Source organism: Cryptomeria japonica, chromosome 3 (genome assembly GCF_030272615.1).
Source record: "Cryptomeria japonica chromosome 3, Sugi_1.0, whole genome shotgun sequence".
Lineage (NCBI taxonomy): Eukaryota > Viridiplantae > Streptophyta > Pinopsida > Cupressales > Cupressaceae > Cryptomeria > Cryptomeria japonica.
In genome coordinates, this window is record NC_081407.1 from 189,084,728 (window position 1) to 189,156,816 (window position 72,089).

A 72,089-nucleotide genomic window follows, 5' to 3' on the forward strand; every position below is an offset into this window, starting at 1 on the left:
TTTCGATGTTTTCTTGATGTTTTTGGATTTTTGAATTGTTTTGAATGTTTTTGGTATTTTTGCGAGATATTTTTGAATGTTTTTGGTATTTTGACGATTGCGTGAATGAAGAACTTAATGAATCATAATACAATGTAAAATCCACTTCCATCAATAGGTTAAAGGCATTGCCCCTAGTTTTAGACATGACTATGAAAAAGCGGGATGCAAGATGTATGGAGTACTATCACAATTGCAGAGGAATAACAAGCCATGTTTTTTGGATGGATGGATGTATGTATGAAGTAGATGTGATCGCAACAAGTCTGAAAGACAATGGAGCCATAGCCTTTACGAGTGGCGCCTGTTTGCCAGGTTTTCACCACCGTACTTACCCAAGGTGCCACTGGAGTGGTTGTTCACCGTTTGGATGCATGATTTTTCTTTACTTTTTTTTAATGTTTTTGTATTTTCTTCAAGACATTTTTCTGAATGTTTTTGGTATTTTTTGATATGCAAGGGAGCCTGATGCTCTATACAGCTTAGGTATAAAACTGTTTTAGGTGCATGCTATTGATTGGATCTGCGAGCGGTTCTCCTTCTGATGTAGCCAACTAATATGCCCCGGACCCGAACACAGTAGTGACAACATATGGCCCTAGCCAGTTTGATTCAAACTTGCCCTAATGTTCTCGGTTTGGTTGGTTGCGAGGATTCTCTCATAGAACAAGATCACCTACCTCAAATGTACGAGGTCTAACTCGGTGATTGTAGCTTCTACTCATGCGCTGCTGATAGACTTTGAGATGGTTGTATGCAGCTTGTCGCTTCTCATCAAGTAACTCTAAGTCCTGAAGACGTGAGACTTTGTAAGCTTCATCATCAATGAGATTGTGCAAGGAAACCCGTAGTGACGGTATCTCGACCTCAATAGGCAAGATAGCTTTTGCACCATAGACTAATGAATAAGGAGTTGCACCTATAGGGGTTCGAATGCTAGTTCGATATGCCCATAGCGCTGGATTTAGTTGAACATGCCAATCACGGCTGGCATCATTGACTGTCTTCTTTAGGATCCTCAATATGTTTTTATTGGATGCTTCGGCCTGACCATTGCCTTGTGGGTAATAGGGAGTGGAAAAGCGGTGTTGGATATGAAATTTCTCACAAAGTTCACGGACATCCTGATTTTTGAAAGGAAGACCGTTATCTGTGACGATGGACATGGGTACACCATACTGGCAGATGATGTAGTTGAGGATGAATGAGGCGATCTGCTTGCCGATGACTTGGGTAAGTGGAACAGCTTCGATCCACTTTGTGAAATATTCGGTGGCGATAATAATGAATTTATGGCCATTGGATGAAGATGGATGAATCTTACCCACAAGGTCAAGGCCCCATTGACAGAAAGGCCATGGTGTTGTGATTGGTTGCAGTTCCTAGGCTGGTGCATGTATCAGGTCGCCATGAACTTGACATTTCTTGCATTTTCTGACAAAGTAGTAGGAATCCTTTTCCATAGATGGCCAGTAGTATCCATTGCGCAGGAGTTTCTTGGCTAGTGACGGACCACTTGAGTGAGTCCCACAAATTCCTTCATGGACCTCTTCCAAAGCCTTTGTTATCTCACCTTGTTCCAAACATCGAAGGAGAGTACCATCAAGACCGCGTCGGTATAGGGTTTCGGCAATAATGGTATATCGAGCAGTTTGGCGAATGAAGGTTTTACGTTGGTTATTTGATTGGTTGGGAGGAAGGGTGTGATCGCGGAGATAGGTGTAGAACTCATCGTACCATGGGGATTCAGAACCGACAAGGTGACATATCATCTCAGATTCAGGGATATCATAAGCGGGGATCCAAAGCTGTTCTACCAAGAACTCGTAGCGTGTTGAATTCTGTGGAAGATCTAGTAGAGATGCGATGGTAGCCATGGCGTCAGCAGCTCGATTCTGATCTCTTGGTATCTGCTCAAAAGTAATAGTAGTAAATGATGTCTTTAGTTTGACCACCATTTTCTTATATGGCATGAGTTTATCATCTTTGGTCTGATATTCATCTGTTGCTTGTCGAATGACTAGTTGGGAATCGCCATATACTTGCAGTTCTTGTAATTTCCATTGGATGGCTAACCTGAGTCCTGTGATCAAGGCCTCATACTCTGCTATGTTGTTTGTGCATGGAAATGTGAGCCTGTAAGACTTCGGGATGCTATCACCCTGAGGTGTGATAAATAGAATGCCTGCCCCCGAGCCGTGCCTAGTGTATGAACCATCAAAATATAGTTTCCATGGTTGTGTTGTTGTGATCATAAATATCTCTTCATCTGGAAAATTAGAAATGAGAGGATGATCGCCTATGAGTGGTGCATCAGCCAACTGATCTGCAATGACCTGCCCTTTGATAGCTTTACGGTCCACATACTCAATGTCAAATTCACTTAGAATCATCACCCATTTGGCTAAGCGACCTGTCAATGCTGCTTTGCTGAGTAAATACTTGAGTGGATCAATCTTTGCAATGAGTTGTACTTTGTGTGTTAACAGATAGTGCTTCAGTTTAATGGTTGCTAAAATTACTGCTAGGCAAGCTCGCTCAATAGGCGTGTAATTGAGTTCATAGCCCACTAGTGTGCGAGAGATGTAGTAAACAGCACACTCTTTTCCTTCTGCATTATGTTGTGCCAGTAGTACACCCAATGCTGTACTGGTTGCTGAGATATAGAGTAACAACAGTCTACTTGGATCTGGTGGGATCAGCAATGGTGGATTCATGAGATAGTTTTTAAGTGTCTGAAATGCTTGCTGGCATCGGGCATCCCACTGAAAGCGGATGTTCTTGTGTAGCAGGGGTGTAAATGGGTGACACTTATCAGCCAATTGTGCAATGAATCTTTGGATGGATTGAAGTTGTCCTTGTAGTGTCCTTAGCTGACTGATATTCTTTGGAGGTGGCATGTCCATGATTGCTTTTACCTTTGCTGGGTCGACCTCAATACCTTTGCTTGAGACAATGTATCCTAGAAGCTTCCCAGAGGTTACTCCAAAGACACATTTCTTTGGGTTGAGTCGAACATGATATTGTTCCAGTCTATCAAAGATTCTCTCTAATATGTCCAAATGGCCTTCTCTAGTGAGTGATTTTGTTAGTAAGTCATCCACATAATCTTCCATCATAGTATGCATCATGTCATGGAAGATGGTGGTCATTGCTCTTTGATAGGTCGCTCCTGCATTCTTTAGACCGAAAGGCATTACATTCCAGCAATATGTGCCCCATGGACATGTGAAGGCTGTCTTATGTTGGTCCTCTGCTACGATCTTTATTTGATTGTATCCCGAAAAGCCATCCATGAGTGAAAGCATGGCTTGTCCTGCTGTCAGATCCACTATGATGTCGATATTTGGTAGGGGGAAGTCATCCTTAGGACATGCCTTATTCAGATCTCTGAAGTCAGTACAAATGCGGATGCCCCCTTTTGGTTTGCCGACAAGAACAATGTTGGATATCCATTCTGCATAATCAATTGGTCTAATGAAACCAACATCTAGGATTTTCTTGAGTTCTGTTTTGACTAGTACTGCAATCTGGGGATGCATCTTACGAAGCTTCTGCTTGACAGGTTTGGCTCCTTCTGCTACGGTGAGGTGATGCATGACTAAATCAGGATCAAGCCCAAGCATGTCTGCATATGACCATGCGAAGTTGATCTGACGCTTCTGGAAGAACTCTATAAATTTAGGTTGTTCCTCTGGAGTGAGAAGAGATGCCAGATGTATGATATGAGGATTTTCAAGAGTCCCCACATTGTCTTCTTTGGTTTCCTCGATGAGAATCGTTGATCGTTCCTGTTGTGCATTAGCAGGGAGAATGCCAAACCCTTCATCCTTAGGTGCCTCGGAGAGGTTTTCACCATTGCATATGCTCTTTTTTTTTACTTTTGTCTGATCAAACAGTGCCACAGTGGTTTTCACTGGAAGATCCATGTTTTATTGTTATATTTTTGCAGCTGAAAGGTTTGGCATCTGCCCCGAAGTATGCTGCGCTATTAAGTTCAATTGTGAATCCAGCTTTGTGATCCCCGCTTGGCAGGTTATCCCTTAATTCCAAAAAGTCAATGATAGCCTCATCGTTTTGGAAGAAGTCAAGACATGGGGGATTTGGTTGGTTCCATTCGATGAGTTCAGGGTGGACAATGGGCATTACGTCATCAACTAGGTTAAGTTCGTTAGAGGTATCAGTGAGGGTTAAGATGTTATGGTGAAGGTCGTTGATGGTACTCTCCCTGTCAGAATCAGGCGTAGGATGAGACGTAGGGTCTGTGGAAGATGTTTCCAGTTCAGGAACCCAAGTAGTCTTTATCTGTGCTTCTCCGTAAACAGGGATGTCTTTGCGTGGTGGAGGTGGTGATGTGTCTTCCTCATCTGAAGTGTTAACCTGTACCGAATCAAATTCCCATTCATGTGAGTCGGTCTCTGAATCACTTTCCAGCATCCAATTGTTATACCATACTGGGATGTCCTTTGAGTTAAATACTGCAGGTGTGATTGGTTGATGTACCTTTGTAATGATCGGTGTTGCAAGGCGATTGAGGGGGATCAAGGAATCTGTTATAGGGAGTAATGGTAATATTGATTCCGTTGCTTCTGCTGGGACTGCTGGTGTTATAGATGTTGCTGCGGGTTCTGACACAGTTGTTGTTGCTAATGGTGTTGCTGATGGGATTACTGGTTCGTTTGGTGGGATGAGTGGCATTGGTGATGGCTGTGTTGGGATTTTGAGCCTCAGTGGGGCAGTTGGGATGGTGCTTGAGGGTGCTTTGATTATGAAAGGTGTCCGCTTTTCCGTAGGTGGACAAAATGGTTTGCTGGGTTTTCCTTTGAATTTGAGTTTAGGAAAGACCTCTGTTTCAAAGCCTAAGCCTGTATTACCTTTGGGCTTTAATTCTGGTAGTAGAGGCTCATGTCGTCCTTGTTTGCAATATCCCAAAGCACTCTGACCATCATACCCCATTCGTTGCATAATGAGGAGACCTTTTCCATATTGATCCGTAGGAAGTGTGACTCGCGGTATATCAGTGGTGATGGGATCTTTGTAGATCCATTCTGCAAGGTCCTCATCTTGTGTTTCTTCCTCTTGACTCTTTCCAAGAACGAAAGGCGTCAAGGCACATGCTGGTATGTTTAGTGGTTGCTGGAGTACCTGCTATGGTTTACCATGAGTTCTAGGAGAAGTGGGCATTTGTCCCACACAAAAGAGTTGACTTAAGTTGTATTCCCCGGGACCTTCCTCTGCTATCTTCATCTTAAGCTTTTCTTGCTTGGGTATAATGGTGTTTGAACGGGCAAGAGAGGCGGGACTTATATATGATGTGGAGGAAATGGCTTCTCTATTATTAGGAACAGTAATCTCTGGTTGATGGTTGATATTATGGCAATATACAAAGGGATTTGCGTCACCCAGAATTGTGATGTCTACACCGTTATGTGGGAACTTGATACATTGATGGTAGGTAGATGGAACGGCCTGCATGGCATGTATCCAAGGTCTTCCTAACAATAGATTGTATGGCAGAGGAAGGTCCAAAATCTGACAGATGATGTGCTTTACCACAGGGCCCACGCGGATTGGTAGTACCACAGCTCCTTTGGATGAACGCTCTGCATCGTCATAGGCTTTGATTGTGATCTTCTTATGAGGATCCACTGATTCTATGGCATATCCCAATGTTGTGACCAATTGTAGTGTACAAATATTTAGGCCTGCTCCATTATCGATCAAGACTCGCTTGATCCTATGCTGGTTAATAAATCCTTCGATGTGGAGTGAGGCATTATGTGGTTGTTGGAAGGAAGAGTTGTCACTTTCAGAAAAAGTGAGACAAGGTGATGACTTTAGACTTCCAACCATGGCTTGAAATTGGTCCGTATTTAGATTTGCGGGGACTGATGCTTCTTGGAGTGCTTGATCCAAGATAGTTTTATGAGATGGCGATAGACGCAAAAGATCTAAAATGGATATAAGTGCAGGGGTTTTGTCTAATTGTTCCACAAGATTGTACTGCTTTGGGATGGAGGTGGTGCCTTGTGGAGTTGCCTTGATGGTAACTTTGCCACGACGTGTAACAACATTGAAATTTGAGTTGGGATTTTTGAAGGTTATGGTTGCAACTTGTTCATTGGCATCATACAGATGATTTACAGTGTAATTATACGCAGCCTACGTATAATCTGTGGTATCAGTGTCTCGCCTGGAAGTGGAAGGACCCCTTTGATCTTGTGATGGAAGTGGATTTTTGAACATCAGATGATCATTATTGGTTGTTTTTGGGTCATGTCCTTCAATTTCAATTTCTCCTCGATCAATAAGATCCTGAATGAGATCTTTCAATCGATGACAATTACTTGTCTTGTGTCCTCTCCCTTGGTGGAAATCGCAGTGTTCAGTATCTCTCCACCATGTTGGTTTGACTTGAGGCTCATAGTTTGATAGTTTAGGTAGAGTGACCAAATTTTGAGAAATGAGTTGTCGCAAGACAATTTCAATGGGTTCCCCTAAGGGAGTGTATGTGTGTTTCTGTTTTTGCTGATGAGGTCTAGGTTCATCATGAGATGTGATGCAACCTTGATTAGAAGTAGCATTTGTGTTGTTTTGAGGTGGAGGATTTTGTCCTGCAAACTGAACCACAGGTTGTGCGTTTTGGATAGTCCGGGCATCCACAACCCCATCGTTGACGATATTCTTGTTTTTATTCCAGAAGCTTGGTTTATCACTATTGAAGCGCGGGCGAGGACGATCTTTTGGTTCATTAAAGATTTTGATGAGTCCTTTCTTAATGAGTGCCCGTTCACATTTTAAACCCTTAGTGATCATATCATCAAAAGAGTCTGTGTCTTTGACATCCAGGTGAAATTCCATTTCTTCGTTTAAGTTGGAAATGAATATTTCCACTAGTTCTCGTTCAGGTAACTGAAGAGAACGTCTGCTAGACATTTGGCGCCATCGTTGCAGGAATACTGAGAATAGTTCACCTGGTTTTTGTTTGGTGTTGCACAGATCAGCCATGGTGATGTCGCGTTCAATGTTATGAGAGTAATGAGCTAGAAACTTCTGGATGAGTTCCTCAAATGTTCTAATGCCACCTGGTAGTCGGGAAAACCATGAAGTGGTTGTTCCTCCCAAGCTTTGGGGAAAAAGGTGCATTAGGTATGTGTCTTCATATGCTACTTCGAGACAAGCGGAATGAAATTCTCGGACATGATCGCGGGGATCCCCCTTTCCTCTATATTTTTCAAATTTGGGTGTTTCGAATCCTTGTGGAAATGGTGGCATGTAAAGATTCCTATCAAAAGGATAGGGACAGATGTCATTGAGTGAGAATTGGTTAGTCTTGATACCACTATGAAGCTGTTGGGCGAGATTCTCGACTTGTTGCCGCAACATCTCCATTTCATTTGGAGGAGGAGGTGGTGGGTTACCTCGAGGAATGTTATATCTGATGGGATCTCTACCTCTTTCCTCTTCATGGTGACTTTGTCTTTCTGATGCTTGTCTTAATTGGGCAAGATCAAAGTCAAAGGGGAGTTTTGCTCCTTCTTGAGCGAGTCTTAAGAAGTGAGCATCCGCATTGCTCCTAAGTATTTCGTCCAAAAGTCTGTTAAAGAGAGGGTTATACTGAGCCCTTTCTATTGTTGCAGGAGTGGGAGTACTTGGGTTTTCGTCATCTGCATTTTCTCCAAGTGCTTCTTGAAATTCATTGAGATTTTCCTCTTCTTCTTCTTCCCTTTCTATTTCTCGTTGCCTTGACTGTGATCGGGTTTGAGCCATTTTGCTTGCAAGCTATTGTTGAAGTTGTGTGAAAATAATGATGATTTTTTGATGAAATGAAAGGTTGATGGTTGGTGAATTGTGTTGCACGTGGATCTCTAGCACTTTTAAGGTGGATGTAACCAAAATTCCTTCTTTGAATTGCTTGTTTGTTTGATAAGTTTTGATGTGATAAGGTGTAGAGAAATCTGAGATGTGTTACAGATTTAACTACCTAGTAATGAGAGGATTCACTCATGAACTAGTTTTAACCTGCGTAGATGTGTCTCTTAAGATGAGCGTATCCTAGATGTAGAAACAATCTAAAAAGTGATGTGATGTGTTTGATTTCAAGCAATATCTAAAAGAGAACTTGGGACAAGAACCTCTTAATGTTTTGAGAGTTGGGACGGATTGATGATGAAGTGATGATGTATGAGTGAGATGATGGATGAAAATGTTTTCAACTTCAATAAAAACTTTGTGTTATAAATGGGACAAACTCTATCTCTTCCCTTTCGGGTGTTGGTGGTATTTCTCGAGCTATGTTGTATGTGATACAGACGTTTGGGAAGAAGTTGGGATTAATCTTTCCTCCTTGGTTTTTGTGATAACTCAGAGCTCTATATTGCATAAAAGCTCTGCGGTTCAATGATTCGGAATCAAATTCGTTTGTTTTTCCTTGAAGGTAGAGACGCATGTGACGCAGAAAGACTCTATGTGAGACAAAGATTTGTCTATTTATATAGAAGAATTTCCTCCTTTTTATCAAAGCCTTTGAGCTCAATGGTCTTCTTTTCAAGTTGATATTCTGATGACGCTTCTTCTTTCGCAAGATGTGAAGAATGGTCATAAAATTTGACTTTTTGTTGTTTGTACCTTGTTTTTGATGTTTTTGGTTGTTTTTGAAAGATGTTTGGTTGGATGAATACTTTGTTTTTGGGATGTGATTTTCTGATTTTGATGTTTCTTTGACAAGAAAACAAAACAAGCACACAAACACAAGAATGTTGCCTCAAAGGCACAAATGAGTATGGGTCTAGATCAACCCAATCCTTGGACTTGTATATGACCCTTCCTTTAGATGTATTTTAAGGTGTATTTCCAAAGCCTGAAGTCAGCTCAATTTGTACTTGGTCTTTAAAACGAACACACTTCAAACACTTTTTATCCCTAAGGTCAAATGGCCAGTTGTGATAAATTTAGCCCACATCTTGATATTTCTTCGACTTTGGTACTACATACCTTATGAATCCCGCCGTGGCAGGTAAGGATGTGATATACTAAGTCTTGCACGAGCATAACAAATAGATGATCCCTATGATGGGGGAGTCACCACTTTTATCAAGCCACAAGTGACTTTTCAAAAAGCTATGTTTCTACTCAAAGAAATATGTATGGTGAGTATCTTGGGAGCAAAACCATCTATGCTCTTGCACTAAATTATATCGCAAATATCCTCAATCAATAGAACGGGTGGGCTACTACTAAAAGGTGTTTAGTCATGTTCGATGTTTTTGGACATAAGTTCATTCTGCAGTGACTCACTTAAGAGCCTTGTAACTGGTGGTGGGGCCCATTTGTCCTTTCGGCCAGTTACACTATAGGAACAGCTATACCCAAGGCTACAGCTTTCGCTCTCACCTGATTTCTATAGCGGCTCGAAGGATTTACCACTCGAGGTCGTTCCCAAGAGTATCGATCCCTTGGCAGGCCTCTCTTAAAAAGATAAAATTTTGAGTGTTACTAACACTTTTCTCTTGCACCTAGGACCACGAAAGCCAAGGGAGAGGATAGTGTGTGTTAGAGGTAGGACCACTCGACTGACTTTTTGCACAAGTGTGCCAAGTACGAAAGACACTTGTTCTTTTTAATCCACCATTACAAATGTGATCTAACTATTTGGAGATGTTGCTCCAACATCCATGGTGTTCTTTTTAACTTCAAAGGCAATGTGTTTTGTAACCTAGAATTCGGAAATCTTGGTCAACTTAAAGAAAAACACGTTTGCTTGAAGTAAAATTTGTTTTTGCAAAAATCAAAACAAGTGGATTGTTCTTTTTATTTGCCCAAAAATTGAAGTGTGGCTTGTGATTTTTAAGTTTGATGTAAGAAAGAAAAATTGTTTTGTTGATTTTAAGCACCAAAACAAAATGTATCCCTAACTTGCAATGAAAGCAAAATTTTGAAGTTTGTTGTTTTTTTTACTTTGCAATAAAGAAAGATGAATTTTCTTTTTAAGCACCAAAAACAAGTTTGAGGTTCATTTTATGCACTCTAAAATAAAATGTGAGGTTTATTTTAACTTGTGCAAGAAGGAAAAATGGATTCTTTTTAACCAACTTTTGCTGAAAGAAAGTAAAAAAGAAACTTTTAAAGCATTTAAACTAACTCCTTCCCCTGCACAAAAAGATTAGAATCTGCATAAAAGACAATTAGTTAGAAAAATCCGCATGTTTTGGTGGGCTTCTACAAGCCTAATTTTTATTTTTTTTGGTTACAAGGTGATTTGTACAACGTTCTGTTACAATAGCGCTAGTCTGCGTTTGAACAGAGACGCTATTTAACACAAACGCACTAAAAGAAAGGGAAAGACAGAGAAGGGAAAAGCACTGAAACAAGGTGAATAGCACCAAAACAATGTCAAACGCGCCAAAACAATGTCAAAAGTGCAACCTGTGTGACATTTCAACATTCAAACATGTTATTGGTTAAAAAAAAAAAGTTGATCTTTGTGGTGTTTGGATTCACGTCGGGTTCACCAAATGATGCTTGCAAAAAGGATTAGAAAATCTGTTTGATGGCAACACACACAAGAGCACAAGAAACAAACGTTAGTGTTAGCAACAAAAGATTATCCTAAACAAGCATATCAAGAGAGATATTAAGCATGAAATAGAAAGCATACAAACATAGAATAGATAAACTATACTCCTCCAAATGCTAATCAAGATGCTCATAGTTGCTCCTCCCTTGTTCCTCTCCTCTCCAAGTCCCAAATGAGTGTAGCTCTCAGCTTTTAGCACTAGCCATGGATGTCATATTGAGATTCAAGATAGTTGAATATGATAAGCAAATGCTATGCAAGTGTAGATAGTGATGCTATGAGAAAGCTCTATGCTAATGCCAGTATAACAACAATACTCTAATGCTTCTCTCTTTTTTTGCTTGAGGAGAAAGGTTCTATTTATAGAAGAAATGGGGAAATGAAGGGTTAAGATTGAATGGTTTAATCAAGGGCCAAGTTTGAAAGTTGGGGATCCATGTGCACAATTGGCACCAATAAAATGGTGACAAGTGTCAACATAGGATTGGGTTGAGAGAAGAGGTTGGAGGCATTAAAGGCCTGAGAAGACCTCATGGTTATCTAGAGGCTAAGGGTCAAGTCCAAATTAAGATTACCCACTGGATTAAGAGTTAATCCAAGGATAAACCTTTGTGCAAATGATTAAGAGATAATCATGGTCAAAGCATTAATGGGCTGATGAGACCTTTGGGTTGGGTAGAGGTTGAGTCAAAACAAATGTTTTAACCATGTGGGAGGGTTTGAGGTAACCATTAATGGTTATTGGAGACTTTGGGGATTAAGTGGTTGAAGGTTGAAAGCCTTCAATGGTTATCAAAGACTTTGAGCCATTTAGTGGTTGAAGGTTGAAAGCCTTTAATGGTTATCAAAGACTTTGAGGGTTTGAGAAGTGACTTCCCTTTTGCTTAGGAATGTGACAAAGTTTAGATAAGGGGTTAGGTTATTTAGAAGTGATTAGAAAATTCTAGAAGGGGTTTAGGCATGCAAGTGGATTTTGTAGGAAAATGCAAGTGGGAGAAATTTTGGTATTTTCAATTAAAATAAAATCATTTATTTCAATTAAATGGTGTAATTTGCATTTGGATAAATATTCAAATAAATATTAATTTATTTAAATGAGAAAAATGAAGATAAAGCATTAAAATGCTTGAAGACTTTGAGGGAAACCATTAAAGGCTTGAAGACTTTAAGGAAAACCATTAAAGTCTTAAGAAGACTATAGAAGGAAGCCATCAAGTTTGAAGACTTTAAAGCCATCAAGTTTGAATACTTTAAGGGAAACCATTAAAGGTTTCAAGTGGGTGAGGATAAATAGGATTTTAAATAAATTATTTATTTAAAATAGTTGTGCAACTTGCTTTTGTAGGAAAATACAAGTGGGTGGAGGATAAAGGTGATTTAAATAAATTATTTATTTAAAATAATTGTGCAACTTGCTTTTGTAGGAAAATACAAGTGGGTGGAGGATAAAGGTGATTTAAATAAATGTTAATTTATTTAAATGTGAGAGATGGGATTTTGGGGGATTTAAATAAATATTAATTTATTTAAATGTGAGAGAAGATTTAATTAAACAAATATGATTTATTTATTTAATTAATGGTCTGAATTTGGTTAAGTGAATTAAATCAAATAAATTGAATAATTTATTTAATTAATAGGAGAAGAGGGTTAAGATGAATTAATTAAATATTAATTTAATTAATTCATTAATTGATGGTTAAATAATCAAATAAATACTAAGTATTCATTTAATTAAGTGGACAGATTTATGTGACTACAAATAGTTATGCAGATGAAGCAGATATGGAAGCCCTAATTGTAGAAGTAAATAGGTTGAATGAATCAAACTCCAATCTGAGAAAGGAGTTGGAAGGACTGACTATCTGGATGTGTCAAAAGCTTGAGAACCGAAGAAAAACTAAAGACCTAGTGAAAAAAAGAGATTTTGAGATCTCCAAGTTGAAACAAGAGATGAGTGCCCTAAATGCTCAACTCCATGCAAGTAAGGTGGAAAAGGAAGACATGCAAGGAGAACTGAACACTGCCATCTCTGAGAATGAAAACCTGTTGGAAACAAATGCTGCTATTTCCAAAGAACTCTCTGAGTCAAAGGAAATACTTACTAAGTTCAGCAAAAGTACTATCAAGCTAGAGCAAAAGCTTGAGTCGGCTAGACCGGTAAAGAATACCAATGGACTTGGTTTCTCTGGACATGAGGAAGGAGAATCCTCAGGAACAAATGTTGAAGCATCAAAGAAGCAACCGGCATTCAAAGGTAAAGGTAAGCAAAAATTCAAACCTGTTTGCTTTAACTGTCTTAAAGAAGGACACATCGCCAATGTATGTAGGAGCAAAGCCTACAATAATTTTCCTTACTTTATTAACAATGTGCCTAGATCCAATAAGTTCAATGGTCATTGTTATACATGCAACAAATATGGGCATAGAGCATTTGAATGCAGGTCTATCATGAATGACACTGGAAGATATCCTCAGAGGACCCAAGGAGTTGGTCCTGAACCTTTTGTGAACTGGAATCACAACTGATTTAATATCTTCAATCATCAGCCAAGAAGCGATGGCTATCAAGCGGCAACCAGATGGAGAGAAAATTGTATGATCTGTCATGGTCATGGTCACATTGCTGCAACATGCAAAAGGAAGAATGGAAACATGAACAATGGACCTTGGAGAGCACCTGGATTGGTTTGCTATCAGTGCAACAAACTGGGTCACATTGCAAGATTCTACAGAAGCAGAAAGAGTATATCTAATGATATACCGGTCACTCAGGAAGGAGGAATTGATGTTGAAACAGTTCAAGTGGACATGAACAAAACCTAGAAGAGGAAACCAGTAATGTTGGAAGAGGAACCGGTTTCTGCACCTAGTGTGGAAATATCGGAACCGACAAACTAAGCTTCAAAAGGCTCAGGGGGAGCAAACAGCAAAAAAATTTCGAACCCCAGGTTTATACCGGCAAAAGACCTTAACCGGTATATGATACCTGTCGCTTAGCAGAAGACCAAAAATAGTAAAAAGGCAAATTAGGTTTTATGCCCTAATGGAGGAGCATTAATGACGGTAGGTGAGGACTATGTTTAAAAGCATTTTTGAAATCATTTCTCACTATCAGTTTTCGAGCGAAGAAAAGTTTTTCAAAGAGCAGAGCAACGAAAAGGCGATTTGAGCAGAGATTTGGAGAAATTGAGAAACCGCGAAGGAGATTCAAATTCAAATAGCAAACGGTCAAGTGGAGAACACAAAGCGGTGATTTAGCTACCGACGAAGTGAGGAGTGAAGGAGAATCGGAAAGCCCTAAATTCGCATGTTTTAAAAGGTATTTCTCGAGTTCTTAAAATTTCTACAATGGCTTCCGCATCTCATACCAGTTCTAGTGCATCTATTGAGTATGAAAGTTTTATTCAACGGAAGTCAAAGTATAATGCCCTATCACAAGTTCCGGCTGGAATGATAGTAGAAGAGGGAATTTTTGACTACATAGATTACAAGATTGAAGACCTAGGGTCTCTAGCCATCCACTCCCAACTAGGTCTATTTTGTAGAAAGGATAAGAAGATCAAACCGGAGTATAGTATCTTGGAGAAGAAGAAACTCCATAATGTTGTATACTTCCTGGAAGACTTTATAGAGGATCATATAAGGATAATTTTGAGCAAAGTCCATGGTGACAAAATGTACCTGAAGAGGACGCATGATATCACGCCGCAGGCAATTCATGCAGTCACCGGTTTCTGCAATACAGGGGAAGTACCAGCCCTAAGGACTGTTAGCAAAACTGAAATGTCCAAGCTCACCAGTTTAGTGAGTGACTCATGTGGCATGACAGTCAATTCAATCAAGGATGATCTGGTGAAGTATGCGTGTATGGTGATTGGATATCGGACATTCTCAGCCAGTAGGATTAACTCTGTATCTGCTGCAACGGTAAATGCTGCTTACCAAATGATAAAGGAGGATGCATCATTTGACCTATGCACCGGTATGCAAAGGCAACTCCTATTGAACCTGAAATCAATCAAACAAGATAATGCACTGAGGTTCAAGTTTGGACAACTATTGGTTGGGTTGTTCTTTTACTTTCAAGGATACTTCCCAGGAGTGGGAGACATTCAGTGGTTTGCGGACCAACCGGTTACCAAACAAATAAAGGAAAGTTTGCAAGCAGTGGGAACCGGTTATCTTGAAGCTCTGAACAAGTACTTTGATGAGTTCAGACAAAAAATGAGCCAAAGGATGAGGATCTCAGATGATATCATCAAGAAATATGAAGATGACATATGTTTCACCATCTAGGTGGACAAATGCATAATGGAGGTTGTTGAGCCTAGAATGGAAGAAGTAGAGCCAATGGGCTATGAGGTGATGTACGACATGCTGGAAGGGTATGCCTCTACCCTTATTGCCTCACCACTTGATCCTAAGGCGAAGAGAACTGGCACCTACCTAGAGAGGATAGTACCGGCTGAAGAACCACCAGCAGTGAAAGAGAAAGAACCGGCAGTGAAGAAGGGGAAGGCAGTGCCTGCAGCATTAGCACCGGTTACTACTACAACACCAAGAGTGACCAAGCAGTAGCCAGCTAAAAAGAAACCAGAAGCAGCACCGGCTAAAGTCTTCGAGAGGAAAAGGAAGACAAAAGCAACTCTCCGAACTCAGAAGAAACTGTATCTGAGGAGCAGCCCAAGAAGGCGAGACAGACAAGAAAGAAGACAAAGAATGAACCGGCATCTTCAGCACCAGTAAATATAGATATCTCCTCCTACAAACCTTTGACACATTTTCAAAGAACTATCAAAAACATTAGGAGAAAAGTATTGAATGATTTAATTGATTATTTTGATGACTTTAATGATGATGAAAAGGAGGCGGTGGAAAAAGAAATAATTCAATATTTATGTATTAATGACCGGTCCCCTTCAGAAATTAGATCTGAAACACCGGATTCTTTGTATAAATCCTTAGACAATAAATGGTGCATTGCCATAGAGCAGGAACAGGAAATAAGAGAAAAAGTTTTTGCTGAACACTTTACTGATGTATCAAATTCGGAACTGTTCAATGTAATGAACAAGTACAAAGGTCTTTTTTTCATGAGAAGAAGAAGACTCTTGTTACTGGAAGGAAAAGGTAAGGAAGTGCTCAAGGATACACACACTCGCACCCTAGACACTCTGAAGATGCATCGATTAGCTGAAGCCAACCGGCAAGCTGAGAAAGAACCGGTTATATCCAAACCGGATGAAGCATTTGATGATGAAGGAAATTTGGTTGATGAACCGGTCGACACTATTGATGTCAATGCCCTGGACGGAGAAGATGTTACCCAGGAGATACCATCTGAGGCAATAGGTCAAGAGAATCAGGCTAAACAGGAGAAGAAAGTTGAGGACAGTCAGGAATCGGCAAAGAAAGAGGCCGAGCAGAGGAAAAAGGAAGAAGATGAGAAGAGGAAGAAGGATGAAGAAGAGAAGCGGAAAAAGGAAGAAGAAGAGAAGAGGAAAAGGGATGAAGAAGAGAAGCAGAAGAAGAAGGAAGAAGAGAAAAAGAAAAAGGATGAAGAGGAAAAAAAGAAGAAAACTGAAGAAGAAAAGAAGAAGAAAGATGAAGAGGAGAAGAAGAAGAAAGATGAAGAGGAGAAGCAGAAGAAGGATGAAGAGGAGAAAAAGAAGCTAGAAGATGGAAAGAAGAAGAAGGAAAAAGAAGATAAGGAACAGGAGAAGAAGAAGGAAGCAGAAAAGAAAAAGGCTGAGGAGGACAAGGAAGCAGAGAAGAGGAGAGAAGCGGAGAAGAAGATAGCGAAAGAGGCAGGAGAAGCGGCGAAGGCAACCAGGAGTCAAGCCAAACCGGCTGACCTCTCCAGTCCTATAGATCTCCAATCTGCAAGTGAATCGGAGCTAATGCAGAGCATCAAGGTTGCTCAAGAGCGCCTTGAAATCATTCGAAGGAAGAAGGAGCAGGATATAATTCAAGCGGTTGTGGACACACTTACCGGTTTGATACCCGGTACAAATCTTCCCAACACTGAATCATCACTAGCAAAACTCAAGCTACTATGCACAGTAGTGGATGATCAGGTGCAGAGCCTGGAAGAAGCAGCTAAGGCAAATGTCAAGAAAAAGCATCAAACAGTTCTTAACATTGCTCTGGTAAAGAAGTTGAATGAGCTCTGGTCTGAATTGCAGAAAGACCAAAAGGATATAAGGGATGCTTTGGATGAGAGAAATCTGCTACTTAGCAAAATCTGCCAACCCCATCTGTTCTATGATGATGTGCTAGCTCAGAAGAAAAAGCTTCAAACAAACTTACAGTCTTACTTGAGCACATTCAAGCCACCCTATGATTCCTTCACAACTTATGGGCAAACCGTTCACCGGTTTCATATCCAGTCCACCAAAATGGAGTAAGAGATCAGCACACGATCTAGAGATTTGCAGGAGCTTCAACTGGGTTTACTTCCACGTCTGCAAATTCTTCAGAAGTGTTATCTGAACCCGGATGCCTTGACAGTTACATAGGAGATGAGCACAGTTGATGCCATGGAAGAACAGGTCTCCCAGATGCAAACAGAGAAAGAAGTGGCCACCTCCCTACTTGAGTCCTGGTCTCTATCAATGAAGCAATTCTTGCAGGACTATAAATCTGTTTTTGACAAGTACTATTCCTTATTGTCATAAACTTTTATTATTTTTATATATCAAATGGAAACAGGGTTGTTTAGTTGTACTTTGTCATTGTTGGCAAAGGGGGAGAAGTATTCTATTTTGGAGAAGTATAGGCGAGAAGTATCTGATATTTAAAATTTTGCTATATGCTTTGATATATGCTATATGCTCTGATATCTCAATGTTTATGCTCTGTATGCAAAATTGCTATACATTGTATTGCTTAAGGGATAGTGTATATGCTTAGGGGGAGCAATTTTGCTAATGGCATGATTTTGTTGTTAAACACTTAGATGTCAAAATTTTATTTTCCTAAGTGTTGCCATCAATGTCAAAGGGGGAGATTGTTGGCATTTTTTATTTTTATGTTGTGATTGTCATTGATGGACACACACTTGCATTAAGATCCTCTTTATATGTATGAGTTAGAGCACAACCGGTATTTGTTTCAACTGGTATGTTGCAAGTATGTTGTATTATAGTCATTAGACTATTGATGTTTTGCATAATGTGTTTACCGGTCTAAAGCGGCATGTTGACCTCAAGCGATACGAGGGATTAAAGCGGCATAACACATTTTTACCAGTCTTCATTTTTGACGAACCGGCAACCGGTATTTTGTATGAACCAATAATACTCTGTGATGAGTTACCAACCGGCATTTTGTGATGAGTTACCAATCCACTGATTGTTTGATGGTGCCGACACACTGGCGGTGCTTCTTGTGTCGTGTTACTGAGTATGTATAGATTCATTGAACCTAGGAAATTGAAATGTAATCCTATTGGACCGACATGAAATTAGATTCCTTTAAAAGGACATCATGTCTAGGGTTTTAGGTTGTTGCTAAAAGGGTTTATGTTGTGGCTAGGGTTTAAGGTGGTTGAGGAGTTGAAAAGAATATGAATGTGTAGAAGACTGAAGTAATGTAGGAGTGCATTAAGAACGAGCTATCAAGGATCTAATTGAGCAGCTCGTTCTATTAGATAGATCAAACACTTGTTGATTACTCACATCTTTGACAAGTCTGTAGCCCTTAACCGGGTAGGCCCAAAAGCCTTTTGTAAAATCCTCTAACAAGGTGGTTCACCTCTGTGAATCTAAAATCCTCTAGCAAGGTAGTCCTTGATCGGACTTATCTCCTAACAGAGATTGAGATTCCTAATAGGATCTGTTCTGGTGAAGAACATTGTAAGACCTTAACCGGTCTGGTTTCTATTCTGCAGATAGTGACTTGTGAGTTCCATCTCACCGTGGTTTTTCCCATTTGGGTTTCCACATCAAATATCTTGTGTTATGGTTGTATTGCTTTTGTGAGTGAATGCTTTATTTGCATTTTGGTTTGCATGTGTGATAATCGGTCTATCTGTTAAACTGTTTTACCAGTTTATCTTTAGATTGTTTAAGTGTTTAAGTGCAGTGTTTTTTGGGTATACTAATTCACCCCCCCCTCTTAGTATTCATCATATTGGACTTTGAGGGCCTCCCCTTTCGTTGTCGAAGATGCTTCTCTACAGGTCATCTTGCTTCAAACTGCTCTATTTCGCACCACAAAGGTGTTGCTACTTGGTGAAAGAATGCTACCGTTGATCATCTAATAGTCAATGCTCCTGACTCAACTTCCCCTGGCTCCTCTCAGGATGAAGTCGTGCCCCTCATGGCTACTATTGCTCCCATTAATCCTCCATTTGTGGCCTCATTTCTTGAGGTCTGCAGCTTCTCATGTTCTGCAACCACAATCTACTCCTATTGGACCTTCTTCTGGTGTTGTTTCGTCACAGCCTACCATTGTTCTCCAGTAGCCTCTTGTTGTTATGTTGTAGCACTCGGTTGACTCCACTAATTGTAACTCTGTAGGGTCCCTTTCATTTGATCTCTCTTTTGATGGTCCTAATGATAGCATTGCCTACACAGTGGTTGCTCGCAGGGGGAAGGGGAAGTCTTCTCCCCTTCCCCAAACCTCCATTTGTCGGGACTTGGGTGTCTCTCCCCCTCCTTGATCGGGGTTTTGGGTGTTCTCCAGTTTGACAGGGCTTTCTTTGCCTGTCTAACTCTATTCCATTTCTTACTGCCTTTGAGCAGTTGTTTTTGTTGCCAACATCATGTTTTTTGGTGTTGCTTGTTTTCGGTTGATAGTTTTTACTATGTTAAGGGTCAGCGCCCTAGTTAACGTTGCTTTACTAATCAAAAACATTGTTGGAGTCTGTCGAAATTTGGTTGGGTTATACCATTTGGATTCAACAATTGATTACAAAGCTCTTCCATTTAGATGTCAATTATGTCATTTGTAAGGGCATTTAAAAACGGAAATGTCTAAAATTTAACTTTGGTGGGTCTTCATCCAATGTGCCTCCTCATCAACCTCTAAAAGTTGATAAAGGGAAAGCCACTTTGGTGGATGAGGGTATTCATAAGCTGGGTTTTGTTCCGATGAAGCCTCACAACAAGGGAAGAGGCCAAAAGCGTAATTTAAAGGATAGACAAGTTGAGGGGTTGTTTAATCATTTTGAAGCCTTAAAAGACTTTGAACAAATTGACGAGATGACTGATGAGATGCATTATGTTGAAGATCTTTGGGAAGAGGTTCATGAAACTCCTAGGTAGGTCTCCATCAAGGATAATTCTCATCTTGCATTGCCTATTACTCAAATGGATATTGATCAAGTTTAGGAGGCTCTTAGCAATTTGGAGACAACAATAAATGTAGAGGTTAGATTTGAATTTCCTTTGGTTTAGCTTAATCCCTTGTCAGAGACAGGGGATCAGAATCTTAAAAAAAACAATAGAACTACTCCCACTTTGGGACTTTAGTAGAAGAATTCCAAAAAGGGAGGACCAAAGAAGGCTCCTAAAGTGGGGCAAAAGAAAGATCAAGATAAAATAAAATTGATGGATGAAAATTTGGTGGAGTCAGGTTCAATTAATTTGATTGACTCTCATTTCTCCAATGTTAAAAAAAGATAGTCCTGAAATGTAATGCAAGGGGATTGAATAACATCCCTAGACAAAAGGTTGTTCCTAACTTGATATGCTCCTAATATTTTATTTATTTAGGAATCCAAGTTGTCTATAGAAGGTGTTTTTAACATTGTCCCCAAAGTCTAGTGGCAGTTATTGTTAGTGCATTGGTGTTCAGGAAAGTGCTAGTGGTTTGGCCTGCATTTGGGACCCATGGAAGATCTACCCTATTTGGTGGATCTCTAATAGATATTCTATGACAGTTGTGGCTTTTAGCCTTGTTTTGGGAGAACTGTGTCTTTTTATTGATGTTTATGGCCCAATTGACCCTCTTTGCTATTATATTGTTCATGTTAATGCTTCCATGGTTTCTCTTGAAGTGAGTTATGATAGTCTTGCATTCCTATTTTGTGGAGCCAACCTTCTATCCTTTGTCTATCTTGGTTGATCAAACTATTGCACCTGTGTTTTCAACTTGCATTGGTTGAGTACGGATGATGAGATCACTCATGCAGATTCATGTGCCATATATATTTTCGAATAATAGATAGTTTGCCTTTGTTTGCCATCTAATCATTGTTCGAGTAGTGTCATTTGGCACGCTCATGTAGATTGTTGTCTTCTTGATCCTAATCATCATCTTTTCCAAAGGAGGTTCTATAGTTATAGCACTGTATCAGTTTTCTTTCAAATTGTCTACAGCTTCTTTGTGCTTTAGTGATGTTCTTCATATTCATCTTGTTTTTGGGACATTGTTTTGGAGGCTTCTTAGTCCTTCATGTTCTCTCTTTTGGAGACGAGTTTTCTCCCACAAGGTTTTCCTCTATTTGTAAGACATTGAATTCGTACATGGTTACATAGCATGGCCTTGTTGTCAGGGCCCATCTTACATCTTTTTGCATCATTTACATAATAGTTCATCTCCCTAAGTTGCACTTAAGCAAGAATGTTTTCGTGAATGTGGTTTTGTTCTATTCACGTAACTTAAATTTACCTAGTCCTAAGTGGAATTTTATATAATCCTTATAATGGGAGCATGTCTCATTATTAGATATTGGCCTCTTAGCATTTAATATTGCGTATATAATGCATTTAATTTTGGTTGCCTCATCACACCTTGCTTATTTATATAAGGTATTTTTACATTGTATGTATCTCTTTTTTTTCTCAAATCTTCATGTTGCTTCTCTCTATATTGCAAAGGCTATTTGGTTTGCAAGTTGTTCTCCTTGGATGATACACCAACATTGGGAAATCTCTTTTTGTCTCATTTTGGTATGTTAGGTCCCAGGCTCCCCATTTCCCTTAGACCATGGCTGGGGACTTTAATGCTATTACTAGTCTGGAGGAAAAGAGGAGCAAGGTGAATAAGCTTGATCCTTCCTCTCAAGCCTTTAATGATAACATTTTCCACTTGGACTTAATTGATATAAAGCCTACTGATGGTGTGTACACCTGGAGCAATAAGAGATGTGATAAGGATTCAATCTTTGAGCGTCTAGATAGGTTCTTAGTCTCTAGCTTTTGGATTGGCAACAATTGGAATACCAACTTTGAGATTCTAGAATGGAGGGAATTTGACCACTGGCCTATCAAATTGTTAGCTACATTGTTGGGAGCCTCTAAGAATCCTTCCTTCAAGTTTCAGCTTATGCGGTTGCATGAATCTATGTTGAAGGATCTTATCAGTGATTGGTCGAATAGAGGAAGTCTTGCATGTGGCACTGCAATGTATAACTTCAGTTTGTGAAATTTCAGCTTAGGAAGTGGAATAGGCAACATTTTGGAAATATTTTTGTTGCTAAGATGACAACCAAAAATCAGTTGGATATTATTTCTACCTAGAATAGAGATTTTGGCTCTAATAGAGGACTCCCTTAGAGAGGAAGTTGAAGATTCAAAAGAGCTTGCTAAATTGGAGCTAAGGGAGGAGATTTTTTGGAAACAAAAGTCACAAATAGATTGGCTATAGAAAGGAGACAAAAATTCGGCCTTCTTCTTTAACTCAATTGAGGCCAAAAGGCATGGGAACATGATCTTCTTTATTATGTATAATCAGTGGGCTCAATTATCTTCCCTTCAAGATATCTCTAACGAGGCTATTAGATATTTTTCTTCCCTATTCAAGGAGGGTTCTCTTGCTGAAGATAAAGAGAATTAGATTTTGAATTGTATTCCTCATGTTGTGTCCAATGAAATGAATGAGAGGCTTATTGGCCCCATCTCTTTAGATGAATTGGAAAGGATTGTTTTTCAAATGAAGAAAGGGAAAGCACCTGGCCTTGATGAATTCACAATAGAATTCTTTCAAGAATTCTAGGAGATTAGCGAATATGATTTGTTGGAGTTACTGCAAGAATCACAAAGGAGCAAGCGGATACTGAGGGCAATGTACTCTACATTTCTTGTGCTCATTCGTAAAAGAGAAGGGGCTAACTCTTTGGACTTGTTTATGTTGATAGCACTTTGCAATGTGGTCTATAAGATCATTCAAGTCTTGGCTCAATACTATCATATTTGATGAGCAAGGGAGCATTGTGCTTGCCAGACAAATTTTGGATGGTGTGGCAATTACTTGTGAAACCATACATTCCATGGATATCTCCAAGGAGATGGCAAGGTTCATCACATTGGATATGGCCAAATCATACAATAAAGTTAAGTGGTATTTTATTTATGAAGTTCTATTAGCCTTTGGTTTTGGCTTAGAATGGATCGATTGGGTGACTAATTGCATCAAGACTACTTCCTATTTTGTCTTAATTAATAGTGAGCCTGTATATTTGTTTTCTACCTCTAGAGGACTTCGACAGGGGATCCCCTTTCCTCCTATCTATATATTATAATGGTTGAGAGTTTGGGAAGGCTCTTAAAGTCCAATGTGAGGGAAAGACTTATTTAGTGACGAAGATGAGCTGCAATTTGTGGATGATATTGCTTTCATGGGAATGGCAAGAATTAGAGAAGCAAATAATATCATACTATTTGGCTACTTCAAGGCAAAAAATTAATGAAGGAAAGTACTCTGTTTTTTTCCTTCAACGCTCCCCTTCTCATTGAAGCTAGGATTACTCAAATCCTTCGATTCTTAGTAGGTTCTCTATGTTCTGTTTGTTTGGGTATTCCTCTCTCAATTGGACCCTTTCCTAGAGAGACTTAGCAGAATGTGTTGGATAAATTTCTAGGAAAATTCAGTCACTGGACCCTCAACTGGCTTTCTTTTCCTAGTAGAGTATTGCTTCGAAAGAATGTGGTTCAAGCACAACTAATTTATAGGCGTATAGTGCAGATCACTCTCTTAAGCTTCATCGAGGATCTAGATGCTCTTTCAAGGCAATTTATTTGGGCTAGTACCTTGGAGTCGCAAAAGCGGAGCTTGATTTAAGTGGGCAAGTACCTATACACCAAAGCAGGAGGGTGGTCTTGGTCTACGTCAGGTTTCCCTCATAGCTTAGGCTATGGCAACAAAGCTCTATTACCATTTGGTGTACTACTTAGGATCAAGCTTGGCCCAAATTCCTCACCACCAAATACTTGAGGTGTGAAGATGTTCACAAGGTTAGACAAGAGGGTAAAGGCTCCATCATTTGGGATATTTTAAAAAAGAGTGTCAACTTGATTAAGCAAGGTTTATTTTAAGTTTGCAATAGGGAATTTGAGGCTCTTTCCTAGCATGATATCTAGGATAGTTTTCCACCTATTTTGGTCATGTATCCACACTTATGAGACCTTTGTTGTAGTTTCTTAAAGGTTGGTTTGACCAAATTGGAGGATTTTAAAGTAATTTAGAGATTAGGACAAGTTGAGGTTTACATGTGGAAGGAACCCACTAAATGGCCACATTCTTTGAGTAGACATATCCTTGACCAGAGTCCTAATCCGAGGGTGTTTTCCCTATGCAGTCTAGATATAAAGAATTGGACCGACAAAAGGTTGGGGGAGTTGAGGTCCCATGGTGGAAGAGAGTGTGGGGCAATTGTGCCTAGCCTAAATGTAACTTCTTGTGGTTAGCTTACTCACAATAGATGCCTCTAAGGACAATCTTCAAAAGCAAGGTTTCCAAGGGCCGTCAAGATGTTTCCTTTGTGGTAACAACTCCTCTCATATATTTTGTGTGGACTTAATCAGACTTACATTCATACATATTCCCTGACTGACATTTGGAGAAATTTGTGTAGGCCTCCAACTAAAGCCTTATTTTTGCAAGTGGCTTGGGCTATTGGCCCCTCTTGCATCATCTAACAAAATTGGCCTGAAAAAAAATAGAAGAATCTTTCAAGGAGTTTGGGAACTCAACAACTCAACCTTAGAATTTTTTTATATGAATTAAGTTGTTCATGCTAGATGTGAGATGTCCATACCCTAAGAACCTAGATAAGTTGAGATGATGATGGGTTTAGTACTATGTGAGAAGGTTCATAAAACTTCTTCAATTCAACAAAGGAATGATCCCATTAAGAAAACCCAAAAAGCGAGTAGGTGGACTTATGAAAGCATATTTAAGATTAACTCTTATTTTATCTTTTAGAGGAATTCTTGACCATGATAGAAATAGAGTTAGAAGGGACAATGCAAGTGTTGTGCAATTCTTCTTCTTCATCTACAAGGGTGAGTAGACCAATAATTTAATAGACTCCCTTGCTCTGGTTTATTTTGTTCAAAGAGTATGCTCTCTAGTTGGTGTAAGGTTATTTGTGAGTTTGAGAAGTTAATTAGCATTTGCCTTCATTGGCCCAACAGATTCTAACGCTAGGTAGATATTTGAATTTTGTTGCTTTTAGTCTCATCTCGAGAGAGTGTAATGGTGTTGCTGATTGTCTGGCTAAATTGGGAACTTTTGGAGTGCTCTTCAAGGCTATAGAAGTTGGTTGGAGAGTATTCACTTGGTTAATGGTTGCGCTAATTGAAATTTTATCCTTTATGTTGGGTGGCTCTCTAGATCCCCATATGGAACTGGACATTAGCCCTTTGAGTCATTTGGATTGAATAAATTTTAATTCGTTTGATTTAAAAAACAAATCAAATGTATATTACCATTTCAAACTTCCAACATAAGTTATATTCACTTTTTATAATGTGGAGAGCATTCAATTTAATTTATTTTAATTTAGACAACTAAAATATTGTAAGTCAAAAATAAAAAATAAAAACTAAAAACCACAAGATACATAAAGAGAGAACCTTCTTCATTCCATAACAATTTTAAACGCATGCCTCCAAGATAACAAACTCGACAGTTTCAACAAAATTATATTCAACGGATCACACACTCGTGCATCCATTTCTAACTACCTATATAATACCCATATGATTTCTCCACCTTCAACCAACCTAAGGTAGAGTGGAGGCAATCGGATATTAACAATTTCTTATAGTCAACTAACTGCATCTATTTCTGACTACCTATAAAATACCCATAAGATTTCTCCACCTTAAGCCAACCTAAGGTAGAGTGGAGGCAATCGGATATTAGCAATTTCTTATAGTCAACTAACTTGATATTAGCAATTCCTTAAACTAACTGCATCTATTTCTGACTATCTATAAAATACCCATATGATTTCTCCACCTTAAACCAACCTAAGGTAGAATGGATGCAATTGGATATTAGCAATTTCTTAGTCAACTAAATTGAGCACTATAGAAGAACAAAACCTGATTCTTAGGGAATTAAATCCAAATCGTGCCATCCCAACCTTGACGTTGCATTGAACTTTGCCCCCTCTGATTTCTTCTTAACAGACCCTCAAAAATACACTCTTCTTGATTTGTTGTTATACACCACAACTAGAAACATCCATCTAGCATCATGCAATGTCTAAACTCAACATAAACCTCTGAAATTACAACCATACATTTTTGGGGGTTCAGTTACACCTCTAGATATAATCAAAGGGTAATCGACATCCAAGTATACCAGATACATGACATGATAAGAATGAACCCCTGTTTGGTCAAATTATAAATTGACAAAATCAGCCCTTGTGAGTCAGAGAAGTCCTATGTATAAAGATCGTAGAACCAGTGATCTTGCATCTAAGATACAAAACCATGTGAAGGTATACAGCATCCATAAGTAAACTACGCTAAGGGTTTGTTTCTATTAAGAGTAATCAAAGTAAGCTACGTACATGAAAATACAAATAATAAGATCGAACAGAGCCCTGTTCAGTCAAATTCTAAAATGGCAAAATCAGCCCTAGTATCCTCAACATAAATAATGGTAACCTATCAGTTTACTAGAGAAATAAAATGGGTGTTAGAAACTGGCATACATATAGCGTATAAACTTCTATGAATCGTTGACGATCCAATATACAAAACTGCTTTCCACGGCATTTTCTCATCAGAATTATAATATACAATGTGAAAGTAACATTTTTATGGTGTGCAGAAAGAGATGGTCAGAATAAATTATAATCAATATTTGACAAATATAATATTTATTTCTATTCTCATTATTCGTACTCGCCCCTTGAAAATTTGTCTTCTGGATAGTATACTGCCACAACAATATTGCCACCAAACTTCCTTCCATTCAGTGAAGTTTTGGCTTTCGCAGAACCATCAGTATCCGAGTATTCAACAAAGACCTACAAAAGCAAAATAGCAGATGTACATGTCGTGCCAAGCATTACATTTGAATAAAGGACAAACACAACTTGGATAAAAACAAATGAGATGGCACACTAACCTTCCCAACACCTGGGGTAGATTGACCACTTGGTTCAGGCCGTGGAATTACAAGATTGACCACAGATCCTTGTAAATTAAAAAAAATAATAAGCAATTTGATCATTGAACTAGTAAATATGCTTTAAGTGATAAAAAAATAATGAGATACAAACTGCACCTACCATGTTTCCCACATTCTTCTCTCATATCTTCCAATATTTCTTCAAATTCATCGTCATCCCTCAGCTCATCAGGTGACACCACCTGGAAAAATTACAGCAATATGTCAGTCAAAATCTTATAGTCTTTGCAAGTTAATTCAATTATATTTTATATAATACATCATAGTCTGTAGTATATTATTATAAAACAGGTTAAATAAAGGCTCGTCTTTTTAAAAATAATGTTCTTTAAAGTAAAAGTAAGCACTGCTTCCTATAGGACATTGAAGACATTTTGCTGCCAACAGTTCATATTAGGATTATGCATGTGTCCCATTTTGAATCTAACTCTATGACATGCATTTTCTAAGGGTATCTTTTAAAACCATAGATGATTCTGCGTACAGGAAGCCTGAATGTGTTTTCTCTACACAAATTATTTAGTGCGTTCAACTTAAGTGACAGCAAGGTGGTTGCACATACACAACTCCAATGGTCTCTACCTATGTCTCACGATTCATGTTCGTGGTCGTGTTCATTTGGCAAATATGAAATTCAGATCAAAATTGACAGATAAAATTTGCCCAAAAAAAAATTCATGATTAAATTTAACTGATAAACAATTATTCAAGTAAAATTAAATACATTATAATAAACCTAGATTTTCTAATTTAAATATTAAAAAGCACTAAATATATTAATAGCTAAAAATCTAAATTAGATATTTTAAAACATTAAATTTCAATATTAAAAAAGATAGAAAATAAAAACACTGAATAAATTTTTTATATTTTATATTTTATGAAAAAAAAATTAAAATTGAATATACACAAGAATGCTTTTGGAAGGAACTCTGTGTTATTTAATTCAACGTTTCAGATTGCACTCAGCAATCCACCATCAAGAAGAGGAAGAGCATATCGATGGATTGCAACCTTAGTCTTAAAGACACTTGCAACTCGTGCTTATTGCATTTGCGATAAAGAGGATATATACCAAGAGCTCTCCCCGTTTACCATTGTTTCAAGCTACATGGGCATCGTAACAAACACATCTTTAGAGTGTTTAACCTTGACAAAAATCATGCCTTTCCCAAACCTAAACCTATTGTTCTTGACACTCCCACCATTGGAACCCTCCTTTATATTGAAGGCCTATCCAACATAATTTCAAAAATTCTTCATAAAAAAGGCCTCCTTTGAAATTTCAAACCCCTCTCCACCACAAAAAAAACATCCCCTCTACCAAGGATCCCACCCTAGCGTCTCTTAATTCAGGAGTTTACAAGGTCATTTGCTCATCCAGTATTCCATATGTTGGATAAAACGGTAGATCTATAAGCAAAAGGATTAAAGAACATATTGCTGACATTAGGCACTAGCTGAGCACTCCTATCACTCCAAGCATCACATTCGCCTTGAGAATACCCATGTTTGGGTCAAAGAAGATAATTTGTTCAAGAGAAAACTCCAAGAGGCCATGCTTATTAAATGTCTCCCTTTCAATCTTAATCAAGGTGAAGGTTGGCATCTTTGCCCAGCATGGTTCCCTTTGCTTTCCTCTCTCCAGACCTTTTCATCATTCTTATTGATCCCTTTCCCTCTCACCTTATGAGGTTCGTCTCAGAGTCTTCCTTTATTTCTTTTTAAATTCCTGCTCCTTTTTTTTTCTTGGTCAGGCTATTTTTTGTTTTTCTTCCTTCTTTCCACCCCTTTTTGCCTTTTCCTTTTTGATTTTTTAGTTTTATACTCTTTACTGATTTATTTGTAACATACACATACGCATATTAGTATGTTAAATTTCATATTCTAAAAGTTTATCTCTTTCTTTTTCTCTTATATTCATTCTATTCTTTTATTCTTTCTTTTATTTATATTTACATTTTAACTAAAAACATAACCTATAAATCTTAATAGGTTGAGTTAATTATTGATAGTAATTAACTTATTCTATAATTCCTTCCTAATTGTTTGCTTCTTAATTTCTTTACTGTTTAACTTTTTCTTTATACTTATTCCTATTCAATCATTAAGCTTTAGAATTTGTATTCTCCCTCTTGATTTCAATGTTACTTCCCTTCGTTTCTCATTTCAATGTTACTTCCCTTCGTTTCTCATTTCAATGTTTTCCTTGGTTTTTTGTTTTTATTCTTTTTTCCTATTTTTAACTTTCATTCTTCTTCTATCCATTTCTCCCTTGAACCATCCTTCTCACCCTCTCACCTTATTTTCCAGTCCATTCCCCACATCCTCCTTCCTTTAAGACTAAGTTTGCAATCCATCTCTTTACTCTTCCTCTTCCTAATGATGGATTGCTGAGTGCAATCAGAAACGTTGATTCAAAAAACACATAGTTTCTTCCAAAAGCATTCTTGTATATATATTATGGGCAGTGGAAAACTTATGCCAACAATTAAATATACAGTTGATCAAATTAAAATATATATCCTAAATTCCTGTAAGCTATATTAGTTAAAGATATTAAAGATTTCTCAAAAATTAACTAGTACATTTTTTTTAAAAACAAAGATTTAAGATTACTACTATATTCTTTAAATATCATAAACCCGTATAAAATTAATTTCAAGAGCACTAGGATATACTTTTTAAGATAACTAACTAATACATTCTTAAATATATAACCTAAATTCCTGCTCCCTAAGCTGTGTTTCAATGGGACAAAAGGTTAATTGAAGCTCATTGGGCAATCTGTGATGCTAGAATCACTCACAACAGAGGGGTTGCTTAAGGAGTTCTCTAAAAAGAAAAATGAAGGCCAGAATAAAAGAACGGTGGCCCCAAAAATTTACAATGTTAACAAATATCGTCAGATATTTTTAGAACAGCAAAGTCAGATCCCAGGTAACACTCAAGAACGATATCTAGTTCTTTCTACTTTCTTGTCACAGACAGAGAAATACAAAATGCCCGTTCCAGTAGCTCAAGAACTACATCCTACATGCAAAGCCAACCTGCTTCTATGGCTAGATCACCAAATCACAACTTAATCGTTCTGTGGCTCTGCCTCCAAGCTACAGAAGTTTCAACTCCCGTCCTTCCCTGCAAAACTTGCATGGCAAAGACTCACAGACCCACAAAATAACAGTGGAAGTAATATGTTGCAAGTGTTGTTTTCATGGGAAAAATACGAAAAAAAATTAATAAAAAACACTTACCCCTTTATCCATACAAATTTCAAGGTGAACTGAAATGATATTTTAGGGTTTTTTGAACTTCACATGATTTTGAACTTCATGGATTAAATTCAGCAAACCTTGCGACTTAGGTCTCTACTGAAGGAATGTTCTTACTACCATTATCAAGTAATCTTTCCCAAAGAAAACTAGAAATGCGTTGGACACAGCAAGGTGCTTGTCCTGTGTCACATGTTATGCAAATGAAGCACGCAGTGTCCTTTACAAAGTTAAAAAAAGGTACACAACAATAGAATACCAAAATGAGTAACAAATGTGGTCATTTCACATAACATAGCTAAAGGAAATTAAAGACGTACCTGTGTCAAGCAAACAACTTTTGTAGGTATTTCTGGAGGTCCAAAAGCCCCAACTTGAAGTACAAGCTTCTGCAGATATATGAAAAGAATGCTTTGCTTACCATACATGGAAGAAATGTAGAATCACAATAGAAAAAGACCCCAAAGCTATTTTCCCACCATAAAGATGATTCCCCAAAGTCTTACCTGTAAAGCTATGTGTTGTTGAGCCTGGGCTAAGACATTCTCTTGGTCTGGTTTTGGTTGACCACTGCTATGAGAAGTTAATAAGATGGCCTCAGTTAGACTGTCGCAAGTACATATTAAAAGTAAATAATATAGATTCTCCTGTATTATATCCATGTGCATATCTATACCTGGCTGTAGCACGGCGAACAGTCAAAGTTTTATCTCCCATTTTAAGTCCATTTAGGGCAGCACATGCAATGTCTGTCACGGCTGGATCCTAATATTTATAATCAAAGTAATTAGCATCTTTAATATAACAAGAAAATGTCTTTTCAAATAAAATTTGTTCACAATTTACAAAAATATCGGCATGCAGAAAAGCACACCTGGTAGACGCAAAACCCATAACCTTTTGAATTGCCAGTATCTCTATCTTTAACAAGATCAAATCCTCGAAGTGGCCTGAAATATAAAAAAGATGTTAGGACTGCCACAAAACTAAACTTCAGATTTGACATGCCACAAATGTTTTAGTTTTGCTTATAAGTTAATCATTATGTTGATGTGTGTATCCATTCTGTAAAACCAAGTAACTGTTTGCATGTATGAAAAGCAATCAAGGGAAATCCCTCAAAACTAGGACCTCTAACTAAATGCAGGATTTGGCTTTTGAGACAAGAGTTAAGGTAGTACAAGCCATATATCAAACCATACACACCCAAAAGATTCCAACAGCTCCCGTATTTGTGGTTCTGTAAAGTAATATGGCAAGCCACCAACAAAAATACGATCAGGCCCTTCAGCTCCCCCAACAGTACTGTCATAGCTAAATAAGTCAGACAAACTAATTTTAAGACATTTTGAATGAAATATATATAACACAGCACATCATAAAAGAGCTAGAAGTTGAACTATTTAAACCCAATTTATTAACATATACCTGACTTTCAATTTAATCATAAAGATAGCATTTCAAAGTCCATAACTTACCCCGGTGTCAGACCAACAGCAGCCAGATTAAGGTGGGGACTGGGTTGGCTTGGACCCAGTGCTGCTGCCAAGGAGGGATTGTAGTCACTTGGCCTCCTCACGCGTACAGAAACACTCTGTAAAGACATAGTGTTAAACAGATCATTGCAATAGTTCAATTTTCTCATGGAAGACAACTGCAACTGCCCAATAATTTTCTCATGAAATTAAGTTTCTCCTCGAAACATAATTTCATGAGAAATAACTCCAATCTGATGAAATAATAGTTCAATAATTTTCTCATGAAATTAAGTTTGTTACAGAAATTATATGAAATAACTCCTCGATAATATTATAGCTCAAACACAATGAAATTAACTCTTAGATAATATAATACCTCAGACATGATGAAATTTAACTCCTAGATAACATTGTACCTCAAACAAGATGAAATTAACTCCTAGATAATATTATACCTCAAACATGATGCCATCCAGGGCCATAGCGTTGCTAGCTTCTTCAACCGTGCGCATCTCCACAAAAGCAAACTTCTTTTCATGGTTAATATAGACATTTACAACTGCATCACCTGAAAGCATTAAAAACACTTCAGCCTCGTGACCTAGTTCTGAAAGTCTGACTGCTGTAAATTATGAATTCCATTATTGTATTTGACCAGATTGATATGTTATCCATACCTGGCCCTGCAGTATTTCCTCCAATGGCAGCCATAACCCGACTAAAATATGTGGCTATAGTCTGAATCAACCAGATTAGAAAAATATACATTAGCAATTCATAAATCAGAAAAGCAAAGTTATAATGTAATAAATTAACTACATCACTAAAGTCACATTTTTCTACATATGATATGTTATACATATTACATTCATCCATACATAAATGATCCATGTGCTTACATTCGTGAAATTAGTCCAGATGATGACCAATTTATATACCAGACTTAAATTACATATTGTAAAATCAAATTACTTCTATCTAGACCAGCATAAATTTATATAAATTTAGTAATTTATATTTATTGGTAAAATTTCAATTTAAGTCTTCTATTTTCTTCTTTACTACCCCTCAGCTTATTCAGGGCATGATTGCTCGGATTCTTAGATTTCAAATTGGTTCTCTTCCGCGGGTTTATCTTGGGATTCCCCTTACTGTGAGATCTCAACGCAAAGAGTTTCGCAAGAAGTTTAGCCATTAGACTTGCAGACGGCTTTTGTCTGCTAGGAGAGTGACTCTTTTGAAGGCAATGGTGCAGGCTCTTCCTATTTAGAGATGCTTTGTGCAGGTTGCCCCTTCTAGCTTTGTTAAAGAGTTTGATGCTCTTACCCGCCAGTCTCTTTGGATTGGTAATTTTCTCTCTTCGAAGTGGAGCCTGGTCAGGTGGGATTCAGTTTGTAGGCCGTAGCAAAAGGGAGGACTTGGGCTCCAGCCAGCTGGTCTGATTGTTCAGGTTTTAGCTGCCAAGTTATATTGAGGTGGTCTACTTACCACGAGTAAGACTGGGCTACAATTCTTACTCATAAGTACCTCCAGTGAGTTGATAGCTCTAATGTGCCTCAATGCAGCCTCGTTCGAAAGGAATCTATGATTGGAATGCTCTCAAAAAATGGGCAAAGCTCATATAGGAGGGTCTTTTCTAGATTTGTAACAAGGGTTCGGAGGCACTTTTTCAACATGATTCTACGGATGGTCATCCCCCTATTATTTCAAAGATTCCTCATCTGCAGTCCCTCTGTAACATTATAACTGAAGCTGGTTGAAGTAAGGTGAAGGATTTTAAGACTGTTAAGGTCAAGGGTCAGTTGGAGGTGACCTGCTGGAAGTATTCTCAAGAGTGGCTGTTGGTGGTATTGTAGAGGATCTTCGGGAGTTAGAAAAGATCTTTGCTGGTAAGACTATGTAGCTCCCTCAAGGGAAGGGATGCTTTGGCTTGGGATCTTGATCCAAAGGGTAAATTCTCTATTGCCTTGGATTATTTGGAGTTGGATAGACAGCTGTATGGTCAAGTTGGCGTGCCATGGTGGAAGCAGGTGTGGAACATATTCTCTTGGCCAGCATGTAACTTTTTCCTTTGGCTGGTGACCCAAAATAAGGGACGTGTCTATTCTGGTTCCAAAATGACAGTACGGATTGACTAACACGCGTGTTAGTCACGCGTTTTACACAGTCGATTTTGCAATTAACGGCTGCGATTGACTAACCTGTCGCTAACACGCTGTACGAAAGGTCCATTTTGGAGCCAGAATAGACGCAGCCCAAAATAAGTGCCTCGCTAGAGAGAATTTGTGAAAGAGAGGTTTCAAGAGCCCTTCAATCTGTGTTCTTTATAATAATAGTGAAAAATGTACTTCACATCTTTTCTTTCAGTGTCCTTACTCTAGAGAAATTTGGCACCTTTGGTGGGAGGGCTAGAATCATGCTTGTATCCATGCCACTTCTTTAGTTAAGTTCTAGGAAAGTTTGGGTGGGCCTCCAGCTAAGACCTCTTTTCTACAAGTTGCTTAGGTTACTGGCCCCACCTTCATTACTTGGAATCTTTGGTTAGAAAGGAATCGAAGGATCTTTTAGGACTGGAATATGGTGGGTGTTCAGTTGTGGCAAAAGATTGTCAGTAGGCTTTGAGAGACTATTTCAGCAAAGTGTGACCTTTCTATGACAATAGATCCTAGTGATTTTGCAGTTATAGGTAATTTGAATTTGGTTAATAGCAATTTGGGCTTCTCTGTAGGTAGAAGACCTCGGCAGGCCAAACAGTGGATTCATCATAAGGGCAATGGTTTCCTCCTCGTGAGATAGTTTTGAAGGTTAACGCTGATGGTTCTTCCAGGGGAATCCTGGACATGCCAGAATTAATGGCATTGATAGGGGCAGTGATGGAGGTGTTGTATTTTTTTCTCTATCTACAAAGGGCAACATTATAATAATCTTATGAAGGTTCTAGATATTCTTCATGCAATGGAGATAGGATGTTCTCTTGGTTGGAAGAAGGTTATTGAATTTGATTCACAGAGTGTAGTGGATATGCTGAATGAGCAAAAGTTGGATGGAGTTAATAGGCATTTAGCCTTAGCGTCTAAGCAGATTTTGAATTTGTGCTCCTCTTAGGATTATATTTATTTTAGTCATATTCCTTAGGAGTGCAACAAAGTGGCAGTTTGCCTGGCTAAATGGGCTTCTGAGAACTCAGAGAAGTGGAATGTGAATGACTGGGGTCTCTTGTCCTCAAAGTACTCTGAGACTTCTTGCTGTGATTTGAATAAATTTTTACCCACATATTAAAAAAAAAGTTCAAATTCAATTTTCCTATTTTTTACTATCATAATTATATTGAGAGATCACTTAGCAAAGAACAAAACTGTTGCAACCGGATTCCAGATGGGTACATGTAGGCAATTTCCTACCCAGAAAAACATATTCAGTCCAATAATTAAATATTACTTTAATTAAAAAACGTCTCTTTTCGTCAGTGATCTAAGAGCACCCCCAACAATGGTGCCTAATAAGGCTCTTCCAATCATTCTAAATTATTCTTTGCATCATTTTCTTCATGCTTTCTTAGTTAACAGCCCCTTCATCAGCTGCATGTTGATAGTGGACCATAATGAGACTGCTTGATTTATTCAACTTGGAAGTATATATTCAAGAGAATCGGCAACCAAATCACTAGTCAGCATAAGGAAATCATTAAATTGAAGTTTCTATATGGACTGTGTATCAATCTCTGTTGGAATTGTTTATTGCTAATGTAAATTTAATTCATTTATAAAATAATTGCAAATTCATGACACAACTAACATAATGAGTTGAAGAAAGAACCATTCTATCAATCATAAACTGCATTGAAATCTTCATTGAAAAAGAATACAATAAATGCCATCATATCAGAGAGTTTCACCTGCTCATTAGCCATTGGAGGAAGCCCACCAACATATACACGCCTTGCATGCCGAGTGGCCTGTCTCACATCCAGGAAAGGATAAGATCATTCCAAAGAAGTCATTAATAAGTCAAAAAAACACATAGGAATCAAATTGTGCAATAATATTTTAAAATTTTGCATACTGTCCTCAAGAACCTTACACTAATGTTATAATATCAATGCATTCAACTTCTAGCTTTACATGCAAACAAATGTGTAAGTAATTCATTCTCTTAGCTTTGAACAAACACAACAAAGAGAATAAATTTAAGCTGCGATTGTTGAATGGTTTATATCAAGAATATGTAAATAGCAACCTCTTGCACAAGCTAACATCAACAAGGATAAATGGAACCTGACCCTTACTTTGAATACATATGCTACATAGGGCATGTGAAAATTATTCAGATACACACGAGTTAATTGCAGCAGATATATGGCATATAGTATTTTTTTTCTTTCCAAAATCACTTGCAGATCTACAACAGGTTGGATTGGTAGCAATGCCAGGAGCAGCATTTGTTTTTCTTTCATTAAGTGCATTACAAACAGTAAATAGTATTTGTGGGTCAACTTACTACTCCCAACCTAAGTCACCAGGTTCGGCCGAATTTCATCCTTGGAAGTTCGAAATTCGCCAAACTTTAAAACATGCAATTAAAATCGTTGAAGTTCGATTGGTCAAAAAAATAATTTATAAGTCTCTGGAGAAGTAGTCACGGACGTTCGTCTGCAATTTTTGCCGCCGTTTGTGCCCTAGCCAGGTAGGCTTCGATGACAAAATATTTTGTTTTTTTTGGTATGTTGATGGCTTGGTTTTATAATTTATATTGTATTTTTTTTTTATGTTGATGGCTTCGTATGGGAAATTAATGGGTATTCAATTTTTAACGACAATTAATCTATGATCTCAGAGTTTAGCCTAGATATTTTCGACAGAGTTGAGTAGAAGGAGTCCAAGACAATGATTGATAAGAACCTAGAAATTAGAATTCTTCATCAGATTGGGGTTTTCATAAGAGCCTAGAAATTAAAATTAGAATGATTTGTAAACTGTATTATTAAATGATTTATATCATTTTTTTTGTATATAGTATTATTATTTAAATACATTATAATATTATATTATTTAAACAAAATATTATATTGTATTTTTATGGTCAAATTAAAATAAAATATTATTTTGTTTGATGTTTAGTTTTTATATTATTTCGTTGAATGCTGTTTATTATTATATTATTTGATTTTTAATTTTTATTTGTTTTATAAAGTTAAAATAAAATTTTAATAATTTTTATAGTGTTGTTTAAAAAATGTAGTGTAGTATTATTTTATTTTGTTTATAAATTTAGTAAACAAAAATAAAAATTAGTTTTTGTTTATTTTTTGTTAAAACATTTAGAATATATTAATAAATATTTTATTAAAATTTAGTATTTATATTTTGCAAGGTTGAAATAAATGTAGTGTTTGTTTTGTTTTTTAATTTTTCTTTCCAAACATGCAGATTTTCATTTAATGGCTCCTCCTGATACTTCTAGGCATGGAAGCATGTGACCGGAAATGGAACTCACATCAAATGTAACCTATGTGAGGGAACTATTATCGGAACTTTAACAAGGCTTAGGGACCACTTCCTTGCTAATACAGGGAGTCCAGGTGGAGGTGTTCAAACATGTAAAGGTGCGACTCCAGAACTTAAAGCTATTCTAGAGAAAGAGTTGGTTGCTTCAATGGTAGGCAAAATGAAGAAGGCACAAAAGAAAAAGAATTGAAGGATATATATCTAGATTCACATCTATCATGTCTTCCTCTTCTATGCAATCCAAACCGGTGAGCATATCAAAAGAGAGTGGAACACTGAACAACTTTTGGAAACCAGAAGAGAAACAATAGGTGGGTGATGTAGTTGCTGATTTGTTTTACACAAGTGCCATTCCATTCAATGTTGCAAGAAATCCACATTTTCGTAATGCAGTTCACAAAATTGCAGAGTTTGGCAAAGGGTACACACCCCCAGATTCAAAGGCTATCAAGACAACTCTTTTGCAGAGATCAAAAGATAGAGTGACTGATAAATTAGTTGATGTCAAAGCCACTTGGAAGGAAACAGTTTGCACTATATCGAGTGATGGATGGTCGGATATGTGTCAGGCCATTGATTAATGTTTTGGTATCTTGTCCTAAAGGTGTTGTGTTTTTTAAAGTCATTGACACGAACCACAAGAAAACTTCAAAGTATATTTTTCAAATATTAGAGGAAGCCATTCTTGAAGTAGGGGTGGAAAATGTGGTTCAAGTGGTAACTGATAGTGCAGCAAATTGTGTGGGAGCTAGGAGGTTGATTGTAGAGAAGTACCCACAGATATATTGGAGCCCATGTGCAGCCCATTGTCTCAATTAGTTGCTTCATGACTTGGCTAAATTCCCATGGGTAAATGAAGCTATTCATAGAGGGAGAGCAATTGCAAATTTCATACGGAATGTGAGAGGGAGAGCAATTGCAAATTTCATACAGAATCATCGTCTCACATTGAGTATTTATAGGCAGCATGCATCGAAGGAATTGTCGAGGCCTTGTGAAACAAGATTTGCTTCATATTATATCTTTGAAAAGAGTGGTTGAAGAGAAAGCAGCTTTGAGATCTATTACTTGTTCCAATCAGTGGGAAAGTTCAGTGCTTTCTAAAGACCCTAAGGGGAAGAACATAGAGCAAATCATCCTAAACAGCAATTTCTGAGAAAGTGCAGCAAAAGTTTTGCTTGTATGTGAACCAATTGTTGAAGTGCTTTGTATGGTTGATGGTGACACTCCTTGTCTTAGCATGCTTTATGAAAGCATGGACCGGTGTAAGGAATCTATTCAAAAAGCACTAAATAATGAAGAAGCAAAATATATGCAGATATGTGAGACAGTTGATTGCAGATGGAAAATGATGCACACACCTTTACATGCAGCAGCTTTCTTTTTGGAGCCCTAGTTGTTTGCTATTGATAGAAGGGGTGATAATGAAATCATGGCAGGGCTTTACCAAGCCATTAGCAGGTATGTACCAGATCCAGAAATTGCAGCACTAATCAAAGATCAAAGTTGGCAATACAAGAGAGGAGAAGGGATGTTTGGAGGGGCAGAAACCAAATATGACTCGCCACGTATACCTGAATATAGATGGTGGATCACTTATGGATCATCAGCTGCAAGAGTTTGCTATTCGAATTTTGAGTCAGTGAGCAAGTTCATTAGCTTGCGAGAGGAACTGGAGTTGCTTTGACCACATCCATTCCAAAAAGGAACAAATTGTTGACTGGAAAGTTGGGAGATCTTGTCTATGTTCGCAGCAATTTGAAATTGCTGATGAACAAATCAGCAAAGAACACTTCTTTAGAACAAACTCTTGAAGGCATAGCAATGAATGGTGGATCACTTATGGATCAGGAGCTGCAAGAGTTTGCTATTCGAATTTTGAGTCAATGTGCAAGTTCATCAGCTTGCGAGAGGAACTGGAGTTGTTTTGACCACATCCATTCCAAAAAGGAACAAATTGTTGACTGGAAAGTTGGGAGATCTTGTCTATGTTCGCAGCAATTTGAAATTGCTGATGAACAAATCAGCAAAGAACACTTCTTTAGAACAAACTCTTGAAGGCATAGCAATGCCAGATGCAGATGAGCCTGACTTTGCAGATGATGAACTGAGTAGTGATACAGATGATGATGATGATTTGGCATCCCGGCCAAGTGCTCTTGATGACTTAAAGTTATTTTAAAGTTCTAAAGTCTTTGAGTGTTACTGTACCTTTTTGACAAAAGAACATCTTTGCAATCATGAATGCATATGTTTCCTATGGTTTATATTTTATAAATATGTCATCTTTTTGTAATGATTTCAAATCTATTTATCAATGTTAAACTATTTAGGCAATTTTATAGATATATTACATATATTTATTAAAAAATTACATATAGCGAATTTAATTTGAATTTTATACATTTCTAATTTTTTCCTCATCGAACTTTATTCGAATTTCAAAGCTTTCGAACTTCGAATTCAAATTTGAACTTGGTGACTTAGCTCCCAACCATATAAAATGGTTTCCCTCAAACCCACACCTCCACACCATTTCAAACATTATTCTCGACACAATTTGTCAGTAAGTATCAATATAACTTTGATCAAAGAATGAAAATATATTAACTTGTTTTTAAAACACCAGCCTACCTCTACTTCCAGAAATGAATATAAACTTGTATTTAATCAACCTAATGCTAACAATCGTCATTTTATTGGCTTTACAGCATGAAGAACCAATTAAGAAATTGTGGAACATAATGCCAGATTCGGAATTAAAAATTCAGCAATATAGAATACTCTCTTGTCAAATGAATCCTAAAATATGCTACAATCTTAATTGGACAGAAAACACAACCATATCCAGTTCTTTTGCCGATGCTAATTGTCCCTGCCCTTAGAAAGCAATTATAAATGTAATCAAGAATTACAGTATAATGTGCAATCACTGTTCCCCCATTAACACAGGCCTTTCAAATGAACCCAGATCCATATTACAAGAAAAGGTAAAAAAGGTAGGGTACCTGCTGTGTCATTGCTTGTACAGGCATTACAGGGAGACCTCCAAACTGTGCAGTAAAACATAAATCATATAATCCATTAATAAGACACTAAAATAAATAAGACTATAAGCTGACACAAAAAAAGAGTAGATAACATGTATAATTACTAAAGCACCTGAGTGTTCCCAAATGGAAACATGTTAGGAAACATTCCCGGCACAGGCTGTGATATTCCTGCAGTTTGACCTGTGAGAATTTCAGCAAGAAAATTTAGCATGAACAGTACAATACTTGTGATACGGGAATAAGATATCAAAAACTGCAACTACGGAATATTATTGTTTTCAATCGTCTCCTGCTGGCCCCACAAGACATTAATATCATTTTCTCTACTTGACATCCCCTCTTATTAATTAATAAATAACTAAAGAAACATATCTGTTATTTCAAATACTGAGAGAAATTTTTGTAAAACTACCAAAAAGGCAATAGTTGCCGGTTGAAGACGAACAAGGATCCATCAAAACCGGTGCATTGATTCTTCGGTTGTACATAAAAGCCATAGTGGCCACGCCCATTTGTAGTATAGAGGGACATTTTCCCCCATATTGCCTTCTTAGCACAAAAAATAAAAACAACAACAAACAAACAACCAAAACACAACAAGCAAACAAGAAAACAAAGGCTTTCAGTTTCGGTATGAAACTACCAATTAAACTAAATTGCCCATAAATAAGTATAAAATCACATTAAATTTTTGTTATAGATCCAATCTTCTACAACCCAAAATATGCACCTTATGGAACAAAAGCTATTTAGAATTAAAAAATATAACTGGCATCAAGCCAGCCTAGCATACAATAAAAGAACAAACAAAAGTGAGTAAGTCCTTATGCACAGACCTGCCAAAGCTGACCCGGTCATCATGGTTGCAGCACCAGGAGGTGCCATGTCAAAACCACTTGTTCGTTTGCTGGAAAATAAATTCACATGTTAGCAATTAATCTCACTTAAAAAAACTGTACAACAATCTTGCATATGCACTAATCATAATTGACTACAGCTTGCATAAGAATTGTTATCTGGAATACGTAATGATTAAGGACAGTAACAATCATCCAAAAAATAATTAGTTTTCAAATGCAACACTGCCATATAATAACAAGATATAATAAATCACTGAGATTAAGTACTAATCGATAAAAACATGAGGGTAAAAAAATTAAAGCATTAGAAATGGGTACAAGCCATAAAATCATATTAAAATTGAACAGAGATTTTGAAATTGTCATTAAAAAGCATATTTACCTTTTGGAGCGCGAGCGTGAGCGGGAACGGGACTTGGATCGATGTCTTGACTTTCCCCTTGAGCGAGAATGTGATCTATGTCTATGTCTCCGTTCTCTATCACGGTCATGATCGCGATGCCTGAAATTGCATCATACAATAATCCATTCAAAACAACATCAGGTGAGTTTATGTGATATACTTGAAATGATAACAAGACAAAATCTAGACCTTTCCAAAATTACAGGCAAGTATCATCTCTGAATATCACCAAGGGTCTTCATGACCAAAACCAGCATGCATGTACTCCAATGTGTTTTACAAGTACCCAATCTCCCAATCTCTTAAGTTAGAAAATGAGCATACAAAAGAACAACAGAAAGCAACATATATTCCTTCAGTAAGAGGAACTGCACAAAGGTGATTTTGAAACAACCAATAATTAACTTGATTTAACTTTTACTTTGCATGCCATCTGAAACCTCTTAACCTCTCATTAATACCTTGACATTTATTACTGCTAGCATGAACAAATTTAGCATTGAAAAATGTAATGTCCCCTACTGGGAGGCTGCCAAATTCCCAATGATTAACATACATCACTATGAGTATGCATTATTATGTCTTAAATCAAATTATTAAAATTAAGGAACAATAAGGATTCATTATACATTTGACAGTTACTATACTTTAGGCCCAATCCTTACTTCTTTCCTAATCATCAGCCCTAACAGAGGATGGGGAATTACTTGTCATAGGGTGCTTGGAAACCAGTCTACAAGTAGGCTCCCTCAAGGTCTCAGGACTCTGTCCATATCCCATCTTGGGCTTACCTATCTTGTGAGGTATTACTCCACCTCTCCCTAACGAAACCAACCTATCCTCACGAGGGGCAATAGCGAATGATTAAGGAATCGGCTAACTTCTAATGTATTATGAATAAATATGTAAACAATTGAAATAAAGCAAATTGTTATATAAACTTAATTAACCAATATAGAAAAATGTAACAGCAATGTTATAGGTCATATATCTGCCCTTAATTCTAATAGTATTTAGCACAGTTACTATGAGAACCGTCTCCTACCCCTGGAGACCCGTACCGGTACCAGAGACATGTCTCCAGTACCAGATACTTCTCTGGAAACTTCTTGACGCATAAGGTGCTTTTGGCTGTCGTCTCCGAAGTCTCCCAACCAAAAATTGACGTCTCCTCCTAAAAAACTTAAGGCAAAATGCAGTAAAAAGGAAAAAAAAATAAAGCAAACAAATAAGATAAGCTTGTTGCAAAGCAAAGTCGTAGGGAAATGACATATAAGGAAACTATTTCATAGGAAGGCAAAAATCCATGCAAAGTTATAGTGATCAGATCTATTGACAATGTAGACTTTTTGAGAGGACCGATTTCTTATCATTGTAATAGTCTAAATAGAAATTGCCTTTACTATTTAGCCGACAATATTGAGTTTGCTCAACATCTATATTACCGTACTTTCACTAAAAAAATTAGACTGGCTATGGTATCAGCCTAAGTCACCAGGTTCGACCGAATTTGAACCTTGAAGTTCGAAATTCGGCGAACTTGAAAAACTATGCAAAAAATCAATTAAATTCAATTAAATTCGAAAAAAAAATTAGGGTTTGTGATAAAGTGTTTTTAATTTTTTTTGGCTTGCGTTTTAGGGTTTCGTCGCGGATTTTATAAATAGGACGGCCGCAAGAGTTGCAGTCACACCCACACGAGTTGCCAACGGAGCCCAGTCTACCCGACCGCCACCTGAGTTGCCAACGAAGCCCAATCTGCCCGACCGCCACGCGAGTTGCCAACGGAGCCCAGTCTGCCCGACCACCCCACCAGTCCATTGCGCCACCACCAGTCCGCGACGCCACCAGCTCACATCGCCACCAGTCCGCGACGCCACCAGCTCGCGTCGCCTGCAGTCCGCGACGCCCCTGCAAGAATCGACCTGTCTGCGACCAATCCGCGACCTGCACAGGTAGGCCGCCATTTTTTTTAGGTTTATTATTTGTTTTTTTATTTATAATGTTTATAATGTTTAAAAATTTATGATTTTATATTAATAGTTTGTAATATTATATTATATATTTTTATATATTTTTAATTTTTTTTAGGTTTAATATTTTTATAAACAATTTAATAATGTTTATTATAAATTTTATTATTATTTATTTAATAATGTTGTTTATTTAATATTTTTTTAGGTTTATTATTTATTTATAATGTTTATAATGTTGTTTATTAAATGTTTATAAATTTATAATGTTGTTTATTTAATATTTTTTTAGGTTTATTATTTAATAATGTTGTTTATTTAATATTTTTTTTAGGTTAATTAATAGCTTATACTTTATAATGTTTATTTATAAATTTATAATGTTTATTTTTTATAATGTTGTTTAATATTATTATTATATAGTTTATAATTTTATATTAATGATTTTTTATTATATTGTTTAATATTATATATTTTTATTATATATTTTTAAAAGGTTGAAATAAATGTAGTGTGTTTTTTAATTTTTCTTTGCAAACATGCAGATTTTCATTTAATGGCTCCTCCCAAATCAACTTTTGAGGCATGGAAGCATGTGACCCGAAATGGAACTCACATCAAATGTAACATATGTCAGGCAAATATTATTGGAACTTTAACAAGGCTTAGGGACCACTTCCTTGCTAATACAGGGGGTCCAGGTGGAGGTGTTCAAGCATGCATAGGTGCGACTCCAGAACTTAAAGCTATTCTAGAGAAAGAGTTGGCTGCTTCAACAGTAGGCAAAATGAAGAAGGCACAAAAGAAACAGAGAATTGAAGGAGATATATCTAGATTCACATCTGCCATGTCTTCCTCTTCTGTGCAATCCGAAGCGGTGAGTGTACCAAAACAGAGTGGAACATTGAACAACTTTTGGAAACCAGTAGAGAAACAACAGGTGGATGATGCAATTGCTGATTTGTTTTACACAAGTGCTATTCAATTCAATGTTGCGAGAAATCCTCATTTCCATAATGCAGTTCAGAAAATTGCAGAGTTTGGCAAAGGGTACACACCCCCAGGTTCAGAGGCTATCAAGACAACTCTTTTGCAGAGGTCAAAAGATAGAGTGACTAAAAAATTAGCTTATGTCAAAGCCACTTGGAAGGAAACAGGTTGCACTATATTGAGTGATGGATGGTTAGATATGCGTCAAAGGCCATTGATTAATGTTTTGGTGTCTTGTCCTGAAGGTGTTGTGTTTTTGAAAGTCATTGACACCATGAACCACAAGAAAACTTCAGAGTATATTTTTCAAATATTAGAGGAAGCCATTCTTGAAGTAGGGGTGGAAAATGTGGTTCAAGTGGTAACTGATAGTGCAGCAAATTGTGTGGGAGCTGGGAGGCTGATTGTAGAGAAGTACCCACAGATATATTGGAGCCCATGTGCAGCCCATTGTCTCGATTTGTTGCTTCATGACTTAGCTAAATTCCCATGGGTAAATGAAGCTATTCATAGAGGGAGAGCAATTGCAAATTTCATATGGAATCATCGTCTCACATTGAGTATTTATAGGCAGCATGCATCAAAGGAATTGTTGAGGCCTTGTGAAACAAGATTTGCTTCATATTATATCACTTTGAAAAGAGTGGTTGAAGAAAAAGCAGCTTTGAGGTCTGTTATTTGTTCCAACCAGTGGGAAAGTTTAGTGCTTTCTAAAGGCCCCAAGGGGAAGAACATAGAGCAAATCATCCTAAACAGCAATTTCTGGGAAAGTGCAGCAAAAGTTTTGCTTGTATGTGAACCAATTGTTGATGTGCTTCGTATCGTTGATGGTGACACTCCTTGCCTTGACATGCTTTATGAAAGCATGGACCAGCATAAGGAATCTATTCAAAAAGCACTAAATAATGAAGAAGCAGAATATATGCAAATATGGGAGACAGTTGATTGCAGATGCAAAATGATGCACACACCTTTACATGCAGCAGCTTGCTTTTTGGAGCCTAAGTTGTTTTCTATTGATAGAAGGGGTGATAATGAAATCATGGCAAGGCTTTACCAAGCCATTAGCAGGTATGTACCAAATCCAGAAATTGCAGCACTAATCAGAGATCAAAGTTGGCAATACAAGAGAGGAGAAGGGATGTTTGGAGGGGCAGAAGCCAAATATGACTCGCCACGTATGCCTGGATATAGATGGTGGATGTCTTATGGATCATCAGCTCCTGAACTGCAAGAGTTTGCTATTCGAATTTTGAGTCAGGGAGCAAGTTCATCAGCTTGTGAGAGGAACTGGAGTTGCTTTGACCACATCCATTCCAAAAAGAGGAACAAATTGCTGACTGGAAAGTTGGGAGATCTTGTCTATGTTCGCAGCAATTTGAAATTGTTGATGAACAAATCAGCAAAGAACACTTCTTTAGAACAAACTCTTTAAGGCATAGCAATGCCAGATGCAGATGAGCCTGACTTTGCAGATGATGAACTGAGTAGTGATACAGATGATGATGATTTGGCATCCCAACCAAGTGCTCTTGATGACTTAGAGTTATTTTTAAGTTCTAAAGTTTTTGACTGTTATTGTACCTTTTTGACAAAAGAACATCTTTGCAATAGTGAAAGCATATGTTTCCTACAGTTTATATTTTATAAATGTGTCATCTTTTTGTAATGATTTCAAATCTATTTATCAATGTTAAACTATTTACGCAAATTTATAGATATATTACATATATTTATTAAAAAAAATTTAAAATTACATATGGCGAATTTAATTCGAATTTTATACATTTCGAATTTTTTCTGCATCGAACTTCATTCGAATTTCAAAGCTGTCGAACTTCGAATTCGAATTCGAACTTGGTGACTTAGGTATCAGCAATATAAGCAATTTTAATTTCAATTTTAAAGTTAATGTTAAGCTTTACCACTGTTCTTGTTTTCAAAGTTCTTTGTCATGATATGTTTTGGAAATTATTAAATACTATTTATTAAAAAATTGGCATCTCCAAGTTTATAAATCGAAAAATATTTTCGTTGATTTGGTTTCAAACTTTCAATCATAAAAAAAAACACCACAAATTGAGCAGCAACAGTAGTGTCATTCATGAGGGTAGTCAAAATGAAAATGAAGTCAATAGAATATTTGCTTGAAGTTATCAATGTTGCTTGCAGTATATTTGCTCTCTATCATATCACCTGTTGTGGAGGTACTCAGGTATGTAGATATAAACTCTCCTAGCCTTGGAGAGATCTATGAGACTTTTGATAGCATGCTTGATCAAATGAAGCAAGCAATTTGTAACAAGGATCCCGGATTGCAATTTTGTGGGGAGCATATCATATCTATTGTCACAAAGAAGTGAAACACAATGAACACACCTCTTCATATGGTTGACTATGATCATCATCCAAAGTGGTATAAACCTAGACCTAGCTGAATGCTTCCTTCTAAGGATGAAGGGGTGATGGAGGGGCTTATGGCAGCCCTTCGTAAAATGTATAGCACCGAGGAGGCAACCAACACTTAGAGAGCAGTGGCTTCAATTTTCTGATCTTCAGGGTCCTACACTCAAAAAACCAGAGGCTAGGACAGATAGAGCCACTATTGCACAAAAAAAAACTCAATGGATGGTGGAAATTTCATGGGAAGGACACATCGGAGTTGAAACAAATTGCTATTTGTTTACTCTCGCAGATCACTGGTTCCTCTGCTACAAAAAAGAATTGGTCCAACTATGGCTTCATCCACTCCATTAAGAGAAACAGGCTTACCTCAAAACAAGCTGAATAACTAGCTGCAATTCATAGTGCCTTGAGACTTCAGGACCGGCAGACTACCAAGTATCAATGGACTCCAGCAGCACGTTGGAATGTTGATCCTAAAGATGTTAGGCAGATTGACAAGGAGGTACAACCAAGAATGTTTGTCTACCATTGGATGATCCATTCAGGCAAAGAGTGATAGTGTCACAAATGGTTCTGAATCTTTGGATTTTAATAGCCCAAATGAGGCTTAGTCTCATAGATTGTTGTATTTTGATGTCTGAGACTTTGAGTAACTTTAACAGTTAAATTTAATTTTAAAATTTGAAGATGAAAAACAAAATGCTTCAATACTATACTTAATACTGTTGGTATGGATCTCATGATTAATTTTATTGTTGTTCTATAGTTTATAGTGCTGTTATACTCTTGTTATAGTGCTGTTATACTACTGCTGTCATATTTTATTTACATATTGATATTGTTGTTATCAGTTATTGATCTCTCTCTCTCTCTCTCTCTCTCTCTCAAAAATATATATTTCACATTATGATGGAGAGCGAACCAAATCTTTGTAACACCACAATTCTGACCAAGTTTCCCTATAATAAATAAACTCTTATACTACTGCTGCCATGCTCTTATACTACATATTGATATTGTTGTTATCAGTTATTTGAAGTTTGTCATGCTCTTATACTACTGCTGTCATATTTTATTTACATATTGATATTGTTGTTATCAGTTATTGACCTCTCTCTCTCTCTCTCTCTCTCTCTCTCTCTCTCTCTCTCTCTCTCTCTCCGATCTCGATACATATATATTTCGCATTATGATGGAGAGTGAACCAAATCTTTGTAACACCACAATTCTGACCAAGTTTCCCTATAATAAATAAACTAGGTTACCGGGTTCGGCCCCCTAGACCCCTGGTACTGGTCCAGTCCGGTCCTCCTGTGGTCTGGACAGGGTCCGTGATTCACAGGCCTGGTTCGGACCAGGTCGAACCCAGGGGTCTGACAGCCCAAAAATGATTTTTTTTTTTTCGCAAAATTTAATTTTCTTTAATTCCACCACATAAAAAATTAAAATATAACCCTAAAAGTGAGTTTTAAAGCATTAACTTAGCACATTTCACACAAGCAACATGACTACAAGCAAGGGGAAATGAGGATGTGGGATATAGAGCCAGAGCATACAGATAGCGAGCAAACTTAAAGTGCAAGTGCAAGTGGCATTGGCATTGGCATTGATTCATCTAATGTCAATGTCAATGATAAGGAGGAGGAGAATGAGGATGATGAATTAGAGAATCCATTTGATGATCAAACTTTAAACTGTTGAAAGTTGAAACAATGATACTTGAAAATTTTATCATTTTGATATTAAACTTGATGTATATGATGCTGTTATGGTATGATCAGGAAATTACCTATCGTAATCATGACTCCTGTGGCGCTCACGATCCTCAGTTCGCCCTCTACCTCTGTCTTCCCTCTCAACACGGTCCCTGTAGTGGTCCCTATGCCGTTCCCTGTCCCTGTCCTTATCCCTGTCTCTATCCCTCTCCCGGTCTTTCTCTTTGCTCTTTGCCCTTTCTCTTTCTGAATCACGTGAGGAATGCTGCAAAATTCCAATCATTAGAATTCATAAACAAAACAGGCATCAACATCTAGCAGTCCTCCAAAAATCTTGCATTCAATATGTTCCACTACATTACAACTAAAACTTAGCACTTAAACATTAAGAACAGTGAGATTCATTGTACTAAGGATTCATTCTCTTGCAAGCCTGTGATCAATCTGGACAAGCATCTATATCTTATAAGTTTGGTCCATGTTCAAAATTATAAGTAGAAGTTTTGACTATTCAATAATTCTGTATTAAAGTGACATCAGAAGGGATGTTATGTTCTTAATAATGGGAAATGACATTTTTGCTTCTATAATTTTATATTTAGGACTTCTGTATAATTCTGTGTCCAACATTTCCAGATTTCAATGTCATTCATATTGCCATCATGTGCAAATTTCTTGGAGATGAATACCAATAAGCAACATTCGTTTATATTTGTTTACAGAGTTACCTTAGTCTGGTCTCTGGCATACAGCTTAAGGTGGGATGAGAATTATTACTGTCAAATACAAATCTGGAAAGAATCAATCAATTTGTATTTGGTTTTTGAGCTCTAGCTTAGTTTGTAGAAATAAAGCTCAAATCTGACAAGAGTTGCCACATGGTCCCTAAAACAAAAACTAAAACCATGGTTTTGCAGCAACAATGTTTTATTGAGAGGATGCCAATACCCATGAAAGTTCTTAAATCAAACTCCATGTGAGTAAAGCTTCCTAGTCCCCCCTGTGCTTTCTCAATTTGAGCAGTAAAGCCATTAGAAATTCATTGGAAAATACTATCCATTGCTAAAAAATAAAAACACATAATACTCTCTCAAGTGTTTTTCATTTATGGAGATGAACTTCAACAAGGTTATCCCAGTAACGAATCTCCAGAAATGCAAAGAACTTTCATGCCATTAATTGAGGATCTTTATGAATATGTATTTCAGATGCCCTAAATGTTATCCTTTAAAAAGATAAGTTCAAAGTGTTAACCCACGTACTCTAAACAAGGAAAAAGGTTACACAAAAACCCTTTAAAAACTATTCCAACTCAGATTCCAAAAATTGTTTACACAGGTTCGTCCTTTGCTTCCTTTACCTTAATGATTCAGCATATAACTTGAACATGATTCTCCACGTAGAATCATGTATACCTTTACAATATTTCATTGAAATAAGTCCATCTTAGACAAGGCAAATTGTGCAAAATTCTATGGCAACACTTTAAAAATCTTGCATACAATGAAATTCCAAACCTACAATCCTTTGACAAAACTACAAGCTGATAATAATTGATCATAGTGCAATATGATCCCAAATGATACAAAAAATAGGAAAATCAATACCATTAAAAATGACACCAAATACATCTGGTGGAAAGGCCTAACAGTCAGGGCAATGATGCTGTTCATCAAACATCGTAGTTGATAATAGCAGATAAAGTTGTTTAACATTGCTTGTAGGAATAACGGAAAACACTGTCCACTCAAGAAGCACTATTAAGACCAGAGAGATGCATGATAAAAGTTACCATGTGATGAAGACATAGTCAAGCAAGATGCAGCCAATGGAGACAAACATGGAACCCGTTATGATAATGGAGAATTGTTCTGTGTGATAGGAACAAATAATTGTGCCATGCATGTAAATAGAACTATTTGAAGTTAGAACATCATTAAAGATGTAACCAGGAAAGCAGCTTTTACTAGGCTTGAAACATCAGTGTGGTGAATGAGAAATCTTTACTACACTAAAGATGGTCATTTCTTCATAAGTGATACAAGTCAAATCTTCATGCTCACACAGGGAGTTCTGACATATGCCAGAGAAGCACAGAGCAAAGATATGTACATTCAGAAAGATTAGTGAAAAAAGAACAGACTAAAACTTGATTATATCTATTATCTGCAAATAAATTATACAACTGAGACGACAGATAGAAATGATTTCGTCACCTTAAAATATAAATTACCAATGTCCATGAAGCATTTACCAAAAAAATAGCCTCAACTCAAATCAAAGGACCATTAGACTAAACTTCAGCATAAAAAACAATGAACCATATGATTAATCATAAAGCCCTGTCAACAACAAAACAAAGATGCTACACTAAAAACAATGATTCCACAACAATCAGCATCCAGTACTTCTTCAATAACAGGAAAGACATCTCAGTCACAATATTCTTTGGTAGGGTATTATTTATATTCTTCTAAGATTGTATATCTCCAAAACATTGAAAGTTGAAACCATATAATATCTCCAAAACAATGGAAGTTGAAACCTTAGAACTTTCTAGACCTTAAATACTGTACATGTCAGAAAACCAAACCCTCCTAAGAAAGCAAACAATACAATCCAGCATCAGTGCACTCTGATCAGTTTGCCAATAACTGGCAATGCCAATTTTGTACTCAATTATATAAGATGATTTATGACACTTGGCTATCTGGTAATTTACACACTCAACTGAAGGGAACTTTAAAACCCAAGTGGGAGTTCTCAACATTTAAGCTTACTCAACTGCAAATTCGTACAACCTATGTATTCTGGTTTATGCCACTTAGCCATTGGTGGTTTATATGGCTTAGTCATTAAGGAATTTACCCACTCGACTGCAGAGATCCTTAGGATTCTATGGGTCTACTATTCAGGGCGCTGCCCCCCTCCTATTGAAGACAGACAAGTCTCCATAAGTGGGGAATGATAAGGCTGAGGTAACTATGAGGTTATCAATGACGGTACATGGTAGTAATATAGCCCACCAAATCAGATGAAATCCTAACAAGTTTCTTTTGTCCTTATAGTTTAGTGTATGCCCTTGGTGAAGCTTAAAACAAACTCATTGACATGTGTACGAAAGCCTTGGACAGTATAAAGTAAATATCCAGATCTACATAATATATTAAATCAATTGGTGAAGATTATTACAATCTCACTGGCATGAATACAGAAGAAAGGCTTCGACCCCATAAAATTAATCTCACGATCTACGTAACAAACTGAATCGAATGAAATTAAACGCATCCCAAGGGAAAATATTTCACGAGGTACAGCTAAAATTGTCAGTTTCGCACCATAACGAAACCTGTGTTCAAATCCTGTAGATATTAATCGGATAAATTACCACAACTAATTTTGAGCGCATAAGATCAGGTACAGGTCATGGGTGTATTTCACGTAACAGATACACCTAGGTTGTAGCGTCTAATCCTACGGACAAAATTTACCAACCGTCGTAGAATCTAAGCCGAAAGAGGTTCTATAAGAAAAATTTACCAACCAATCCCTGGTGCTTAACTGAAAAAAATAGATTCGTGGGATTTAATATATGACAAATAGAAAACTGGGGTTTTATCACGCAATCTGGAGTCTGAAATTTAATACTGTTTTACAAGTGACAAAAAACTGTCAGATCCATACTTTTCAACAGATTAATAACTCACAACACAGTCATTACAACCTACATTCTCACCGAAAACTTACAAAACTCAAACGCCACGGACCTGTCAAAATAAGAAACCCTATAAAAATTTAGGCAGCGATGAAGAAAGAGATTAAAACCTGGCGCTGAATGTCCTTGTCTTCGAAAACATCGTAAGGCGAGTCTTGTTTGGGATAATCGTCGTAATTCTCACCATTTCCATCATACCTCCCGTCGAAGTCAGCCATTGTTTCTTTCTATTTTTCGTTCTTCACTTCTCGCTTCCTTTTCGTCAAAACGGCAATAGCGCAGAGTAGAGATCAATCGATTTCTAGACGATAAAATTCCTTGAAAACACTTGCAATAGTTGCCACCGTGATCAAAATAAAAGATATAATGTGAATATGGGCGTATCTGTGAAGTCTTCTTTCGTAAAACCCTAGGCTTTCAGGATAAAAATAAAATACCCGGTCAATTAAGCAGCGGTTCGTACGGGCAGGGGAAGCAGATTTCCATCGTGCTCTGTCAAAGCCTTTCTCACTCGTGACTCGGTGAAAAGTTTTTATTTGGATTGGACTTAATTTTATGGGCATAAGTTCTATTTTTAAAGAAGAAGTGGTTTCATGAATAAATTTATTTTTTAAGGATTATTGATTATAGTTAATCTGATTTTAAAAAGGTAAGTCAAAAATTACAGATGTGTATAACATTAAGGTTAACATCTTAGGATTATTTGGAATCTTCTTATAAAAAATAGTAGCCTCTATTTTTTAGGCATGTACAAAGTTCATGGCCTCCATCCTTAAATTTAGGAGTTTAAACTTTAAAGCTGAAGTACACTATAAAATTCATGGGATGGCTAGCTTTAAAATATTTTGTGACATTATAGATATTTGTGTGAAAAGAATTGATGAAAAACAAATATTTAAAAATAATAAAATAAAATTATTTTATTATAGTAAATTTGATTTTTTTGTAAATTCATCTAACAATACTCAAATACACTAAAATCAAATTTCCTAATTTCGATCATGATATTGTTTGTGCAACAAAGGCTTCAATGGGTAAATAATAACTTTTGTATACACCTAAAAATGACTAGAGATAATTAAATAAATATTAATTGTTTATTTAATGGCTTTATTCTTATATCAATAAATAAATTGAATAATTTATTTATTTGATTCACTAGTCTTATTCCTCTAAATCAATTTATTAATTAAGTATTTATTATTTAATTAAAATTCATCATAATTATTCTAAAGTCAGTCTTAATTAAATAATCCTAAATTATTTGATTATTTATCCAACCTAAGTCTTCAGTTTTAAATTCACCTCATTTACTCCATCTCGTCTTCCACATCATCATGCCACTTCATCACCATGTGACTAAACAAATTAAATATTTTTAATAATTAATTCCTTAAATTATCCTCAACAACATCCCTAGTCAATAGGATGAGGAGACTTATGTGTCCTCCTATCTCCTATATTCTCTCTCACATCCCTGCATCTTAGAGGGTGGTTTTGTCCACGTCAACCTGGTCAAAGTGACTCATGTCCACTTGTCCTAGGAAGCCTAAATCTTCTCCAACATCCCTAGATTATTGACTCCTTCGTGTCTTGGAAAACCTATATGTTGGCATCGAGTTGTCATTGATGTCAACTGGTATTGCAAGCTACCGGTAGAGATATGTCACCGGTATGAAGAAGAGTGAACCGGCATAAGGAAGATTAACATGAAAGCTTGTCAACCGGTATGGTGGAAGACAAGTAGGTATTGAGATTGTTAGTAACATCACCGATAAGAGGAGATATAAAGTTATGTGTTAACCAATGATACCACCGGTATGAGGCGAGATGCAAAAGTGAGTTGGCATGCTTGAGTATTAACCAATGAGGCATAAACCGGTAGTAAGGTTGGTTGTCTTGCTTGTGATAATGTTTGTGATAAAGAGGCGGAGTGACAAAGAGATCACAAACCACCAAAAGTGAAGATGTGCTACCGGTATAGTGTGCACTACTGGTTAGCAGAAGGAGAAGGTCTCACCAGTAAGGGCTTGTGCTAGTATGAGTTTGTTGGATGTTCAAGTTTAAATCGACCTTGTGTCGGTGAGATGAATGTATGTCAATGTATGTCATGGGGAGCTGAGGTGGCAAGCATGTAGAGGTCAATGAAGTTTCCATTGACATGGTTGTTGGAACAAATAGTCGATATTAATGAAACAACCACAAATCACGGGTCAATAACAGATTGATGCAGCTCGAGGAAGAATGAATGATAGAGAATGATCAGGGAGTTGTTGGCGCCTAGATTGAAGCAAAGAAATCAGATTGCAAGAGGACCTTGAGAAGGAAACAATTGGGTCATTAATGAGTCGATAGATTTCAAGGCCGAAAATCATGGTCGGGATTGCTATCTTCAGCAAATATGCATTGGATGATGGAAAACGCATACAGATGCATTCCTCCAATGCACTTGATTGATGCAAGGCAAATTGGATCGGATCTGATGAAGATTTGGTCGGGAGAAGGAAACCCTAACTGCCCTTGGTTTGAATTGATTCTTGGCGGGAAAGCTCAAGATTAAATATGATGACTTGAGACTACGATCGGTGTTGCTAAAGAGAGAAGGATAGTGTGAAATTGTTGTCTGACAGACAAAGAGATAAACACTTGAAGTGTTTATGAGTGAAGACTGTATCGGTAAGGAGAAGCAGGGCAAACCGGTGTAAAGAAGAAACCGACAGAGTGAGCATAGGATGCAAAGGTAAAAGCCTGAAGGAAGCAACATCAGATAAAGGGTAATCAAGTGTGATTTGACTTCAGCAAAACAAAGGGAGAAAAGATTAAGCAGAGTTAGAACCAGCAGGAAGGAAAAGTTGCAGTGTGTATTGATCTGATACAAACCGGCAAGTTAGAAATCGGTAGTGTAAAACTTTGAAGGGTTGAAAAACTTCATTTGCAGCAAGGATCTCATTTGTATAACTGAGTTTTGATATTGTTTTCACTAAGTAGGTGCTTAGTGCAGGGGTTGTAGCTCCTTTAGGTTGTAGCCTATAAATTGTGTAGGGGTTGGTGCTCCTTTAAGTTGGTGCTCATAAATCAGGGGTTGGTGCTCCTTGGGTTGGTTCCCTGAAATTTGTATTCAGATCCTTTCATTGTGAGGTTGGATTGAAGCAGAAGATCTCCAACATCTTTTCTCATTGAGGTTTTTCCCACTTTGGGTTTTCCTTGTACATCTGGTGCTATGTGTTGCATATTCATGTGTGTGAAGTATTAACCTTTTAGTTATTTCTCCTACACACCTTGTCTGCATTGTTTTGGTAGTCGGTTTGCATTTTGTTTGTTTCATATCTAACCGGTATAGCTCTAATTAAGTGAAAATTGTTTAAATCACTTATTCACCCCCCTCTCAGTGATCCATTGTGTCCAACAATTGGTTCAGAGCCTAGGTACCCTTTTTGTCAAAGTGTTCTCTAGCTTGGGTAGATTTTGTTAAGCGTTCACAATGGTAAGAAATGAATCAACCTCCTCAAAAGCCCCTATGTTTGATGGTGTCAACTATGCTTTTTGGAGTAGAAGAATGGAAACCTATTTGTCCTCTCTAGGTTTTGATGTATGGATGTCAGTTGTGAATGGGTATACAGTCCCTAATAGTCCCCCTACTGATCCAGATGCTAAGAAGGAATTAGAGAAAAGTCAGGAAGAAATAAAAGTGAGAAGCAAATATGAAGGCAACACTGAAGCCCTAGACAAGATGTTGAGCAAACAGAAGCAATCTAAAGATACTGGTGGCTTAGGTTTTCAAGAAGGTCAAAGTTCAAACAACAAAGACACATCTGGTAAGGAGATACAATTCACTTATTCAAGTGAAGGTGAAGAGAAGAAGGCATTCACGTTAAGCAAGGATATCGGCAAGAAGACATATGCAGATGTTGCTAGAAACCACCACACAAACCGATATGTTCAATCAATGAACCAGAGACCATACTCAATGTACCGACATGCAGATCCAAGGAGAAATGCAAGTGTTGACAATGAAGGATTCACCATAGTTAGCAGCATGAAAGGAAGACCCCCAGTGAGGCAGTTGTTTGCAGGTTCAAGACAACCTAACTGGTATGTTTCAAATTTCCATGGTTATTGTCACCAGTGTAATAAATTTGGTCATAAAATGGCAGATTGTAGGAAGATGAATTTAAACCCTAGTTTTGAGAGTAGAAACTCATTTGCTGCATTACAAAGTACAAATGTCACATGTTGTAATTGCAATGAGTTTGGTCACAAGAGTTATGAATGTAGGAGTAATATGCAAATGTCTTACAAGAATGCCTTGAGTACATCTTACAGTGCTAATGTGAAATGTTATAAGTGTCAAAGTTTTGGTCACATAACAAGGTATTGTAAGATGAGAACTAACAAGCAAAAGAAAATAGTACCGGATGAGAAGTTAGAAACAAAACTAGAACACAAAGTGACAGAAGAGGAAAAGAAAGAAGAGAAACAGGGTTGGGTAGAGAAGGAGAAGAATAAGACAGAGTCCAACCTGATTGTGCAGACTGCTCTACATGCTGAAAGAAGGAATCTATGGGTAGTTGATAGCGGTTGCTCAAATCACATGACTGGAGATAAGAAAAAGTTCATCAAGATTGATGATTGGAATGGTGGTTTAATCTGGTTTGGTGACAACTCCTCCATCAGGATCAAAGGTCGAGGTACATTGAGTATTGATGGCAAGCTCAAGGCTCATGATGTGTACTGTGTGGAAGGACTGAAGCATAACCTGTTGAGTGTAAGTCATATGTGTGACAAAGGGTACAAGTTTAGATTTGAGTCTAGCGGTTGTCAGATAAGAAAATAGAGTACCGGTCAAGTTGTGGCAGAAGGAAAGAGGACAAATGGTAATGCCTACAATCTGAAGGAATTCTATGAGTCCCAATGCATGATGGGACATGTTGATGAAAATTGGTTGTGGCACCGGAGATTAGGCCATGTGAACTTTGATAATCTAGTTAAGATAAGCAAGACCCAGTGTGTGAGAAACATACCTTGGATCATAAAACCAATAAGCACATTTTGTGATGAATGTGTCAGAGGTAAGCAAGTAAAGGTCAACTTTAAAACAAAGGAATATAACACCTCAAGACCTTTGGAGTTGATACATACAAACTTGTGTGGGCCAACAAGGACAAGAGCATAAGTCGGTGAAAGGTATTTCATGTTGCTCGTGGATGATTACTCAAGAATGACTTGGGTAACCTTCTTGCATGGTAAGTCACAAGCATTTGAGAGATTCAAGATTTTCAGGAAGATGGTAGAAAATTAAAGTGGGTACCGGTTAAAATGCTTAAGATTAGACTGGGGTGGAGAATTTTCTTTAATGAGTTTGTTGACTACTGTGAGAGACATGGAATCCGAAGACAGTATTCAGCTGCAAGGACACCTCAGCAAAATGGGGTGGTAGAGAGGAAAAATAGGACAGTGAAGGAGATGGCTAGGACAATGTTGAATGAGGCCAACATACCGGATATATACTAGAAGGAAGCAGTTCATACTGGCAGTCTACACATTAAACCGGGTACAGTTAAGAGTGAACAGTAGAATGACTCCTTATGAGTTATCGTATGAAAGGAAACCATCACTCAAGCACTTCAGAATGTTTGGAAGTAAGTGTTTCATCAAGAGAGATGCTGATGGATTAGGAAGTTTTGATTCCCAAAGTGATGAATGAATCTTCTTGGGATACTCAACCAACAGTAAAGCCTATAGATGCTACAACAAGAGATTGACAAAGGTGGTTGAGAGTATAAATATGAGAATAGATGAAGACTCACATAGAGGAAAATTTGCACCGACGCCTTACAGTGATGATTCAAATGTTGAATATGAAGAACAATTTGACAATGGACCGGTAGAAGATGCACCAAACAAGATCCCCAACCGGTATGTGCAAAAGAATCATCCAGAAGAACAGATCATAGGAGATAGGAATGAAGGCGTGCAAACTAGAAGAAGACTAGCCCGAAATGATGAGCAGGTATATTCTCCCTCGTGACAGAACTTGAACCCAAAAATTTTGATGAAGTTAGCAAAAGTGAGAAATGGGTAAATGCCATGGATTAAGAGTTGACACAAATTGAGAAGAATCAAACATGGGAACTTGTTCCCAGACCGGAAGATAAGAATGTCGTAGGTACCAAGTGGGTCTACCGAAATAAGATGAATGAAGAAGGCAAGATAATCCAACATAAAGCAATGTTAGTTTGCAAAGGGTATGCTAAAGTGGAAGGTATTGACTTCGAAGAAACCTTTGCACCGGTTGCTAGGTTAGAGGCAATAAGAATGTTTTTAGCTTTCTCTGCCTATAAAGGTTACAAGGTCTACCAAATGGATGTCAAATCTGCATTTTTGAATGGTAACCTTGAAGAAGATATATGTATGGAATAACCAGAGGGTTATCTTGTACAAGATGATGAAAGTTTTGTATGTCAGTTGAAGAAAGCCTTGTATGGCTTGAAGCAGGCTCCCGGAGCATGGTATTCTCGATTGGACAAATACTTGAAGGAGCAAGGATTTCAAAAAGGGAATGTAGACAACTTGTATGTCAAGGTAAATGGAGATCACATGATTATAGTTGTTGTATGTGTGGATGATATTATCTTTGGTGGAGACAAGGACATCATGTGCAAAGAATTCGCAGATCAGATGAAGACAGAATTTGAGATGTCCATGTTGGGTGAGTTGTCCTATTTTCTTGGTTTGTAAATCTCAGAGCAGGAGAAAGGAATTTTCATCTCACAAACCAAGTATGTTAAAGACATGTTGGAGAAATTTCAAATGAAGGACAACAAACCAGTAAGTACTCCCATGATTACTGATTGTAAGTTGAGCAAACTAGATGAGTCACCAGAAGTTGAGAAAACACTGTATAGGTCTATGATTGGTAGTCCATTATATTTAACAGCATCTAGACCAGATATTGTACAAGTTGTTTGCAGGGTAGCAAGATTCCAAGTTGTTCCTAAACAGTCTCACCTAAATGCAGTCAGAAGGATCTTTAGGTATCTGCAAGGAACTATTAGCTATGGCCTGTGGTATCCAAAGAGAGGAGACTTCTCTTTGCAGGCTTATACTGATGCAGATTGGGCAGGAAGTATTGGTGACCGGAAAAGTACAAGTGGAGGTGCTTTCTACTTAGGTGACCGAAGGTATCGTGGCACAACAAGAAACAAGATTCAATTCTACCGCTGAGGCAGAGTATATAACAGCTGCTACATGTTGTTCACAGGTATTGTGGATGAAGTAGACACTGAAGGACATACAAATGGAGATAGCGGAACCTATTCCAATCCGATGTGATAACTCAAGTGCAATCAACATCTCCAAGAATCCAGTAATGCAGTCAAGAACAAAACACATTGCAATCAAGTATCACTTCTTGAGGGAGAAGGTAGCAGACAAGGAGGTCATAGTAGAATATGTTCCAACCGGTGAGCAGATTGCCGACATATTTACCAAGCCACTTCCTTTGGGCCCATTTGAGTACTTGAGACAAAAGATGGGAGTTGTCCCACCATCCGGCAGCACTTAAGTGCATACGAGGATGTATGATTCAGGGGGAGTCAACCATTGTTACTATCTTATGACTCTGGAATCATGAAGCATGGACACAAGGGGAGAATGTGTCCTACCGGTTAAAGACAAGGGAGAGCTTATGGTTAGACTCTGATAGTATATTTGGTGCCAGACTAAGGTTCCATTTGCCATTGTTGTCAAAGGGGGAGAGAAACCGGAATAGACAATGTTGACATCAATGCCAAAGGGGGAGATTGTTGGCATGGAGTTGTCATTGATGTCAATTGGTATTGTAGGCTACCGGTAGAGATATGTCACCGATATGAAGAAGATTGAACCGACATAAGGAATATTAACATGAAGGCTTGTCAACCAGTATGGTGGAAGACAAGTAGGTATTGAGACTATCAGTAACATCACTGGTAAGAGGAGCTATGAAGTTATGTGTTAACAGATGATACCACCGGTATGAGGTGAGATGCAGAAGTGAGCTGGCATGCTTGAGTATTAACCGGTAAGGCATAAACTGGTAGAAAGGTTGGTTATCTTGCTTGTGATAATGTTTGTGATAAAGAGGCAGAGTGACAAAGAGATCACAAACCATCGGAAGTGAAGATGTGCTACCGGTATAGTGTGCACTACCGGTTAGCAGAAGGAGAAGGTGTCACCGGTAAGGGCTTGTGTCGGTATGAGTTTTTTGGATGTTCAAGTTTAAACCAACCTTGCGTTGGTGAGATGAATGTATGTCGATGTATGCCATGGGGATCTAAGGTGGAAAGCATGCAGAGGTTGGTGAAGTTTCCATCGACGTGGTTGTTGGAATAGATAGTCGACATTAATGAAACAACCACAAATCACGGGTCAATAACAGATTGATGTGGCTTGAGGAAGAATGAATGACAAAGAATAATTAGGGATTTGTTGGCGCCTAGATCGAAGCAAAGAAATCAGATTGCAAGAGGACCTCGAGAAGGAAACAACTAAGTCATAAATGAGTCGACAGATTTCAAGGCCGAAAATCATGGTCAAGATTGCTATCTTTAGCAAATATGCATTGGATGATGGAAAATGCATACAGATGCATTCCTCCAATGCAGGTGATCGATCCAAGGCATATTGGATCGGATCTAATGAAGATTTGGTCGGGAGAAGGAAACCCTAACCACCCTTGGTTTGAATTGATTCTTGGTGGGAAAGCTCAAGATTAAATATGATGACTTGAGACTACGATTGGTGTTGCTGAAGAGAGAAGGATAGTGTGAAATTGTTGTCTGAGAGACAAAGAGATAAATTCTTGAAGTATTTATGAGTGAAGACTGTACCGATAAGGAGAAGCAGGGCAAACCGGTGTAAAGAAGAAACCAACAAAGTGAGCATAGGATGCAAAGGTGAAAGCCTGAAGGAAGCAACATCTGATAGAGGGTAATCAAGTGTGATTTGACTTCAGCAGAATAGAGAGAGAGAAGATTAAGCAGAGCTAGAACTAGCACGAAGGAAAGGTTGCAGTGTGTATTGAGTTGATACAAACTGACAAGTTAGAAACTGGTAGTGTAGAACTTTGAAGGGTTACAAAACTTCATTTGCAGCAAGAATCTCATTTGTATAACTAAGTTTTAATATTTTTTTCACTAAGTAGGTGCTTAGTGCAGGGGTTGTAGCTCCTCTAGGTTGTAGCCTATGAATTGTGTAGGGGTTGGTTCTCCTTGGGTTGGTGCCCTAAAATTTCTATTCAGATCTTTTCATCGTGAGGCTGGATTGGAGCAGAAGATCTCTAGCAACTTTTCTCACCGAGGTTTTTCCCACTTTGGGTTTTCCTCATACATCTGGTGTTTTGTGTTTCATATTCATGTGTGTGAAGTATTAACCTTTTAGTTATTTCTCCTACACACCTTGTATGTATTGTTTTGGTAACTGGTTTGCATTTTGTTTATTTCATATCTAACCGGTATAGCTCTAATTAAGTGAAAATTGTTTAAATCATTGATTCACCCCCTCTTAGTGATCCATTGTGTCCAATACTATATTCTCTTCAACTATCCTACATCTTTGGAGTCTTCGTCTTTGGTCAAGGTGAGCATGATGTCATGTGGCTTCTCTTTCCACCTTGTCCTCCACTTTCTCATCGTAGGAGGAACATCTACCCCCTTCATCTCTCACATCTCAACCAAATTCTTCTCAGCCATCCATTGTCTCAAGATTCACTCTCAACCATTGATCTTTGCCACCTTGGATTATAGCCCCGCAAAATCTATAAAAGGAAGCATTTTTCCAACATTTGAGGCTAGTGACCATTGGATCAATCAAGCATTCTAGAATTTCATCAAATAGAGCATTTCAAGAGTGTCCCTTTGGCTTACAATGGTAGCATTTAGCAGATTTTCATAGTAGAGTTATCATTTCATTGCATTATCTTCATTCTAGTTGCATTGTAGTTTCACTCCATTGCATCTCACATACCATTTAGTTCATTTAGCTTTTTGTCATCTTGAAGTTGTTGATCCTTAAAGTTGACACCTTGAGGAAACATCCTTATGGGAATTTCTATGAATGGGGGACAATTTGCGCCTCACAAAACAACCTCCGGGATTTTAGAAGCTGGCTCTTTGAGTTTCAAAGGGGATGAAAAGGGGAAGAGGAAATAAATATAAGTAAATCTAACCTAAGGCGATGTACCAAAGCTTTTACAACACTTTAAATCTCTTTTAAAACAACAAGAACATGCAACCCCAAAAGATTGAGCACAAATTACCACAGACTCCTCTATAGTGGAAAGAGAACAGAGTGCACAAAGTGACAAAGAAATAGGGAAAAATATTCAGATCTTTCTATGAGAAACACTTGCTAAGGCTCACATTGGACGTTCCTATTATCTCACTAGAACCATTATTCCCTATGAATTTTGCTTTCCAAATGGCATAGTACAACCCCAAATTACAAATTATTACAAATGATTGAAAGAGTAAAAAACATTATTCAGTGACCCGTGCATCTGTGATAAAATTGTAAAAGCTTAAAACCATAACAACTAATCGATACATTCATTTGAAAAGACACAGAGCTACAAATTCATCCATAAAACAAAAATAAACATGCAATAGAGGCAAACTAGGCACAATCTGACATGTTCTCCTCCTGTCGATTGACTGAGTTACAATGCTAAGTTCATAACTGAATTCATAGTTATTTTCTAAGTGTTCTTCTTCTTCAAAATCTGTCCATAATTGGGAACCTCCCCCCACTTTTATAATGTACCCTCGGGCGTATATAGAGAAAACCTTTTTGATCTGAAATGGTGATTGCAACTAAACAGTTTTCTACATACATGTCGTATGTCCACCACCATCATGGAGATTGTTTTACTTGTCATGGCCCTGGTGATATTTGCATCACGAGTTTCCTTCCATGCACGTGGCATGGATGCCACCTATAAATTCCCTTTTTTCTATTGCAATTGCTCGATCACGCGAGTCTCTAATTATGTCCCTTTTCACATTCTCTAGTTTCGCCACACAGTGCCTCCCATGGACTTCCACCTTTGAAAGAAACAAAAATGCACTTTTATTCTCTCCGAGCCCAAAAAATGCTCGAGCTTCCGCTTTGTCAACATGGGGCATGCTGGCGGAGCTTTTGGAGCCTTCTTTTCCCTTCGCTTTTGAAAATTGCGTCGTGCTGACATGCGGCATGCTGGCTGAGCTTTTGGAGAGTAAGGAGCCACGAACCTGCTAAAAACTGCATCATGCTAACACATGGCACTTTGGAGTTCCTTTTCACAACAACTTCATGACTTTAACTTGATCGGGGCATAACTTTTAGCTTGATGCTCGAAATCTGAAACCGCTTACACCATTGGAGAGGTCTTCAAAAGATCTAATTTCAGTCCCTTAACACGATTCCTTTAGCTATCAAGTTAAGGGACCGACCACAATTTCAACCCCAAATTTCACTCCAAAGGCCTCCAAAAATGGAAATTACTAAAACATAGAAAAATAACAGAAAACGGATTTTCGATTTTTCTCATATTTGATCGCTCCATCACCTCTAGACGACTCCAAATCTCCTTTGAATTGATTTTGACATGTTTTCTTCAATGCCTTTAGCATAAATCCACCAAAGGTGTAGATATTATCTACAAAAGCAACATCAGTGCATTCTGAGAGCAAATCCAATAGTAAGATCAACGTTGATAGGACACAATGGGAGATACATAAAGGTTTAACTATTTAAGTGTACTTTGTTTATTTTATTTTATTAGTGATTTGGTTGCTTTGTAGGATTTCATAAGTCCTGTGGTAGCTTAATCTAGTAGTCTTGCTGTTAGTTAGATTTTCAGGTCACAACTTCAAATCAACCATGCACCCAATTATAAAGATCCAATGTTTCTCTAGTGAAGACAAGATATTTTTCTTCCTAAATAGATGCTAAAATATGTTATTACGTCGAGAGGCATATTATACTCACATAATGGATTGATAGATATTCATTAATAAAACTCCTTGTGATTAAAACTGACACCCATCTTTAATTACTATTACTTTTACTTTTAATTTTTTTGTTTTAAAAAAATTGTGTGGTAAATTTGAAACAATCTAAATACTCTGACTTGTAACACGCAAATATGAATTATTGTTGTATTAGACATCTAAATATAGGTTGGCATCACTTTGAATGATTTTTTTCTTAGATTATCCAATTATAATTGAATTCGAATTGTCGTGGAAGTTACACTTCAAATAAAATAAGATTCAATTTATTTTTAAAAATTAAATATTTAAATTTCTCAATTTAGTTATATATATAGAGAAAGAGAAATTAATAAAATGTTTAGTAGATTTTATTTCAAAATAAAATAAATAAAATAATAAAAAAAAAATTAAATTAAACAACTTAAATAAAATAAATTGAATAACTAAAAGTAAACTAATGTAACTTAAATTAAATTAAATAAGTTAAATGAAATTAAATTAAATAATTTAAACTAAAACAAATTAAATAATTTGGGGATCATCTTGTGGTGGGATGGTTAAGTGCTTGCACTGTTAATGGTGCAACCAAGGTTCAAATCCCCATTTGGCTCACATGCAGTCATGAAGACATGCATTTTTATAATGCATGGTTGTACTTAGTCTAGTTTATAATAAAACTTCTCAAATTAAATATTTTATTTTTTCATTTTAGCAATATAAATTATTAAATTAAATTAAATAACTTAAATGAAAATAAATTAAATAATATTTATATTATTAGAATTATATAGTTTCTTTCATGCATAATAAATTGCATGTGTAACTACAAGTTGTAATCACTTTAATGTTTAGTTTTATTCGAATATGGATCTACTATTTACAAGTTATAATCACTTTAATATTTACTTTTATTCGAATATGGATCTACTATTTACAAGTTATAATCAATTTAATATAACATAATATTAAATTTTTGCCTTTTAATTTAACATAAAATATGAAATATTTTTCTAAAAAAAAGGGAGATTGCATGTTTTACTTTATTGTTTAGTAGTTTACTTATTATGCCAATTTTTGTAATTTTCATTTGTAATTCTAAGATTCTTATACTTATATATTGTACATATTTTTAAAACTCAATTTTCAAGTAGAAGAAATGTTGATTGCACATGTCAACCCAATACTACAAGTTACAGATGATGAAACTTATGAGGCACTGAGAGGGAGGGTGCGGGGGGGGGGGGGTGAATCAATGCAAGCAAAAACTTAATAAATCTGATAAGAACTTTCACCAACTTGAAAATCAATAAGCATGCAATAAATATAACCACATAAGCAAACATCCAACAAAACATGCAAACCATAACACAATGTTTTTTCACATGGAAACCCAAATGGGAAAAATCATGGTGGAAATTAGCACCCACAAAATATTTGCACTCTTTTGGAATGCACCTGGTTAAAGGCCTAGCCCGGTTAAGAGCTTACAATATGCCTGGTTAAGAGCAGACCCTGTTAGGAGTCACTCAATTAAGGGATTTTACGTCAGCCCTATAAGGAGTAACCTTGTTAGAGGATTTAAAACTCAAGTTAATGAGCCACTCGGTGAAGGGATTTACAATATAAGACCTGTTAGGATCTACCTGGTTAAAGGATTTCAGACTATTGTAACTGTTAGGGAACAACAGGGCAAATGATATGATTACAACACTTCCTTGCTTGCTAGTATAGATCTTTTTCAGCACAACTCTGCTACATACATGCAGACACTTCAAACTAGTTCGACAATACCTTCTTCTTAAACTAGCGATACAAAATCTCTTCTCCAACTAGCCCTAAATACACTTTTCAGTTAAGGCAACTACAAACCCTAATTACATCAACAAGATACAATGAATTTACATTACATATCATTATAATCATTACAAATCATTACAAAAAAATTTTCAATGATTTATGTCATTGAATGATCACCGCACATCGATTTGATAAGCAATCAAACCCTTGTTTCATTCTCCTACGCACTTTGTTGTTTCCCAAGAAATTTGATCCTTGTACGCACTCAAATACAATCTTATCATTACACATGGATTTTGACATGTCATCACTAAGTAATGATCATGATAAAATCTACCGCCAAACCTTAAATCATTACTGGTTAAAGATCTGATACCGGTGTTCATTCTTCTTCACATAGTTCATATCAGTCAATTACAAATGTGCTTTCAGGTTTACCAAACTTGATGCAATTTCAATCACAAACTCATGCCAATGTTATGAATATATATTCTAAACTGCAACACCTGAATCTTCTCCAATCATCTGTACCGGTCACTTGATCATCTCTCTATTCATGGTTACTGGTTGACAACAACTTAGCAGTTTTGTTGTCTAATTGATTCCACTACCGGTTAAGCTATACCGGTTGGTCTAGATGACCTAGATGACTAAACAAACATGGTTGTCATCAATGACAACACAAATAAAGTCATCAAACATCCTATTACAATTATATCATCATAATCAAGCCAACAATCTCCCCTTGACATCATATACCTGATCATGTCAACTTTATCGGTCATCTTCTCATCTCATCATCATCTCCATCAGTTATGCCAACAATCTCCCCCTTTGGTATTGATGGCAACACCAAAAGCTCATTATGCAAAACTGGAACTCTAATTGTTATGATTGTTGTACTGTACTTTTCTTCTCCATCAGTTCTTCTCTTTCTGCTCTTCATTGTTCTTCTCCCTCTTTACTTTTCTTCTCCCCCCTTGACAACAATGCCAAAGGTGCAAAGTGTCAAATTCATCTTCTGCTGCAATTGTTTTCTTCATCTTTGTTGCTCCCCCTGAGGAGTAGCCCTTCATCAATCCACAGTGAAAGATCTTCAATTAGTCCACTGGATTGATGTTGCAACAGTATCTTAGTTGACCTTCTATAGGGGGATGACCCCTAGCTTGCCTCTGAGATACTCAAAGGTTGCTTTAGGCAATGGCTTAGTGAAGATGTCAGCCAACTGCTCCTTACTTGACACATGATCCATCTTGACTTGCTTTTCATGCACTCTTCCTCTCAGATAATGATACTTCAGTTCAATATGCTTTGTTCTAGCATGCAATACATTATTCTTTGAAATATTTATTGCACTTGTATTATCACAATATATGACCACCAACTCTGTCATAATCTACTTGAATCCTTCTAATACATGTCTAATCCATATTGCTTGAGTACAGTTCATAGATGCAGCCACATACTCTACTTCTGTTGTAGACTGAGAAATGCAACTTTATTTCTTACTAGTCCAGGATACCAGTCTTCCTCCTAGAAAGAATGCACCATCGGTTGTGCTCTTCCAGTCATCTACATTACCTGCCCAATTTGCATCTGTGAACACCTTCAAAGAGAAGTTTCCTTTGTATGGATACCATAATCCATAATCAATAGTTCCTCTAAGATACTTGAAAAATTCTCTTCACTGCCACCATGTGAGTCTCTTTAGGACTTTTCTGAAATCTAGCCACAATACCAACTGCATGAGCAATGTCTGGTCTGCTATGAACAACATAGTGTAGTTTACCAATCATTGATCTATACTTAGTTTTATCCACTGGATCTAGATCATCTTCATTGGATAATCCTGCAACTAGTAACCATAGGGGTTCCAACTGGTTTAGAGTCTTCCATTCCAAAGGTTTTCAATACCTCCTTCACATATTTGGACTGGTTGATAAAGATCCCTCCTTTCATCTGTTGGACCAGCAAACCAATGAAAAAATTGATTTCACCTATCAAAGACATTTCAAATTCTTTTTTCATTTCTTATGCGAAAGTAAAACTCATGACATCATCTCCTCCAAATATGACATCATCTACAAACACTTCTACAATCAATAACTTGTCTCCTTTTGTCTTTGGGTAAATGTTGTTGTCCTCACTGGTTCTTTGAAATCCAATATTTATCAGGTGTGAATGGAGTCTCTCATACCATGCCCTTGGAGCTTGCTTTAATCCATATAAAGCTTTATGAAGTTTGCACACCATGCCCTTGTCTTCAGTCAATGCAAACCCATCCAATTGTTTAATGTAAACCTCTTCTTCTAGAATTCCATTAAAAAATGCAGGCTTGACATCCATTTGGTATACCTTGAATCCTTTGAATGTTGCAAATGCAAGTAGCATTCTTACTCCTTCAAATATAGCAACCGATGCAAAGGTTTCTCCATAATCATCACCTTCTTCTTGTGAATATCCTTTGCAAACTAGTCTAGCCTTGTTTCTAACCACTTCACCATCTTCATTCAATTTGTTCCTGAACACCCACTTAGTACCAATCACATTTTTATTAGCTGGTATGGGGACAAGTGACCAAGTGTTGTTCTTCTCTAATTGATCAAGCTCCTTATTCATAGCCTTTATCCAATCATCATCCTTGAGAGCTTCCCTCACTGTCTTAGGTTCAACTGTGAAATCAGACAAGCACTTTCTCTGCTCCTTGTTTGTACTTCATCATTCCTATCTCCAATTATCTGAGCTGCAGAGTGATTCAATTTTACATATCTAGGTATAACCGGTTCCAATATAGAAGTCTCTTCTTCTTCTTCTTCTTCATCTTCCATTGGCTGAGTAACATCCTCTACACTGTTATGCTCAACATCATTTTGAACTTTCGGTACAATAATCACTAGCTTCTATTCATCTACTGCATCAGACTTGCTGGTATCATCAGATTTGTCAGAATACTCGTCAACTTTCACATTAACACTTTCCACAACATTCTTGGTTCTTTTGTTAAAGCACTTGAATGCTTTGCTCTTAGTTGAGTAACCAAGGAAAGTTCCTTCATCACTTTTAGGATCAAACTTTTCGGTATACTCATCTCTCTTTATGTAACACCTTCTGCCAAAGACAATAAAATGACTAATATTAGGAGTATGACCATACCATAATTCATAGGGAGTTTTGACACTACTTTACTTGAACAATATCCGATTCATTGTGTATACTGCAGTGTTGATTGCTTCTCTCCAAAACATTTCCCCTTGTATCAACATTGTTCATGTTGCTTCAACTATGGTCTTGTTCCTCCTTTATGCAATCCCATTCTGATGTGGTGTCCTTGGTGCAGATAGTTGTCTGTTGATTCCATTCTCATCATAGTATTTCACAAATTCTGCTGATGTGAATTCTCCACCCCGGTCAGATCTCAAGCACTTTAGGTTCTTATCGATTCCTTTCTCCACCAAGGCTTTGAATGCCTTAAACTTGTTGAAAGCACCAGACTTCTTCATAACTAGGGTTTCCAGTCTGAATGCTCTTCCACCGATTTATTTTTTCACAAATCTTCACAATCTGCTATCAACGTTGCCAAAGTAGCAATCAAATGCTCTTCTATGTTTTTGTTGCTCTCCAAATGTGCTCTCGAAAATGCTAAGTGAAAAATGAGACTACAAAACACCTTGTTATTTGCCTTTTACCAACTGCATTTAATACTAAACCGATTAAACATACCCTAATCACCGTTCAACCCTATAACTTGCTATCGGTTTACATATTACATCCAATTTACTGGTTTGAGATGTAACCTATTCAAAATCACTTCATAACATCATAATGCATCAAAACATGGAGATTTGACTTACCACACACCATTTAGGGGGTCCAAAAATAGATCTGACAATATGCTCCCCCTAAGCTTCATACATAGCTTAGTTTTTGGATGAGGGATTCTCCACACCGAGTGAAGAATTGGAGTCCTTTGATGGTTTTTCCTTACTTTTCTTCCTCCATATCTTATTCATCTCACTTTTGGTTTCTTCCACATCTACCTTCTCTCCTTTACAATCAATAGACTGATTAACCGGTTAGTTCATTCTAGCTCTACAAAACCTTGCAATGTGTCTCAGTTTGTGACAGTGAAAACATGCCATTCTAGATGCTCTCCAGGGTCCAACATTGCCTCTATTAGTTATTCTCTGGCAATTCATAGCCACATGGCCATGGTTGTGACAGATTGAATATGTCACATTCCATCTATTCTCCATTTCATATGGACTAGACCAATCCACATAAGGTCTCTGCCAAGTAGGATTTCTCTGGTTATTGTAAGATCTTTGCCATTCACCATTAGACCTCTAATCCATGTAAGATCTCTGATTGTTTACTCTTGACTTGCACTCAACAACTCTATGCCCATACTTGTTGCAATTGAATTAATATCCATCAAAAGTACTAGGCTTATATCCTTCACATGCATTAGGTCTATATCCATCAAAAGTATTGGATCTACTTCTACAAACATTTGCAGTATGACCTACCTTACGACAGTTAAAACATACTGGTTTGTAGGTTCTCTTACCAGTGTTCTTCTTGGTCTTTAGTGTAGATTTGGCTTCACGCATGGTTTCCGTAGTATTAGATGGTTCTCCTTGTTCAAAGGTTGTGTATCCCAAGCCATGTGTATCTCCTTTCTACCTTTGCGTCTGTATCTGCTCATCAAGCATACCAGTGCTCTTGTTGAATTTAGCTAGTAACTCATTTGCATCAACCAACTCCTTGGTAAGCTCCTCATTCTTCTTTGCGAGACTTTATCTAAGAGACATAGCCATGTCTAGATCAACTTGTATTTCCTCATTTTCCTCTTTTTCCTCATGAAGATGTACACGCAAGGTACCGATCTTCTGGTTCAGCTTAACGATCTCATGCCCCTTAACTCTTATCGTGTCTTTAGTTGTCCTCCTGGCTTCCAACTCTTGGCTCATCTTGATGGTAAGGGCTTCCAAATATTTCCTCAAATTTTTCTTTTCATCATTCACCTTTTCCACCTCATTAGACAAGGCATCAATGGTTGCTCCCTCAGATGAATTGTTTTCACTGATTCCCAACAACTACTCAACCAGCTCTCTTCTCTTAGCCAATGAAGATTTGTACTTGACCTTTCATTCACCAAGGGCTTCTTCAGATTCTGCAAGCCTGTGTGAAAGCTCTTTGTAACACATTGAACCTTCCCCCATGTTAGCCTTAGAGATCCTTCCCAAGTGGTTAAGCCTTAAGAGAATTAGGCTCTGATACCAATTGATAAACTTACAAGGCATTAAGGGGGGGGGGGGGGGGGGGGGTTGAATCAGTGCAAGCAAAAACTTAATAAATCTGAGAACAAATTTCACCAACTTGAAAATCAATAAGCATGCAAGAAATATAACCACATAAGAAAACATCCAACAAAGCATGCAAACCATAACACAATGATTTTTCACGTGGAAACCCAAATGGGAAAAACCACGGTGGGAATCAACACCCACAAAATATTTGTACTCTTTTGGAATGTGCTCGGTTAAAGGCCTAGCTCAATTAAGAGATTACAATATGCCCGGTTAAGAGCAGACCCTGTTAGGAGTCACTCGGTTAAGGGATTTTGCCTCAGCCCTGTTAGGAGTAACCTTGTTAGAGGATTTCAAACTCAAGTTAATGTGCCATGCGGTGGAGGGAATTACAATATAAGGCTTGTTAGGATCTACCCGGTTAAGGGATTTCATAATGTTGTAATTGTTAGGGAACAACAGGGCAAATGATCTGATTACAACACTTCCTTGCTTTCTAGTACAAATCCTTTTTAACACAACTCTTCTACACACATGCAGACACTTCAAACTGGTTCGACAATATCTTCTTCTCAAACTACCAACACAAAATCTCTTCTCCAACT

At 37.3% G+C, this 72,089-nt stretch overlaps 1 protein-coding gene across 5 annotated transcripts; it reads right to left on the reverse strand.

Annotated features, from left to right (window-relative positions):
* Nucleotides 1–26,314: 26,314 nt before the first annotated feature.
* On the reverse strand, nt 26,315–52,911 carry LOC131037374 (splicing factor U2af large subunit B). 5 transcript variants are annotated; one of them, XM_057969500.2, is made up of 18 exons: nt 52,478–52,911; nt 48,727–48,917; nt 41,548–41,667; nt 41,142–41,212; nt 40,415–40,485; nt 40,261–40,305; nt 35,644–35,703; nt 32,426–32,486; nt 32,204–32,316; nt 31,749–31,864; nt 31,477–31,575; nt 31,145–31,220; nt 30,947–31,035; nt 30,777–30,843; nt 30,591–30,659; nt 27,099–27,180; nt 26,936–27,003; nt 26,315–26,834 (listed from the first exon to the last, which is right to left on the reverse strand). In XM_057969500.2, exons 1-18 carry the CDS (start codon nt 52,583–52,585, stop codon nt 26,700–26,702), a joined length of 1,641 nt encoding a protein of 546 aa, XP_057825483.2. In that variant the 5' UTR covers nt 52,586–52,911; the 3' UTR covers nt 26,315–26,699. The 5 variants fall into 5 exon arrangements, with proteins under 5 accessions (XP_057825483.2, XP_057825482.2, XP_057825481.2 ...); XM_057969499.2 differs by having other exon boundaries at nt 30,777–30,840; nt 31,477–31,584; nt 52,478–52,902; XM_057969498.2 differs by having other exon boundaries at nt 31,477–31,584; nt 52,478–52,902.
* Nucleotides 52,912–72,089: the final 19,178 nt, after the last annotated feature.

What these genes read in the sequence shown, in the direction of transcription:
- LOC131037374 (XM_057969498.2), bottom strand. Translation starts at nt 52,585, where the DNA reads ATGGCTGACTTCGACGGGAGGTATGATGGAAATGGTGAGAATTACGAC. An exon ending in TCACGCTCGCGCTCCAAAAG is followed by an intron (nt 41,213 to 41,547) that starts GTAAATATGCTT and finishes TTTATTTTCCAG; the next exon opens with CAAACGAACAAGTGGTTTTG. An exon ending in GCTGTTGGTCTGACACCGGG is followed by an intron (nt 31,585 to 31,748) that starts GTAAGTTATGGA and finishes TGACTTATTTAG; the next exon opens with CTATGACAGTACTGTTGGGG.